This window comes from Diplotaxodon limnothrissa, linkage group LG2 (assembly GCF_057381915.1).
Source record: "Diplotaxodon limnothrissa isolate DT_005_m linkage group LG2, D_limnothrissa_male_GT1.1, whole genome shotgun sequence".
Taxonomy (NCBI): domain Eukaryota; kingdom Metazoa; phylum Chordata; class Actinopteri; order Cichliformes; family Cichlidae; genus Diplotaxodon; species Diplotaxodon limnothrissa.
This window is the reverse complement of record NC_140597.1, coordinates 1,354,577-1,426,665: the sequence shown is the minus strand read 5'-3', so window position 1 is coordinate 1,426,665 and position 72,089 is coordinate 1,354,577. Positions and strand designations below refer to the sequence as shown.

Genomic DNA, 72,089 nt, shown 5'->3' with positions numbered 1-72,089 from the left:
TATAGGACACATCTCTTAAATAAATCTGTTTTATTGATTTTTTTCATTTTAAGATTAATAACTAAAATGACATCGATGGTGTTACGGGTCAATTTCGACCCATAGACATTTACATCAAGAAAAGACAAAAAAAGGTTGTTTTTTTCAGCAGTAGACCTTTAATATAAACTGAAAAAAAGAAAAAGTCCACTCCTCCTTTGTTTTGGTTATAGCCGTGGGTAATTGTGGGCTTTTTATCACTTCCCAATGATACAGCTTCACCTCAGTTTCCTTTGTGAAGTTCTTGTCCAAGGTCATATCTGGTAAAAAATAAAATAAAATAAAATATCACAGCTGATCCTGCAGTCCAGTGGTCATATGGAGGACCACACATTTTCATTGTTTCTTCTCAGGAGTGCCACTCGCAGCTTTGACTGTGAAAATCTGTACATTCCAGGCATAGTAGGTTTTTGCAACTTTTGAATTCACCTCACATGCCCGTGTTTATTTTGTTTTGTTTTTGTGCAGGTATACTGCAAAAAACATGCAAAATAAGAATCCCCTAAAGCTCATATGATTAGGAGAGGTGCTTGCTGTAAGTGTTTTAGCTGACAGTGCACTTATGATTTCAGTTTTGGCTTTAATTATTGCTTTATACTCATAATATTATACCTGGGTCGAAACCGACCCTAACAACACAAAGGTCATAATTTTAACTAGGGCATTTTATAATTTAGTGAAAATATTTTTTTTTTGGTTTTATTTTGTAGAAATAGAGGTTCCTGACAAAGTCAAAAAGCCTTGATACAATAAACAAATCTATGTGGTTTTTTTATGCATTTGAAATTTAAAATGGGTCGGTGCCGACCCTAACACGAGAGGAGGGTTAACCAGCGTTTTGTTGGGAAAGGCTTTTATTTGCTGCAGGTTATATAAGAAAAGCAGAGAAAATAACATTCTTGTTTTTTAATGTTGCCTTGTTATTCGTCATTTATTAACCATTGTTTTGGTCACAGAAGCAAAGTTTGAAAGGTTTTTTCTTCCCTTCCCTATTCTAAGCTGTCAAAGCACAACATTTAATACAAAAGAACAAAGACTGTACTCCACCGTGTCACTGATGTTTCCTCCTTACAATGTCAAGAGCCCTCTGATGCTCTTTAGCTACATAAACATAACAGAATGAAATCAGTGTATCTGTGAGAATCAACTCTTTCACAGATATTTGATGAGGGGCTACGCTGACACAGCCCCGCATCAGATATGCAGCAGGAATAGCTCAGTGGCTTCTGTCAGTGGTTTCATTACCAAAGCAAGAATACAATAAGGTGAGGATAGTGATAAATAACAAGTGTGTAGAACTGAAGCTGCATGAATTCACCAGGTTTAAATATTAAGCTTGCATTATTCCTAATATTAGTGACAAAAACTTTCCACTTATTACTTTAATATAAATGTGTAATTTAGAACTTCAAGGCTTCCAGTCTTTTTTGGTGGGGCGTATAATGGTGTACATTTTTAATAAATGAATAAGCACCTCTGCCTTCAAGGCCTTAGGAAATTTGAAATATTTCTGTATGCCCTTGCCACCGGGTGTATATATAGAGTCTACAGCAGGCTCGGCACAGGGACATGACAGGGCAAAGGCAATGCACTTGGTCTGTTTGTTTCCCTCAGAGGAAGCTTGTCCTTAGTATTTGACCTTTCCTAACTACAAGTTGTGAGATGCTCGTCAGTTTTGTGGAGACCAGCTCTCGTCCTGGAGCTGTGTCTTGGTCAAGGGCAAGGCCAAGCTCTTGATCAGGGCATGAGCGCACTGTTCTTTTACATGGTGTGCAAAGAACCGAGGCCTGTCCAGGGGTAGAAGGGGCACAAGCAGCAAATCTGTCACTTGTGTTTTTGTTGGTGTTTTAGTCTAAATTGGTATCAGGGGCATGCCTTCTTTAGACAGATGATAAAAAAAACATGAAGAAAAGGACAGTTTTCTATCTAAAGTTCAGTCTAACCGTTTCAGGAAGCTAATTTGTTCTCTAAGTTTCCTCCCCTAGAAATCAGTATAAATTAAAATATAACAGCTGCAGCTGTAGCTTAGTCAGTCCATCCAATGCTTCAGCGACGGTGTGTGTAGGAGCCTGTGGTCCTGTCCATCAAACACACTTAAAATTAAAAGTCCAATGAGAAAATGCAAAACATAAATCAGCTCTCTAATGTTGTGCATCCAAGTAGAGAATTGCACTTAATGGATTGGATTTATAGAGCGCTTTTCAAGGCACCCAAAGCGCTTTACAATTCCACTATTCATTCACTCTCACAATCATGCACTGGTGGAGGCAAGCTACAGTTGTAGCCACAGCTGCCCTGGGGCAGACTGACAGAAGCGAGGCTGCCATATCGCGCCATCGGCCCCTCTGGCCATCACCACTTGATGCATGTAAGGATTACAAACTAATTTCAAAGGCACTGAGGTGCTGGGTAGAGCACAGAGGAAGGAATTACATTTGCAACGTATGCTATCATTGCAAATTTAGTCGAATAGAAGCAGTTTGGAGTTTCATATACATAGTTTTTCTAAAGATTAGTGTTAAAGTGAATTGTTAAATGTTGTCATTTTTATGCTTACCATCTCTACATTGCTTCAACTCTCCTTTGTCCCCCCCCAGCCTCTCGAGGTTCTGGGGGGGCTGTAGTGTTTTATCACAAGCACATCCTTGTGAAGGGTTGTTTGATGTTTGGGAAGCTTCCTGCCCTTTTTATGGATTCACTGTGTTGTGCACGGTGAACCAATACAGGGATAGAACCACATATTGGGTGTGGGGGAGATTATTTTATGACTAAGGATGTTGTTAGAAACAGTTGGAAGTCACGCACACAGAGAGACACACATTCTCACATGCGGAGGCCAGATTTGGGGTCATTGTGTGGTAGACACCGACGAGGCCTCCCTTGCAAGTAAAACGATCGATCGCTGACTTGTTTTCTTCATGATGAATAAGTCTCTAAACTAGCGGGGCTTGTGGAAACACAGACCCAATAATTAGATCTCAACATTTCAGTTGATGTTTAGCATAATCTGATGACTCCGTTTGTTTTACCAGTTGTGCCGTATTTGAAATAAAGACTGATAGAATAGTACAAACTTTAAAGAACGAATAGAATAGAGTAGAACAGAATGGACCATGTTGATCTTCCCTTTCTGAGGCAGAGCGACTGGCAGAGCACACTGTTGTCTGTGCTCCATGTAGAAGTTTAGCAGAAGTTTTTGTGGAAGTTTAGGCTCTTTCAACTTTCTGAGGAAGAGTCTCTGCTGTTTCTTCTTGTGCAGCTTGGAGGTGTTAGTCGAGTGTTCGTGTTTGTGTAGGAAGATGTTTTTACAGTGTGGTGTTGCTACTTTGCTGAAGGAAAGGTCCTAAAAACAGTCCAACACTTGTTATTGTCGGTTAATGGTGAATCACAAAACAATGCATGTTCATACTTGCCTTGGTACATTTTGATTTAGACATACCACTTGGTCCACAGTTTTCTATTGGTACTTGCTTTAGTTCTAAAGGAATGGGTCAGTGTTCCCATGATGTGTATTGTATCTACTTTTGCACATTTTGGTGGAACATACAGTACCATACCCGTCTGGCTAGAATCCACAGAGTAAAGTCGCGCTCCTTTGGGCCTGTTTGCAGTTCCTGTGGAGAACACTGGGCAGATTCACTATTCAGTCACTTAAACAGAGCCTAAACCTTCAAGGTGACATGCCAGATGTCAGTAGCGGTTTTTGATAGGGGCGACACGGGCGGTTGCCTGGGGTCGCATCGTGGTGGGGGCGGCATCACGGGCATCGGCAAAAAAAAAAAGTTGCTCGTACTCATGTTGCCCTGCCATCTCCAGCACATTTTGGAGATGGCATAGGCACCGATTGGTTTTCTGTCGCCCATTTGCTGGGAGTAAGGGCGCCCTCCGTTTGCGAGGTGCGCCTGCTGCTTGTGGCACAGGGAGGAGAGGGCGGGGCGGCGGGCGATTCTCTGGCTGGCTGGAGCAGCATCTAATAACCCACCCCCAAAACAAAATAAAATAAAAACAAAACAACAAACACAAAAACACCAGACATCATGATACAGACTTATAATTTGCACCGATGTCTTTTTCGAAATTCTATACGCGAAAAGTGAGCGCGAGAGCCCTCGGTGCGCATGCTCGCTGCTGAAGTCAAAGTAAACTTTATTGTCATCTCCGCTACATACAGTCCAGGATATAGAGAGACGAGATGACGAGGCTCCAGTTACAGCAGTGCAAGTAAACCAACAGTATATATAAGAAGAGTAAGAAAATAAATATACACTTTAGGACTCGGGGTAAAGGATCAATAACAATTTAAAATTTATATTTATTTGATGATTTAAAGTCTCACACACAACCCGTCGAAAGGGGAGGAAGACCTGCTGCTTCCAAGTAGAGCACATTTCATTCATAATGTTGTAAATCCAAGCCCATTATGTATTCATGATTTGAATCCTGGGTTGTGTGAAATCCCAGGAATAAACAAAGTGAATCTGTGAACTAAGGTGTAGGTCTGTTAGATCATGTTGTGGTGATCCTCGAGTTGGGGGATGATTGTTCATACTGGAGTGCAAAATTAAAACCAAGATGGACAAGAAAAGTTCAAAGCCATCAGGTGCTCAGTTTAGAAAAAAGAGAAAAGAAGACGAGGAGAAACGAGCAACAGATGGAGGTAAGCAGATGTGTGATTGGATGATGGCAGGTCATCCTGAAACAATCAGAATCAGAATACTTTATTAATCCCTAAGGAAATAATGTGGGTTACAGTTGCTCCAAGAAGAAATGGTAAAAACAGCAACAGTAACAGACTAAACTCCAAACATTATGTTACAGATTTTACACATTTAAGAAACGGCACTAATATATACAGATCACTCAATTATAAAGATGAAGGATTAACAGAGGTGATTATAAATAAATATCAAGAAAATTGACAAGAATATTCCAGAGTAGAAAAGAGTGTGTGTAAAAAGGATGTTACTATTGCAGTGTTCACAGTGTGTTAGATGGAGGAGTAGTACAGGGAGCCACAGGCAGGAATGATTTCCTGTGTCGTTCAGTGGTGCTTTATGGGTAATCTCAGTCTCTCACTGAGCGTGCTCCTGTGAATAGCCAGCATGTCATGGAGTGGGTGGGAGGTGTTATCCATGATTGTCTTTATCTTGGACAACATCTGCCTCTCAGACACCACCCTAACGGAGCCCAGCTCCATCCCCACAACATTACTGGCCTTGTTATCAGTTTATTTAGTCTGTTGGCATCTGTGACCCTCAGCCTGCTGCCCCAGCATGCAACAGCACAGAGGACAGCACTGACCACAACAAAGATACAACAAGAAAACACCAATTAGTAGGTATAGTGAAAACTTCTGTTTACGTGTGTTAGTCACTTGGCTATGATAGTAAACAGTAGAGACTGATGTAGCTGACTGAATCTTTTGGACTGTTCAGCACAATATTAATTAGTCATCGTCAGTTGTTGATTTGTCCTATCTGCATACTATGCACACTCTGTCGCTCTTACTTAAATTCAGTATGGTTCCAATAACAGCTTTTACAGTAAAATATGTTAATGTACAATCCTTAATAGAGGGGCCAGAGGGGCCGATGGCGCAATATGGCAGCCTCTGTTCTGTCAGTCTGCCCCAGGGAAGCTGTGGCTACAACCATAGCTGCCTCCACCAGTGTGTGAATGTGAGAGTGAATGAATAGTGGCATTGCAAAGCGCTTTGGGTGCCTTGAAAGGCGCTATATAAATCCAATCCATTATTATTATTATTATTATTATTAATATATTTTGTGTGTGGGCGTGGGGTGGGTGGAGGGGCGCCAGAGGGGGTGTTCACCCAGGGCACCGAACAGGCTAGGACCGCCACTGCCAGATGTCTTTCATGTTGAAACTATAATTTTGCAGAAGATTGACTAATGTGCATTTTAATTCAACAAATGTTCTTACTCTGTCGTTTAATATGAGAACGCCCTGTAAAAATACACAAGTTGGAATTTTGAAGACAAAGTGACATTTAGAACAATACGGCACAAAACGTTATGACATAAAAAGCTGCTGGATTTACTGAAGTGTTACTGAGAGTTGTGAACAGTGCTATCATGACATCATAGCTTATGTACATGCTTTTCAGGAAGAGAATATTTAAATGAGTCACACAAATGTAAATGAAAAATTCTGTGGTACAAAATTTACTTTGCAAACTGTACAATATATAATGTGGAAGACAATAGTGTCTTTTGCTACAAGGAGATAAAATTGTTAGCAGGGAGAGATGTTAGATGAGATGGCTCAGGACCCAAACTGTGTCCTCAAACTCTGTGTTGAACCTCAGTAAGTGTTTTAGGTTGACCCTGAAATACTACTGCTCCACAATAAAACTGATTCAAATTGACTTGAACTGAGCAGAAATGAACTGAACGAGTGCACAAACATCCTGCATTGGATCTAAATCTTGGCTGCATCTTTGTGTCATGGCTCCGTCTCTGTTGGTAGGTCTACTCTGTTCTTCCCTCTCATGCCAGCTGTCTGGCTCCACCACTTTCTCCTCTGCCTCTTTGGCCCCTTGTGAACTGTGTACAAAAATTGATTAGTTTAATTAGTCCAGTCGTTATCTGTCATTGGAGTGCGCTACACCATAACAGGCCCAGAGGAAATGATTGATGGAAGGGTGGAAGGCAGGAAGGGGTGTGTGTGCGTGGAGGTGCATTTATATGGTGGAGAGATAAGAACGGCTCCTGTACATTGTGTCCAAGAGAGAGAAAGGAAGAAGAAAGTTAATAAAGAGAGCAAGAGCAATGAATATGAGGATCAGAATAAATAAAAATAGTTAGAGGAAGGAAGAAGGGAGTGGTGAGATTAGGGGAACAGCAGGAGATGCCAACAGCATTCTGAACATCTGTTTACGCTCTACGGATTTCTGAGAACACATAAATATGGACAATATTTCCCAACATGCTACAGTGTTGGAAGGCAGGCCAGCTGTTCTACTCATCATCGATTAATATTACTTACCACCACTGCAAAAAAAAAAATGAAAGGAAAAAACGAAATAACACTTGAATCAAGTATAATTCTTTATGGGGGTAGGTGGTTGTGTAGGGGTAAGATTTTTATGACAAGTGTCAAATTTACACCAAGAGAAATAAGTAGGAATGTGTGTAGAAAGGAATCCTGGGTTTTTGGATTAACCTCCTGTCACTCCAGTAAAAGACAAGAGACGTAAATGACTGGTGGCAGTGCAAAATAATTACACTTGTGGTCCAGCAAGGACATTTAGTCTTGCCCCCAGTAGCAGAAAGCAATCAGTTTGCTTTGGAAGGAGCTGAAATGCAATAAATACTCTAATGCAAATGTCTGAGCACAAAGCATTCAGCTGGAGAAAAAACAATGTACATTAATATTTCAAGACTAGACAGCAAAACAACAGTGAGAACTGTGCATTGCATGAGGCAATTTAAAGGCCGGTTTCCCAGTCGTGTTACGTCTGGGTGGCTGCTCTATGGTTTGCTATTGTTGTTCCTGCAGTTTAGAGGTAATTAATCATCTAAATATTTAGTGGTTTTAACTTTATTACTGAATTAGACTCTAAGGGTTTAGAGCAAACTTGTAATTGGGCTTAAAGGAAAGCTTCTGCTTCTATGGCACCAACTTTAGCTGTGAACACTCTTGTGAGTCCTTAGTGGCGAAGTGCTTTTCACAGAAGGAAAACCACACGGTAACGATTCACTACAGTTCAATAAAAAAAAATCAAGAAGCCAGATTAATTTGTTTGAATTACAATACAAAGTAAAACAGCAAGTGTTAATGTAATATATGCAAACTGTTTATCACCTCTACACTACACAATGACCTGCAGTAATGTGGAAATACTTGAACCATTTATGTTTAAAAGAAAAAAATGGTTTGGTATAAGATTGGACTATTACTTGGGTAGTAATCTGTTACTAATGTACACAATGAAGTATGCAACTAATCATTAGCTGACGTTGCAAAACTCACCTTTCCCTGGTTATCTCCTCTGTGGGATGTGGAGGATAAAAAAATAAAAGCAGCTCAATTACTGTCATGGCCCTGTGCCTCCCCGGCTAGCCCAGTCTGGCTACAAGTGTTTTTGCCTCTATTGTCCCTTCTCTCTTCCCTCTCGCGCTCAGCGCACCACCGGGGCGGAGTTCTCTGTGGGCTCCTGCACCTGGCTCCCGCACCTGCATACAATTTCCTGTGATCAGCGCTCACTGTAGCTCGGTACTTAAGGAGGTGGCTGGAGGTGCCTCGTCGCTGGATTATTGTGTAACTCTTGTTAGTGTTCTCTAGCCTCTTCGAGTAATATTCACAAACCATTCTCTTGTCTCTGTGTCAGATTCTACCCGCCTGCCTGAGGACTTCCTACCCCTGCTTAGTTGAGAGTGGGTGAGTCGGCGTGGTGCGAGCTGAGAAGAGGAGTATTTGTGTTGAAGTGTTTTCCTAAAACTGCCCTCATGACCCTTGGAACCCCCTGGACCCGTTCCCCGCACTTGTAGATATTGCACTTGGTGACTGTGGAAAAATAAACAACTCTTGTGATTTCAGTCTGCGCTAGTCCTTTCTGCGTGTGTGACAATTACTCTTTAAGGATCTATAAGGAACCAAAGTAACAGGTGAGGGTTTTTTTAATCAAAGTATAGTATATTTAATATATGTTAATGTGTAAAAATACACATTAATATATATTTATTCCCCTCTCACCCCTGAAGGTGGTTTATCCTTCAAGCTCGGGTCCTCTACCAGAGGCCTGGGAGCTTGAGGGTCCTGCGTAGTATCTTAGCTGTTCCCAGGACTGCGCTCTTCTGGACAGAGATCTCTGATGTTGTTCCTGGGATCTGCTGGAGCCACTCGCCCAGCATAGGAGTCACCGCCGATCACCACTGGGACCACTGTTACCTTCTCCCTCCACATCTTCTCCAGCTCTTCTCTGAGTCCTTGGTATTTCTCCAGGTTCTCATGTTCCTTCTTCCTGATGTTGCTGTCATTCAGTATCACTGCATCTATCACTATGGTCACCTTCTTCTGTTTGTCCACCACCATTTTGTCCGTCTGTATCTGGAAGTCCCACAGGATCTTAGCTCGGTCATTCTCCACCACCCTTGGGGGCGTCTCCTATTTTGACCTCGGGACTTCCAGGTTATACTCGGCACAGATGTTCCTGTACACTATGCCGGCCACTTGGTTATGGCGTTCCATGTATGCCTTGCCTGCTAGCATCTTGCACCCTGCTGTTATGTGCTGGATTGTCTCTGGGGCATCTTTACACAGCCTGCACCTGGGGTCTTGCCTGGTGTGATAGACCCCAGCCTCTATGGATCTTGTACTCGGAGCTTGTTCTTGTGCTGCCATGATTAGTGCCTCTGTGCTGTCTTTCAGTCCAGCTTTGTCCAGCCACTGGTAGGATTTCTGGATATCAGCCACCTCCTCTATCTGCCGGTGGTACATACCGTGCAGGGGCCTGTCCTTCCATGATGGTTCCTCGTCTCCCTCCTCTTTCTTGGGTTTCTGCTGCCTGAGGTATTCACTGAGCACGCTGTCAGTTGGGGCCATTTTTCTGATGTATTCGTGGATGTTCGTTGTCTCATCCTGGACTGTGGTGCTGACACTCACCAGTCCCTCCTTCCTTCCGCTTAGTGTACAGCCTCAGGGTGCTGGACTTGGGGTGAAACCCTCCATGCATGGTCAGGAGCTTCTTGGTCTTGATGCCAGTGGCTTCTATCTCCTCCTTTGTCCAGCTTATTATCCCAGCAGGCTACTTGACCACGGGCCAAGGTAGGTGTTGATAGCCCGGATCTTGTTCTTACCATTCAGCTGACTCCTCAGGACTTGACTGACCATCTGCAGGTACTTGGTGGTTGCAGCTTTCCTAGCGGCCTCTTCATGGTTCCCATTCGCCTGCGGGATCCCAAGGTACTTGTAGCTCTCCTCTATGTCTGCAATGTTGACTTCTGGTAGCTCGATCCCCTCAGTTCTGACTACCTTCCCTCTCTTTGTTACCATCCGACTACACTTCTCCAGCCCGAATGACATACAGATGTCATTGCTGTATATCCTGATGGTGTGGATCAGTGAATCAATTTCTTGTTAGCATACAGCTTGATGTCATCCACGCACAGGAGGTGGCTGACAACTACTCCATTCCACAGTTGGTATCCGTAGCCAATCTTGTTAACCCTTTAAGACCTACCATAAAACCCAGTCCGCCAGAGCTTATATTGTATTTTTAAATGTTGTGGTGCCATTTTTGGGAGCATTTCAAGTTGATATACATCAATACAACCATTATAGCCCAAATTTTAATAATATGCATACATTAAGTGCATAGTAATTACATAAATTGCAAAAAAGTGCAATAAACTACAAAAAAAATTGAAAATCGTTTTTGTTTTTTTAACATATATTTCTAGTTAGAGAAATTTAAGAGGCTTATCCCTCAAAACTGTAAATACAAAAAAGTTGCACAAAATAGTCTGCAACAACAGGAAATTTATTTTGAATATCTTCATAGTTTTATTTTTGAAATATACCAATTTTTATATACTGTAGGAAAAACGAAAATAAATATTATAGTGCAAATTTGCAAAAAAGCAGCATGTGCATCAAAATAAAGTATTTCCAGCAGTGCAATATGAGTCCTAAACGACACAGAAAGTCATAAAGTCAAAGATAACTTTTAAAAACACCAGTATAGGCTCATGAGGCCCTGATGGTAAAAAACTGCATTTCCGCAAAATGACGTCACTTCCAGTTTTGGGCAGGTCATGGCGAACATGCGATAGTTCGCACTGATGGACGTAGGAAGTGTTACAAACAGCTGATCGGATCGGCAAAGCATGTTTCTGGACTATTATGTTTTTGTTGCTGCAAGTGCTTTTTATGCAGTTTTTGCAAAGCTATGTGTGGAAGGAAACTGTGACTTAGGACAACCTGATGGCATAAGATGTAAGTACAACTCCTCTGGTTTCATATGCAAAAAAAATTATTGCGCTAGCTTGCGTGGTTGCAGTGCTACCTGGATTTAAAAATAGTTACGCAAAACGGAACAGAACACCAGTGGGGACAGAGCATCTGTTTGGTAGATCTCACACTTGATAGTGACTTTTGCTTTGAGCTTGTATTTGGCCTCTAGTGACAGACACTATCTGTACTTTTAAGATTAGGCTTCAAACTTTCCTTTTTTTCTAACGCATGTTGTTAGGGCTTGATCAGGTGACCCTGAATCCTCCCTTAGTTATACTGCAATAGGTGTAGGCCGCTGGGGACTCCCATGATGCACTGGGTGTTTCTTCTTCTTCACTAAATGGGGGTGTCCCAATTCATGGGCTGCATCCTCCTGAGGATTTGTAGGCCGATTACATCACAGCGACGCGATGAAGGCCGTCCAAATTTGTAGACTCCTCCGAATGAAGCCGACAAATGTGACCTCCCTTTCCCCGAAGTTGAAGGATCGGTCGGGTGTGTCCTTCGTGGCCCACCATATCCCAGAATTTATTGCGCGGCTCAGCTCGTTTTCAACAAAGTTTTTAATATTACTCTTATGACTCTTTCTGGGTCACAAAATAACTTTTAACATATTTTCAGGCAAGAATGTAGCTGTGTAAACTTCAAATATCTGCTCGGTTTATCAAGACATCACATATTTGCAAAAGTGCTTCGACGTTTTCAGAGACGTCTGTTATCCACTAGTTTGACAGCTAGCCGGGAGCTTGAGGGTCACTAGAGCCGCCGAGAACGGCACAACTCCCGGCACATCATTTTCAGATCATCACGGTCTTTCGCTACTCAGGTTACTCACGTAATATATAAGTCACTTAGACAACCTAAAAAGTTATTGTTTGGCTTTTTTCTGTTTTATTTGTTTGTGAGTGAATCGGTTTGGCTGAGATTGAAGTTATTAGATTAGGTTAGATAAAATAAAACTTTATTAATCCCCCGGGTGGTTTTCACACAGCTGAATAAATGTCAAACAGAAAACTGATTACACAGAAGTGTGAGATGATCGAGAATTTAAACCAGTGTCCTGTTATATTTTAGATAGCAAGGACCAGACAGCCGAGTTTATTACAGTTTTTCTCAAATGCTAAAACACAAAAGCAAATCCTCTAAACCAAATGACCAGTTGTCTAAACACATTTACTAAATCTAGCCATCATTTACCAATATCATAAACACATGTCACATGAAGACACAATTCACAGAACACAATCCACCGTTGTCATAAATCTAAACACAGCTTTCCTAAAACACAAGTTGCAAAAGAACTCTGCTCATATTCTCAAATGAAAGCAACATGCTTGCCACAGTCAGCAATATTTGAACACAATGAACACACCTGGCGTCATTCATTACACACAACGACTCAAAATTGAAGACATCTGTTGCTAATGCTGTGACCACATGTATAAAAGCGAGTTCAGAGTGCACAGTATGCTGAAGATGCCTGAACACCATGGATGAAGGCAGAGTCAGGGGAAGAGGAATTCGATGCAGAGGAGCGAGAAGAGCTGGCCCTAGAAGGAGAGGAGCAGGCCAACGAGGAAGAGGAGTTCAAACGAGAGGAGGAAGAGGAGCAGGCCAACGAGGAAGAGGAGCAGGCCAACATGGGAGAGGAGAAGGTCCAGGAGGGAGAGCAAGACAACCTCGCACCATCATTACGGACGAGATGCGAGCAACAGTTATTGACCGTGTCATCGTCCATGGCATGACAAAGGCTGAAGCAGGACTAAGAGTCCGTCCAAACCTGAGTAGGTTCACCGTGGCCACCATTATCAGGGCATTCAGACAACACAACAGGTACTCGATTGCTTTCTTTGTCACAATACAGTTTTACAAACCTGTGAAAGTAGTCTATTGGTTTCACATCAGTTGTGACTGTATTGTAACACATGTGACAACACATGTTTCTTTCTTTAGAGTTGAAAGAATGCCACATAGAGGTGGGAGGGTTGCCATATTCACAGCGGCACAAGAAACCCTCATTGTGGATATGGTTTGTGGGAACAACCTCATCAGACTCCGGGAGATCAGAGACAAAGTCATTGCGGATAATGTCAACTTTGAGAGCACTGACGATGTCAGCTTGGCCACAATAGACCGACTTCTCCGGCGTCAAAAGACGCGGATGAAACAGGTCTATAGGGTTCCCTTTGAGCGCAACTCTGCGCGACACAAAGACCTATGTTACGAGTATGTGCAAGTAAGTATACATCCATGTTCACAGTAGTTAGTGGACATACTGTGTTGCTCAGTGGCCTACATTACTTCTGGACAATACTGTGCTACCTGATTGACTGTTGTTCTGAACACATGTCCACTTTCACATTTTCACAGAGGATAGTACAGTTGGCCAGACCTCATGAGTACCTCTTCCTGCATGAGGCTGGCTTCAACCTGCAGAAACGAAGGCAAAGAGGCCGTAACATCATTGGCCAAAGAGCCATCACTGAGGTCCCTGGCCAACAGGGGGTGTGGCTGTAATATTACCCTTTGTGTGGCCATGGGTTCGGAGGGGCTTGTCCACCGGCATGCTGTCCTTGGGTCTTACAACACCCACCGTCTCCTCACCTTCCTAGGGGAGCTGAAAGACATCCTCCTGGACCGCCAACAACACCATCCTGGGCCCGCACATCACATTTATGTGATCATTTGGGACAATGTCCGCTTCCACAGAACAAACCAAATCAGAGAGTGGTTCACCGCCAACAGTGACCACTTTTTAAACGTCTGTCTGCCACCCTACTCCCCTTTCCTGAACCCTATAGAGGAGTTCTTCTCATCATGGAGATGGAAGGTTTATGACAGAAAACCATACACAAGAGAGAACCTCCTAACGGCCATGGAGCTGGCCTGTGTTGACATCCCAGCGGAGGCCTTCCAAGGATGGATTTGCCATTCCAGGGCGTTTTTCCTGTGGTGCCTGGTAAGAGACAATATAGCCTGCGATGTGGATGAGGTGATGTGGCCCGATGCAGCTCAGCAACATGATGCCGCACAGTGATTGTGGTGTGAATAACGTAATTAAAAAACTTCACACCCTGATCATGTTTTCAGGAGTACTCTTGTGTGCAATAGATTCTGTTTTTGCATTGAGTTGTGTTACAGTAGTGTACGTACATGCAGGATTTTCTATAGATTTATACTCTTCATATGAAACTCACAAATCTAAATGCCTAATCCTCTACAGAGAACTACGACGATCCGTTACTGTATGGTTTCTAAAAATATGCATTGGCAGTTATGAAACAAAGAACCTTCTCACAAATTGAGCATTGTGTTTTCAATTGTTTTGCTGTAGTGTGTAATGATGTGTTTACAATTTTGAAAGCTTTGAGTTGCTCTTTTGGTGTGAAAGTTTGAGTTTTGCAGTGGGAAGGTGTGGTTGTGTTTATGTAGCTTTAGAAAAGGGTGTTGTGTTTAGACATTGGGGAACATGATGGAAACGTTTGTGAAATGTGTTTTAGCATTTGAGGAAAAACTGTAAACTCCACCGAGACAGCGGTGATGCTAATCAGAAGACTAGACTGTCCAATTTCACAGCCGTTTATATCTACCAGACCTTCTGAGGACCCGGCCCACATAGACTGAATTGTAATATATGTTTGCACTGATTGCCGATCACACAAGTGAGTCGTCTTCGGTCAGAAGGAATGGTACTCCAGTGATGTAGTTCAAATCACTTGAGAGTTTGCTATCAGAGATAGCAGGGGGACTAGCTTCTTGCTTAGCAAATAACACAGATAAAGTTAAACAAGCATCACTCTTATCCTACAATACTCACGTGGTAAGCACGCACACACATGCATGCACGTCTTTTGTGCATCTGGCCCAAACAACCGACCTCGCACTACAAGCAGCTTCCGCAGCACCTGTCTACAGTCAAAGGACATATGCCCCTGTACAAGCCACACTTGACGACGTGTCTTCTGAGATGGAGGAGGATGCCATCGCTGCTGTTTTCACCACCTATGACCACACCTGCTTGCCTCCTAAGTGGTACCCCAGATACTGTACCTCCCTACGTCCAACTGCACACTTTTTGGCATTTCTCTGTGAGCTCTTCCTGCCTCAGAGACTTGAAGACCATGGTCAACCGCTCTGCATATGTGCTGCCCCAGTGTCAATGTGGATGATGGCGTCATGCAGGTAGGCAACATATGCAGCATGCGGATGCGGCAGCCGGTCCATAAGATGTTCGGCAGTTGTGGGGGCTCTCACCAAGCTGAAAAGAAGTGAGACTAAGGTGAAGTGGAGAAGGCTCTGGAGAGAAGGGAGTCTGCCAATAGCCCTTGGTTAAATCTAGTGTTGTGAAAAGCAATATGTCATTTTTTAACCAGGGTCACCAGAGAAGCACTTTCAGCTCCATGCTTTAAGGAGGTTGATATTATACCATATTATACCATGAATGAACTTACAATTTATGGGTGTTATTAGTTTTATTCAATTGCTCCACCAACTCATCACTCTCAGGGTGGTAGGGCATTATACCTATGCACTCAGATGAAATGGCCTGAGGAGGTCCTTTCCAATTAGCTCAAAAGGGACCTCTATTAACAGTAAAAGGCGCAAAGTTGCTTTTGGAATGGTAGGTTGGTTTACCAGTGGACATCGGCGCACATCAACCTGACTGCCTGGCGAGTGATTCATTCCAGAGCTTTTTCACATCCCATGTGAACTAAAGTGCTGACTGGAAAATTATTTTCGGTACCTACAACTGGGTGTTCTCTTCCTACATCCGAGTGTCATGACGCACTCGATATAACCTCTCATTAAAAAATGTGGAAGTGACAGTGTTGGGTCAGGGCACACCATTTGATGATCATGAGACTGCTCTTGTGGGAAATTTTCAGTGGAGTAAATTTTCAGGACTGGGCAATTCTGCTGCAGGACAGTTTGCTCCAGAGATGAATGGTTTTGGAAGTGGTAATGTGCTTCTTATGATCTGCTGATCAAACTGGAAGACAAACACAACAAATAAAGAATGCAATGGAGAGAAATTTACAACTAAAATGGTAAGCCCTGAACATGTATTTCATGCTCATTATAGATTCTGCAAATAATTGCAGTTCCATGGAAAATATGGTTGTTTATGCAGATTAAACATTGGTATTGAGTGTTATCATCCTGCTAGGGTTCAGAACCAGAATATTAGGCTACCTGTAGCCACAGTCATTTATCACTTTACTAGCTTAAGTAACTAATGAAAGGTAGTTACAAAAAAATCAAGACAACCTCCCCCCCAAACAACACGAAACGTGTGTTTATTGTTAGATAACAGATTTGTAAGTTGTTTTTCTGCAAATTGCTCAGTAACTAAGACCTAAGAAAATTTCTCTAGATCCACTCCTGTTCTTAAGTAGGCTAGATGATGCAAAGGGGTTTTCTTAGCCAAGGAAAGAAATGTGAAATCCTCCCCTTTTGTTTCTTTCTGTGGCTTTGGACAGCTTTCAGATTTGCTAGACAGGTCACCCTTTGCTGAAGTCAAATACTGTGCTTCAGACCTCATTCAACATCACCATCTATGTCATCATCTGCTAATTATATCATTACATGCATGTACATTATAGGTATTTAATGCATGGCACATTACCCTCTTTGACCCCCCTCTTTCAATTGATAAATGTGTTGTAGCTTCATAGACACTCCTCGTATAAGCGAGCCTGTGAGTGCAGTATCATATGTCCCTGTGTGAGTCTGTGTCACACTCAAGTAAAGAGAAGGGTCATGCTGGTTTCAGCATTTCCCTGAGGGAATCGAGTCAAAGGGCTGGGCCTGGTGAGCTGCAGCTTTAGCTCCCTGCATCAGAATAATTCACTGAACATCATGCCATCCCCTCTACTTCAGTGGTATTAGACAAGCAGAATAAATGTCAAAGACTGCAGACACAGAACAGAGAAGAGATACAGAGCTAGCAGATTAGTAATGCTGAGATTTTCAAGTCTTTGTGTATGCTCATAACTAGCTAAGTTGTCCCTGGCTCGACAGCTATCTTTGGGCAACATCTGTCAGGGAGAAAAGGGTAAACAACAGCTAGACTTAAAAAAGGAAGATGGTGGGAAGAGATGGCAGCATTCAAAAGAAACAGAGTGGAAACATTTTACTAATCTCTCTTGCCAGACCAAAAGCAGAAAATTGGTCATGAGAAATGAAAACCAGGCCATGCAGGCATCCCCTCGGATACTAGCTTTCAAATGACGGCCTTGATCTTTCTTAATATGGTCTAATGGTGCTTGCAGAGTGATTCGGTTTCTGGACTTGGGCCCTGACTGCTCAGCGATAAACCGTGATGCACTGAAGAGCAACTGAAGGCTAAAGTTAACCTCATTACCAAACAGTTCGTCTTACATAACAGTTTCAACAATGACACAGGCTGGAGCAGCGACTCTACAGCCCGAATGAGAAAATGCTTTTAGCCCTTTATTCTGTCACACATCATTTTGAATTTGAGTAAACAAAGAACCCAGAAAGTTCAGGGAACAATTAAATTGCTTCATTGACACTGATGAAAGCTCATCAGTAAATACCTCGGGGGACAGATATGTCACTATCTGCTCTCTTGTCACATCACCTGTCAGTATAAATGCAGCTAACCTCCTGGTTGGGTCCAAACAGGGATCCCTGTAATTGGCACTTGTTATCTTGGTTAAACATCAGAGGAAGAGAGGTGTGTTCAAGTAAACATTCACACACACACACATGCGCTAACTGAAAGAGTGCAGTCAATACCCAAAGGGAGATGTCCAAAAACCACCACCACTTGTGGTATGTTTGATAGGTTGCTATCAAATTATATTTGTGCAAAAGTAGTACATGAAATAAAACATAATAACGAGCAAATGATTTCATTTCACAGGCTCAGGTATTCATTGCTCACATTCCTGGCATTAAATCCAACAACTCACAGGAGAATTCAGCAGCCAAACACACAGAAGTCATCAAGCACATGAGAGTCTCTGCTCAGCGAGTGCTGCAGGAAACTGACACACTCACAGGTGGCTCTGCTGTCAAAGATGAATCCTCTTTGCTTTCATCAATCTGACTTTTAAGAGTAAAGTCAGTTTCTGAATTCTCTGTATTCCTGTCCCATTAGTCTGTTTTATAATATCACACACCTTATTATGATTTTTTTTAAATGACAACAAGCAGAATTATGCCTAAGAAAAAGAAATTAATCAAACATATTTTTTTTCCAAAATATTACGTTTGCTTAGTTTTTGTAGACAAATATGTGTAAAATGTGCTTTTGTTGCTGCCAGATGTCACTCTCTTAGCAGCTTTATTGAAACAGGTATTGAAGGGTAGAAAGTTATCGCATGTGGCAGGGCTTTAAAAACACTAAAACTAAAGGTTTCAAAGTCACAGCATGGGGTATTTGTTTACATGGATGTGTGTTGTTAATTAGACAGCTGTGTTGTAACAACCATAAGCTCCATAAGCTTCATGACAAATAAAGTGCCATCTGGATAAGCTGGGGAGAAAATGAATTGGAGACCAGTTTGTCTCTGATTTTTACTGCTGCTAAACTGTATTTAGATACATGGAAAAAACAGGAAAGTTTGATTAAAGTTAACAGCATTCCCATTGAGACTCCCTTTTTTGTCGCCCAGTGCAGCATTCTGTTTTCCCTCAAACCAAAGGGAAATTTAGGGAATGTCATGGGCTAGTGACATATACTGCTTGTTGTTAAGGTAGGTGGCAGTAAAGCATTGGCTTCAAGACACCAACATGGTGGAAGCCAAAAAGTTCATGCGAAAGCTTCATCACAATCTCACTTTTTAAGGAACTGCTTATGAAGCTAATGACCAGAGCACTAGATGCAGTGACCCCCAAGCAAGGCGAGTGGCTCCAGCAGATCCTAGGAACAACATCGGAGATCTCTGTCCAGAGAGTGCAGAGGAACAGCTAAGATACTGCAGGACCCTCAAGCTCCCAGGCCTCTGGTAGAAGACCCGAGCTTGAAGGATAAACCCCCCGCAGGGGAGAGGGGGTGTTTTTTTTTTAGTTTATATCCTTATATTTATGTATATTTATGATCTACTATAAGCGACCACTTGGTCGTAGTGAGAAGACATGCAGATTTACAGTATTTTTGGGACCATAAGGTGCTCCGCATTATAAGGCACATTACGTGAAACAAAACATTTAGATAAGTCAAACTTTACTCAACTCATTCTTCTTGCTTCCTCCACTTCTGTACCATTGATTCATTAATGTTGAATCCTCTGGCAGCTGCTCTATTCCCATGTTGTTGCAGTATATTAATAACTGACCTCGTATTGTGGATGGATTATCTCAGTTGTTCTCCTGACTGAAGTTTGGTCCGTTTACAGCATCCTGCCATGTGATTGCATTTGTCTCTAACCATCAGGAACCTTCACGTTAACTTTTATCGAGTGGAAAAAAGTTGGCGTTCATCCTCCAACTCCTCCAACTCCAGGCCTCGAGGGCCGGTGTCCTGCAGGTTTTAGATCTCACCCTGGGTCAACACACCTGAATCACATGATGAGTTCATTACCAGGCCTCTGGAGAACTACAAGACATGTTGAGGAGGTCAGTTAGCCATTTAAACCAGCTGTGTTGGATCAAGGACACATCTAAAACCTGCAGGACACCGGCCCTCACGGCCTGGAGTTGGACACCCCTGATCTACACAACCCCTGGCCTAGTTGTGACCCTAAAACCTCAAAAATGCCTTCAAACTCGAATTTCTAGGAGCAGTTTTATGCTGCTGCTTGCTAATGCTAAGTAAGCTGTCCAACATATGCTGAGTTTCAACCTTTTTATACTAAACTTTTAACTAAATAAATACACACTCACCTCAAGCCATTACTAAAAACTGGCAAGGATTGAAGTTAGGGTAAGATTTAGAAATGCTTAAAAGAGCTGTCAAAATCAGTGATTGTTCATGCCTGATGGGAGGACGTGGTTCATCCTCCCATCAAAGAAACCTAATCCTCTCGCTTTTAAAATAATGTAGTACATAGAAATGTAATTAATAAAAATATTATACTTTACATTTCTACATTTCATGGGACTAATTCCATCACTACTACAATAGTCACCACACTGTTTATTTTTCTAAGACAGTTACTACCATCACACACTAATCATTTTCAATGTTTTTGTAATTTGCAGTAATTTAATTGTTAAATGTTAATTAACATTCATGAACCCTAATACTTCCTATCCTAACATCTCTAAAATTAGAAATATCCTGTCTCAGAGTGACGCTGAAAAACTAGTTCATGCATTTATTACTTCCAGGCTGGACGACTGTAATTCATTATTATCAGGAAGTCCTAAAAACTCCCTGAAAAGCCTTCAGTTAATCCAAAATGCTGCAGCAAGAGTCCTGACAGGGACTAGAAAGAGAGAGCAGATTTCTCCTGTATTGGCTTCCCTTCATTCAAAATCCTGCTCCTCACATACAAGGTCTTAACCCTTTAAGACCTACCATAGAACCAAGTCCGCCAGAGCTTACCTTGATATTTTTACATGCTGTAGTGTCATTTTTGGGAACATTTCAAGTTGCTATACATCAATACAACCACTTTAGCCCAAACTCTAATAATATGTATGCATTAAGTGCATAATAACTACACAAATTGCAAAAAAGTGCAATAAACTAAAAAAAATGGAAAATCTTTTTTTTTTTTACATATATTTCTAGTTAGAGAAATTTAAGAGGCTTATCCCTCAAAACTGTAAATACAAAAAAGCTGCACAAAATAGTCTGCAACAACAGGAAATTTATTTTGAATGTCTTCATAGTTTTATTTTTGAGATACACCAATTTTTATATACTGCAGGAAAAACGAAAATAAATATTATAATGCGAATTTGCAAAAAGAAACAGCATATGCATCAAAATAAACTATTTCCAGCAGTGCAATTTGAGTTCTAAGCATCCCAGAAACTATGCAGAAAAGCACAAAGTCAAACATGACTTTTAAAAACACCAGTGTAGGCTTATAAGGCCACAAAGGTAAAAAACTACATTTTCCGTGAAAGTGACGTCACTTCAGGCAGGTAATGACGGACATTCGATCGTTCACGCTGACGTCTATTCCAACGTAGGAAGTGTTTTGAACAGCTGATCGGATTGGCAAAGCGTGTTTCTGGAATATTATGTTTTTGTTGCTGCAAGAGCTTTTTATACAATTTTTGCAAAGCTATATGTGGAAGAAAACCGTGACCTAGGGCACATTGATGACATAAAATGTAAGTACAACTCCTCTGGTTTCATATGCAAAAAAAATTATTGCGCTAGCTTATGCAGTTCTACAGGGGTTTAAAAATAGTTACGCAAAACGGAGTGTGCCCGCTCCGACTGGTTGTAAAGGGTTAAATAATCAGGCCCCATCTTATCTTAATGACCTTGTAGTACCATATCACCCTATTAGAGCACTTCGCTCTCGCTCTGCAGGCCTACTTGTTGTTCCTAGAGTATTTAAAAGTAGAATGGGAGGCAGAGCCTTCAGTTTTCAGGCCCCTCTTCTGTGGAACCAGCTTCCAGTTTGGATTCAGGAGACAGACACTATCTCTACTTTCAAGATTAGGCTTAAAACTTTCCTTTTTGCTAAAGCATATAGTTAGGGCTGGAACAGGTGACCCTGAATCCTCCCTTAGTTTAGTATTTAGTATTTATTTATTTATTGTCATTGTCAAGAACAATGAAATTGCGTTTGGGGCTTCCATACAACCCCAAAAAAAGAAGAAAATAATAAATACCCCTTAAAACCCAAGTGTACATATTTAACCCAGTGTGACTCCAATGCAATAAGACAATCCTTAGCAATAATGTTCGTAGAAATTCAGACAAAGACCTGAGAAACATGACAAAATACAACAATGCAACCCATTCAATATTATTGTACTGTGAGATATGATATCAGATATGATAGTTATCTATTTAAGAAAGAGGGGGGGGGGGCAGGAGGGGGAAGAGAATAAAGATATGATGCACCAATGCAGACCAGTTCATTGCTATTAAGAAGTTGGATACGGTTATTGTCCGTGAGAGGGGGGCAGAGAGTTCAGGAGCCTCACAGCCTGTGGATACAGGCTGTTGGCCAGTCTGGATGTTCTGGCCTGTATAGACCTGTACCTTCTCCCTGAGGGCAGCAGATGGAAAAGGTGGCACGCAGGGTGATGTTGGTCCCGCAGGATACTGTGCACCCTCCTCAGACAGCGAGTGGGGAAGATATTACTGATCTCTGGCAGACTTGTTCCAATAATTCTGCCAGCTTCTTTCACCACCCGCTGGAGTGCTTGCTGATCGGCCTTGGTGCAGCTGGGGAACCACACTAGAAATCCATACGTCAGAACGCTGCTGATGGCACAGTTGTAGAAGTTCAACATCAGAGATCTGGGAATGTGTGCGCTCCGCAGTCTCCTCAGGTAGTAGAGGCGCTGTTGGGCCTTCCGTACAACTGAGGTGATATGGTTGCCCCAGGACAGGTCCTCGGTCACAGTTACCCCCAAGAATTTAAAACTGCTCACCCTCTCCACCGCCTCACTGCCAATGAAGAGAGGCAGATGGTTGTTATGACCCCTCTTCCGGAAATCTACAATGATCTCCTTGGTCTTTTTGGTGTTTAAGACCAAGTTATTGTCGTGGCACCATGACTCTAGTTGTTGCACCTCTGTCCTATAGTTTGTCTCATCATTGTTGGATATAAGTCCGAGCACTGTAGTGTCATCTGCAAACTTAACAATGAGATTGGACGCGCAGGAGGAAATACAGTCATGGGTGAAGAGAGTGTATAGCAGAGGGCTCAGAACACACCCCTGAGGGGCACCGGTGTTGACCACAAGGGTGGAAGAGGTGTTCTTACCCACTCTGACACTCTGTCTACGGTTAGTGAGGAAGTCCACAATCCAGTTGCACAGAGAGGAGTTAAGTCCCAGTTGGTGGAGTTTGGGACGGAGTTTGTATGGCCGGATGGTATTAAAAGCCGAGCTGTAGTCTACAAAGAGGAGCCGTGCATAGGTGTTCCTGTGTTCCAAGTGCTTCAGTAATGTGTGCAGCACTGTGGCGATCGCATCCTCGGTTGACCGGTTCTCCCTGTATGCAAACTGGTGCGAGTCCAGGGATGGTGGAAAAGCAGCTCTGATGTGTTTAATGACCAGTCTCTCCAGGCATTTGGCGGGAATGGGGGTGAGTGCCACAGGTCTGAAATCGTTCAGACATGTGACATTTGACTGTTTTGGGATGGGAACGATGGTTGCTGCTTTGAAACAGGATGGTACCAGTGAACAGGACAACGAGGTGTTATATATAGAGGTGAAGACGTCCGCCAGGTCCGCAGCACAGTCTTTTAGCACCCGGCCCAGCACTCCATCCGGCCCGGCCGCCTTCCTGGTGTTAATGCTCCGGAACACACGCCTCAGCTCATGAGTGCTCAGGACCGGAGCAGGGTCGGTTGAGGGGAGAGGGGACAGGACAGGGTCGGTGTTCTCCCTGTCAAAACGGGCATAAAAGAGATTTAGATCCTCAGCCAGAGTAGAACTGTCGTCTGAGGGTGATGGTGTTCTCCTTTTGTAGTCCGTGATAGCCCTGATGCCCTCCCAGACCTGCCTTGGGTTTGTGTTGTTCTCAAACCTGGCCTCGATACACCTCCTGTGCTGCTGCTTGGCAGTCTTGATGCCTCTTCTCAGGTTGGCCCTGGCAGCACTGTATGCCTCCTGGTCCCCGGATTTGAAAGCGTTGTTCCTCGTTCGAATAAGTTGTTGAACTCCGTGTGTCATCCAGGGTGGATTATTAGGGAACACACGGAGTCGTTTCCAAGTTGTTGCATTGTCCACACAGAAACAGATGTAGTCCAAGACAGTGGAGGTGTAACTGTCCAATGCGACACGATTGTCAGTGTCCTGCACCTTGAATACATCCCAGTCTGTGCAGTGGAAACAGTCCTGAAGCATCGGAATAGCATCCTGCGGCCATGTTCTCACGGTTTTGGTTGTAATCCCAGTGCTCTTGATCTTTTGTGTGTATATTGGGTGTAGCAGAAGGGAGAGATGGTCTGACAGACCCAGGTGGGGATAAGCCTGGGCTCTGTACGCATTCGCCATGTTGGTGTACACCTGGTCCAACGTTCTATCTCCTCTGGTAGCACACTTCACATTACGGTGGAAATTGTGAAGTACAGATTTCAGGTCCGCGTGGTTAAAATCCCCAGCCGCAGTAAAGACACTGTCCGGGTGTGCTACCAGGCTGTTATTGATGCTGCTGCTCAATTGTGCTAACGCTAGCTTAGCATTAGCATCTGGTGGAATGTAAACAGCGCAGATGTAAACGGCAGAAAATTCCCGAGGGAGATAGAATGGACGGCACTTTAACACCAACAGTTCTACCTCTGTACTGCACAGTTTTTCCGTTAGTTATGCTGCAATAGACGTAGGCTGGCAGGGGGATTCCCATGATGCACTGGGTGTTTCTTTTTCAGTCACCTTTTTAGTGAGTATGTGTTTATACACCTCTCTGCATTTAATTTTTACTTATTATAACACTTTATAACTGACTTGCAAATAAGATGCAAGTTTCCTGCAACAACCGGACTTGCCTGCAAATTGCATGTGAGTACAGGCTACCTGCACCTTATCTGTGGGTCATGTTATAAAGTGTTACCATTAATGTTAATCTCTGGCTCACATCTTTGTCCTGTCTTACTTCCCTAACCCCAACTGGCCGCGGAGGATGGCTGCCACTCCCTGGTTCTTCTGGAGGTTTCTTCCTGTTAAAAGGGAGTTTTTCCTTCCCACTGTCACCAAAGCGCTTCCTCATATGATTGTTGGGATGTTTTCTGCTTTTTTGTATTATTGTAAGGTCTTTACCTTACAATATAAAGCACCTTGAGCCAACTGTGGTTTTGACTTGGCGTGATATAAATAAAATTGAATTGAATTGAATTGCTTCAATAATGTTTAACATCATGCCTTCAAGTGGCTCAAAAGTGACAGCATGTCGCTTTCTTGGGTGATTTTTAATATAAGTTAAATCCATCCATCCATTCTCTGCCGCTTATCCGGGGCCGGTTTGCGGGGGCAGCAGCCCAAGCAGAGAAGCCCAGACCTCCCTCTCCCCAGCCTCCTCCTCCAGCTTATCCGGGGGAACACCAAGGAGTTCCCAGGCCAGCCGAGAGATATAATCTCTCCAGCGTGTCCTGGGTCTGCCCCGGGGCCACCTCCCGGTAGGACATGCCCGGAAAACTTCGCCAGGAGGCATCCTTGTCAGATGCCCGAACCACCTCAACTGGCTCTTCTCTGAGCCCCTCCCGAATGGCCGAACTTCTCACCCTATCTCTAAGGGACAGGCAAGCCCTCCTTGGAGGAAACCCATTTCCGCCGCTTGTAAATTTCCCACATGTGGGACTAATAAAGGTTATCTTATCTTATCTTATCTTATCTTGTATTCGCGATCTCGTTCTTTCGGTCACTACCCACAGCTCGTGACCATAGGTGAGGGTAGGGACGTAGATCGACCGGTAAATTGAGAGCTTCGCTTTTACACTCAGCTCTCTCTTCACCACAACAGACCGGTACAGTGTCCACATCACTGCAGCCGCTGCACCAATCTGTCTGTTGATCTCCGGCTCCCTTCTCCCGTCACTCGTGGACAAGACCCCGAGATACTTAAACTCCTCCACTTGGGGTAGCAACTCGTCCCAGAGTGAGCACTCCACCCTTTTCCGGCTGTGGACCATGGCCTCAGATTTGGAGATGCTGATTCTCATTCCCACTGCTTCACACTCGGCTGTGAACCATTCCAAGGTGAGCTGGAGGCCATCACCTGAAGAAGCCAACAAAACCACATCATCTGCGAAAAGCAGAGATGAGATTCTGAGACCACCCAAGTGAAAGCCGTCCGCCACTTGGATGTGCCTAGAAATCCTGTCCATAAAAATTATGAACAGAATCGGTGACAAAGAACAGCCCTAGCAGAGTCCATCACCCACCAGGAACGAGTCTGACTTATTGCTGGCTATGCGGACCAAGCTCTTGCAACGGTCGTATATGGACTGAATAGCCCATAGCAATGGGCCAGACACCCCATACTCCCGGAGCACCCCCCACAGGACACCCCGAGGGAAATGGTTGAATGCCTTCTCCAAGTCCACAAAACACATGTAGACTGGTTGGGCAAATTCCCATGCGCCCTTGAGTATCCTCGAGAGGATAAAGAGCTGGTCCAGTGTTCCACGACAAGGACGAAAACCGCATTGTTCCTTCTGTATCTGAGGTTCGACTAATGGATGAACTCTCCCCTCCAGCACCCTGGCATAGACTTTCCCAGGGAGGCTGAGGAGTGTGATCCCCCTGTAGTTGGAACAAACCCTCCGGCCCCCTTTTTTAAAGATGGGGACCACCACCCCGGTCTGCCAGTCCTGGGATCCTTCAGGAACTCGGGGCGGACCTCGTCCACACCAGGGGCTCTGCCAACAAGGAGTTGTTTGACTGCCTCAGTGACCTTGCCCCCTCATCCTCAGACTCTGCTTCCTCCTCGGAAGACATGTCAGTGGGATTGAGGAGGTCCTTGAAGTATTCCTTCCACCGCCTGACAATTTTCTCAGTCGAAGTCAGCAGCGCTCCACCAGCACTATACACAGTGCAGGTAGAACACCGCTTTCCCCTCCTGAGATGCCTGATGGTTTGCCACAATCTCTTTGAGGCCGTCCGAAAGTCTTTTTCCATGGCCTCTCCGAACTCCTCCCACCGCCCGCGCCGCATTCCGCTTGGCCTGTCGGTACCTATCAGCTGCCTCCGGAGTCCCACAGGCTAACCAAGTCCGGCAGGACTCCTTCTTCAGCTTAGTGGCTCCCCTCACCTCAGGTGTCCACCATTTGGTTCGGAGATTACCACCACGACAGGCACCAACTACAGTACCTTGCGGCTGCAGCTCCGTGCAGCAGCTACGGCAATGGAGGTGCTAAACATTCCATAAACAGTCCATTCGGACTCAATGTCTGCAGTCTCCCTCGGAATGCTTTTGAAGCTCTGCAGGAGGTGTGCAATGAAGATCATAAGTTAAACACTTGGGTTAAATGTAGGGGTAAGAATGGAAACAACTGATAGCTGTCAGTGACTGGAAAAATGTGTTCTAGTTATGATCAGTAAGCAGATCAGAAAATGAATGTATTAGGTTCAGTGGTGGGTAAAATGTTTGAGGTAGCCAAATTGATGAAAAAGACAATACATTTATTAACCCAAAATGCTTTAGGTTGTCCTTTTTTGTATAATTCCACATGTGGTAAATCTACAAATGAGAAATGTTCTTGGAAATGGGAGCTTTGTGTTTTCACTCACTGATTACAGATACTGTATGTTCTAAAGAAGCATTCATGTGTGAGGGCTCTGCCTCCTTCTGACCACAACGCTAAAGGGCATGTTAAACACTAACAGGCTTAACAAAATAGCAGAAATTGACACACAGAGAATATGAATGGACTGGGCTCTGAGTAAATGTTACAGGAGTCAAATTATGATTATTTCATAAATGTCAGAATATCTCTGAAGTGTTGCTGTTACACTGTGATTTGTCCCTGGAAAGACAATAAAATAATTAGAGACAGAGTTGTAGTCATTGTTGATACATGTGCAGGCTGGCATGTATTTTCACTGGCTTGTGTGATCCAATATCCAAGAAAATCAACTTGTATTACAAATTAAAACCTGGACAGGTGCAGCAGACATTTCATCATCTGCTTGTCCACCTCCAAAATGAACAGATGTAAAATTGACAATGTGAGGAAGGCAAGCTTCTGGAAGATTGTTGATGCTCTGTACAATCTTCTTGAAAACCTTGGGCTTTGTATTCATCTTAATGTTACTTTGACAAGAAGCATCTACCTAAATAATGCTTATCCTGCTGGAGGATAAAACTTGCTGCAAAAAATGTTCTTGATTATACTACAGAGCATATTAGGGGGCTGATCGCCAAATTCCTTAGATCTAAATCCAAAAGATTAAAGCAGTTCATCACACTGTTTCATAAACAAGACAAAATTCTGAGTTTAGCATTGAAACATCAGAGAATATTTAATGCAAACACTTGTTCTTGACTAAATATCACGTCCTTTCAACCTATCTCTGATCAACTGCACAATAATATGAGGAGTTGTTGTAATAAGCACTGTGCATTAGCATTAGCATATGCTTAAAGGCAGATTATTAACATGTCACTGTGATATTAGGAAATATTTCCACTATTCAAAGGCAAAAGCACTGAAAAGGATTCTTCAGCGTGCTTTCCTTTGACTAACACACACACATTGTATGTGTGTGTAAAAATTACTGCTGGAAACTTCTCAAGGTTGTAAATTAGGTGAACTTTTATTACTTAAGGTTTGTCCTCTCAGTAACAATGTAGCCTGAATGTAAGCAGGCTCTTAATTCGTGAGAGGAAGTCTTTATTGACTTTAAACCAGCGTATCAACACATAGCTTTGAATTTGATGTTTAATTAATTACTATGTGCTTTGTTTGGTCTTCAGTATAATTTCTCCCTGAAATACAGTATAAAAAGTAGTATCTACACAGCAAATCCAGCATGTCCAAATTAACACTGTCGGATTTGATTTCAACACTATTAAAGTGTCTATATGGGTCCACACCAGAGAGTGTTAATTTAACTCTTTTTGGAGAGTTGGTACGTTAACTCTGATTTAGTGTTAAACACCAAATCTGTCTGGAGTTGATAATTTAACACTTGGTGTTAAGAGTTTATATATTAACTCTCAAAGAGTATTTTAGTTTAACTACGTAAGAGTTATCTTCTAATTCATTCTAAAAAGCGGGAATTTTACTGTTCTGAACTTCTAGAAATTTCTTTTGGAAATAAACATTTACTAAAAAGATGCAATGGTTTTTGAAAAACATTTATTCTGAACTGTGCACCACAATTTCAAAACATTTTCTGAAAGATGTAACAGTATACATGTTCTCACTTTCATTAGAATTTTGTTTATCAAAAGGTCTGACATGGTAAATGCAAATAACAGCATTCTCATCACTTATTTCTTCAATACAATATGCATGTCCTTCACTCATCCCTTTGTGGAACTTCAACGCACTTCTGCTCTCCCCCATATTCCATCTTCACAAGCATATCCTGTGCGGAGATCGAATAAAAATTAGTTGACACTAATTAATGGCACAAATAATCCAGTAAACAATTGCAGCACAGTAAAAAGGAATCCTCTTTGAGCCATTACTTGTGTAAAGTATTTTCCCAAAAGACAAAGACACAGGCAACAGGTAATACTGAACTAAATGTAAAACTGCAACCTTTTTCATTTTTACCTAAACCGTGTGCACAAAACTCTGGAGGGATCTATGCTAACGTAGAACCCAGTCAGGACGTCAGCTACTGCTGTTTGCTCGTTTTTGTTTTGTTTTTTTTATGGGCGATCGTTTTCAGGCTTCAAGTAGCACCATTATACCAACATTTCACATTCTAGACATTGTTTTAGGTGTATTTGACCAAAAGTTTGACTGAAAATTCACATGCAAGCTTTTTTTCAAGGCTGTGGTATTTGCCCGCAAACAATACCTTTCAGCTAGCTAAAACAGAATATTATGCTATCAGCGAGCAACATGGCTAATGCCTTTCACACAGCTTTGTCTCAACTCCAAAGAGCCACAGAAGTAAAAGCTAATAACAATTGAAACAATCTTTGAAAAAATGACTTACCAAGCATGGCAAACAACTCAAATATGTAGAGCAAAATGTTCTGAAACGGCTTCACTTCAGCTTCGATTGGAGCCGTGCTGGGGGCGGAGTCTGTGAATTTACTCTGTTGGTGTCATAGCCCCTCTAGGAGTTCAGAGTTAAGAGGTCAAGAGTTAATGTTTCCATTGTAACACCTCCAGATTTGACAGAGAAACACTCATTTTTAACACTCGATTTTAACTACTATCATTTTACACCTCAGAGTTACATTAAAAGAATGTGACTCTACTTAGAGTAAAATTAACTCTACTTTTGCAAGGAGACTATTAACACCAAAAAATGTAACACTTTTGAATTTGCTGTGTAGCTAATCACTGTGTTCAGGGTTACTATGATCAGTAACATTTTCTGGACTAATATCCTTCACTAAAAATGTGGAAATTGAATCCTGGGCTGCTTGCAGTGTGGGTAAGACCTCCCACGTCATGGGATGTTAAGATTTGGTGATCTCTTTATGTGGCAAATTAATTCCTAAAATGAATATCCCAGGGCCATCCGCAAAGGCTTGCTCTCATGAATAAAGAGCATTTTCAAATACGTCTCCACCAACCTTAGAGCATATTCTTTTTTGAGAGGCATTCTTTATTTCTCTACCCCTTTCTCTCTGGTTTGAGGTCTGTCTTAATCAGGTAACTACACCACTTGCCATCGTAGCAGATAAATGGAGAGAACAGGAAGCTGACAAAGAGAACTTTATGGTCACCTCTGGATTTGTGCTTGTTAATGACCCATGATGTTTAACAGTATCAACTGATGACCCCGCATCAGAGGACAGTGAGTGGTGGGTCTGTCTGGCACAGGCCCACTGCTGGAACGAGACAATTGTACTACAACAGCAAAAGCAAGACGCAAGTCACCAAAGTTCTTTGTGTTACTTATGCACGAGGGAGAGAACTGGACGCCTTACATAGGTCTAGATGTGAACAAAGAGTACCTTGTCTTGTGACCCCCTGAACGATGTCCCTAAACCTGCTGGCCTGGAAGTCCAGCAGTTCATCTAAACAAAAGGCACTTATACTAAAACAGATACAGCTGTGTTTAACATACCATAAAACAATAAAAGAAGGTACGACCTCTCTCATGACCCCAGTATATGAGTGTATATGCCAGAACACTCTGGAATGCACACAGAGTCTTCGCAGACTACTAAGGATTAGAGATGGCACGATACCACTTTTTAATGTCCGATACCGATACCGATATCATAAATTTGATATGAATCCGATATGAATCCGATATAGTGTGTTTTAATCAATAAAACTTTTTTTTTATATCTTGCTGCATTTTGTATAAGTTCATACTCAAGTTTAAAAAACGTAAAAAAAAAAGTACTATAGCTTACTAGGGTATATTCGACTTAATAGTTACTATATACAGTAATGGACTTCTATACATTTTACATCAGATTAAAACGTTGGGTGTGAGATTCAGATAATTATTTATTAAAAGCTCGACATTTTAAATGATAATAAGAAAGAAAAGTATGTCTTTGTGCCCCCTTTTCCCTGTTAATGCCCTATCGGCCGCCCTGGCTAAACTTTGCTAGATCCGCCCCTGCACAGTTACCAGCCGTCAGCTGTAGAAAAAGATCCTGGTGTAGAAAGTAATATTAAATAAATTCTAACAACAGCTTATCAAGCTTAGTTTCCTCTTTCTGGCGCGAAGTGGGCAAAAAACAAAGAAGAGAGACGGACTCGCGACAGAAAAGCCGATCAACTGATCAATGATCAGCTGATCGGCTTTTTGGCTCCTACCTCAAAGCACACTGTGTTCTGTTGATCTTATGTGCTGCACAATAATGTTTAATATTTAGTATTTACTGTCATATTCCCATATATCATTGTGATGTTGTTTATTCTATTACTCTTGTTCTCTTCTGCTTGTTTTCTTTTTTCTTTCTCAGCAGGTGATCCAGGTGATTGATATATGCTTTTTTTTTTCCTGCTCATTCTGTTGGTTTTTGGTTTTTGCTCTTCTCAGCTGTTTCTCTTTCCCTCTTTCTTTCTCCCCTTCTTTCCTCCAGTCAAGTCTGTCCCGTATTCAGTAAGTGAAAATAAAATAAACAATAAAAGGTGAATCAAATGGACCGTTATGGCAAGGCTGGGATGGTCAATTTGGTAAAGTAAATCCGTTGGGCATCTTTCTTTGCCTTTAGACAACAATTCTGATGGCAAAAGAGCCAAACGGGACAGGCCAAAAAAAAAAAGAAAAAAAAAAAAAGCTTAACGTGGGAATGCTTTACAAACATTCAGAGATGAACTTACACACTTGCTTTACTTCTTTCTGGGATAACTTTGTCAGAGATGAAATGCCGGTTTGGTAGCGAAGCTCCAAATGTTCAACCAGACCGCTGACAGGTCTCGCACGCCACAGCCGCTCTATCACGTGAGCACACTGCTCCGACGTGCTGGGGTTATGAGGTGAGTTACAGCGTGTTGCAAGTTTTGTGAGGTGCTTTTCTGATATTTAATGGATCGGATTACATTTTTTATATCTCTCCGACATCCGATCCAGTAATTTAGGTCAGTATCGGACCGATACCGATACGTAATATCGGATCGGTCCATCTCTACTAAGGATCAGACCTCTATCATTATGCAATCAATTATAAAACTCTAAGCATATATGAGTAAATATTTCTAAGCATAAATGACAATCAACAATATAAACACTGAGCTTGACAACCGCTTTGACTGATCTTGATGGAAAGTTGATTTCTGTCTTTTGCCTTTCTTGTCTCAGATTGCTGTGCTCTCTTACAAATGACTGCTGGGAGAACTGTTTTTGATGGGAGGTCTAGGCAGCAGACAATGGGACTGAAGGTCACCAGATTCACCTACACATTCTCATATCACATATCTCAGAGGTACTTTTCATTGCTTTCAATGATCATCAGTTCTACATGTAACTACATGTAGAACTACATGTTACTGTAATCTACATCCACACTACCCTTGGATCCCCTTACTTCTGCTGGAAATGAGGCTCTTTACACACAGACACCATTTAAGGTTTCCATAGTTTTAGCTGTAACTCAAAGCAGTTAATAGAATTATAGTGTTTCTCCCTGAAACAGATTCTACGGTAATAATGTTTACATAACTTTATAATAAGTCTTTTTTCATCCAGTACCAAAATACATAAAAATAGTTGAATGCTTCTGTGTGGTGGAATGTAGGACCAATAATTACTTACAAGGAAAATGTAGCTGTACAGCAGTGATGATTTATCGTAGACTGCAAAAAAAGATGGCTGGATGTAGCTTTCGGGTCTGAAAGTGAAGTCAATGCTCGCAATATGTTCCTTAATGATACAGCAGTGCGAGTGTGTGTTTGCAATTAATCTCTTAGGCTCCATAGAAAATATTATACCCACTAACTGTAGTGATATTACATATTTTTCGGCATAACACCTTTTATATGATGGAGAAACAGCCTGTAATGGAAAAGTAACTTTTAAATAAAGAGGAGGAAGAACAGAACTCTTTGACTGAGCTAACAGTCAGTATTTGTCCATCCAGCCTTCCCCTTTTTGCTGCTGTGGGTTGAAAGACTTTATTAATACACAGAGGTTTGTCAGAGATCTTTCAGGTGCTAGCTTTTCTAGCCCATCATGCAATCAATGTACTTTCTTACTACAAGCCTCATTTACACGCATTCATACAAGCACTTTTTTCTATGTCTAACCACTTTGAGCCTAACATTCTCACACACCAGTGGATGGGGATCAAACTACTGAGCATAATGTTGGTAGTTAAGCTGCTCTACCCTGTGAGTCACAGAGCCTCTAGTTCGATTCTGGCAACAAACTGATTCTGTTCATCACGGAGATAGAGCCCTAAATGTTGTCTGTAGTTGTGCTGTGTACAGTAAAATTGCTTATTTAAAGACTACACTGAAAGACTTTTAATAGTTCCGCATTAAAAACTGCTGAAAACTCTTTGTGGGTGGATAGAGTCATCATCTACACAAACTGTGAAGAAAATTCATTTGTGTCATTGATTAAAAATCCTCACAGTAGACATGGTTCACAATTACATCTTGAAAGAAAGATGATTCAGTGCAGGAGCACCTGTGGCATCGGAGACATGTTAACTAAAGCTGAGAGAGGGAGCGTCATCTGCTGTGCAAATTAAAATCTCTAATTATAATCACTTCATCTATGGAAGTCGAAAAACAGGTGAACTCAATTTGACTGTTTTTAACTAAAACACAATAAAATGGCTTCAGCTGTTCAGCTTTAGCCAACTGTAATTCAAATGAATTAAAGCCTTTCAATGCATATCAAAGCAACTTGGTGATACTAAGCAGTGGAAAACAAAGAGGCTCCTCCTTTATACACAGTAATAACTTCCCTCCTGTGAGGGCTAAAACAGAGAATGTTGATAATGGTTGGACCAACTAATCATTTCAACAGTACTACACTTGCTGTATTCAAATACTACTAATGCACACAGCACAGCACTACTGCACTCATAGCACTTCCATCACCACCGAGGTATTAAAGGAACTGCAACACACGTTGAGTCTACAGACTGGAAGATGATGTCATGTGTCACACAGTAACAGTTTGACTGGATACATTTAAATTCTTTGTGTTGTGAACATCATTAGTGACTCAAAAGATCTGTTTAATAAAAAGAAGAGGATGACTTCAGCATGATGAAGGGTGATGCTGAGGAAATGCAAGGACTCCTGCAGGAGGAAGGCATATGATTGTTGGGTTTTTCTCTGTATCTATGAAGCGCCTTGAGGCGACTTTTGTTGTGATTTGGCGCTATATAAATAAAATTGAATTGAATTGAATTGAATAGGTCATATCAGCAGTAAGCACCTGGCAAAGCAGCTATGGGAGGAAGGTAGTTAATTCCTACATAGTTAATTCAGTCACTGAATTAAAACAGATCTTGAACATGTGATTTCTTTTCTTTTCTTTTTCTATTGTTTAAACAGTGAGAGCTGATAAATCCCAGCTGCAGGTAGAGGCTAAAATGATTCACACAGATCTCTGCTCTGTATAATTGTACTGTGGTGGATCTTCAGATGACCACACACACACACACACACACACACACACACACACACACACATACGTGTTTTCATGATATATCAGTACCTATGACAAAAATGTGACAAATGGGAACGTGCCTTTCCGAAGGTCCTAGAGGCATGGGAATCACAAAAAATTTGACCCATGCTTCCAGGAACACGCCCATCTGTTGAGATTTTGGCTAGGGTTAAATTTTGGTCAAACCTGAATTTACTGCTACTTATGAGGACACTGTCAGGTTTATGTGACTTATGAGTACCATAAGGTCACACACACTGATATTTCATGTTTAGGTGAATTGTGAAGCCCATGGATACACACATAATTTTCAAGTATACATGACTTATAAGGACCAGGTAAGGGTAGGGTCTGTATTTTCAGCTTGGCTCCTTTTGAGATTACAATATAATAGGCATGGATGCACAATAGTAATGCTCACCAGTCGGGTAACTTCTGACAGAAATATCAGACATTCATGTGTTAATACAACACAGTAAATCTGAGCTGTATAGAGACTTAAAAAGAGACATAGCTCAAAAATGTGGTCAGTCTACTTTTTAAGTCTTAATATTGTATTGCATTAATTTTGCAGTGAATGTTTATGTGAATAAAAACATGGAACATTTTCTGCCTTTCTTATTTTTTAATTACAAAATGCACCCATAATAAACAGATTTATGGGTATAAACAATGCAATGCAGAGACCTGTAATACTGAAATAACTGTGAGTGACCTGCAATACTGAAATAACTGAGAGTAACAAACTATCTCCCTTGAGTATTAACTTATGATGGCAAAAACCAGGAGAAAGGACTGAGTAACTTTGTCTGTTGGGTTAGTAATGACTAAGTCAAAAATTTAAAAAAAATAAAAATGAAAATCAAGTTAATTTTAACTGATGCAGCATTCCTGAACCTGCATTTTGTAATTTTATTTATTCATCTTTCTTTTCAATGCTACGATCCTGTTGTGGATGTAATACTTTATGGCAACCCAGTCTCTGCCTTTCAGAGCTGCCGGCTCTGCTTGGATGCAGGAGTCACATTCCTTTTTGCCAGGTACTTTGCAGCTTGTTATGAAATGAAGTAAGTGCCGCTCAACAGCCTTTACTTCATCATCTGTCCACTTGCACCTTGCCTTCCCAGCTGTCATAAATGGAAACAAAAAATATATATCTTAATGCGAATGTAAGATAAGAGAAAATATTCTAGTTTCTAATGTGAATACAAAATGTTCTTAAACCTTGCTTTCTACTGGAGCACTTTAAAGGAGCAATAAGCACAATTCATCATACTTAGGTTGAAGGAATTAAAAATGGCTATGTGAATAATTAGAGGTGTAATTTCATCTGGAGTACAGCATGAAGTCACAATCCCTCTCTCTGTGTTGATCTCCAGCCATAGACTTTGGTTTGGTTTACAGGCAGTGCAAAACAGCACACCTAGCAGTGAAAAGATATTGCTTAATGCTCCTTCAAGGATGCTTGGGATGAACCATTTGAAGTGCTGTGTTCTGCTGGGAATCAAAGAAGATGAAACGGATTATGATAAAAGCTCTTAATAGTGTCATGCCTGAAAAGAATAAACATGTCCATTGATAACAAGTATATTCACTTAAAACATTTTGTATATGGGTACCTTTACCCTTTCCTGGTGCAGTGTTGCTGATGTTTTTGCTGTCCAGGGTGGTTGAGGCAGAAGCGCCCTCCATATTGTCCAGGGTGGTTGAGGCAGAAGCGCCCTCCATATTGTCCAGGGTGGTTGAGGCAGAAGCGCCCTCCATGTTGTCCAGGGTGGTTGAGGCAGAAGCGCCCTCCATATTGTCCAGGGTGGTTGAGGCAGAAGCGCCCTCCATATTGTCCAGGGTGGTTGAGGCAGAAGCGCCCTCCATATTGTCCAGGGTGGTTGAGGCAGAAGCGCCCTCCATATTGTCCAGGGAAGCTGAGTAAAGTGTGTGGCTTTGGTTCCCAGAATTCTTGGTCCTTGAGCCTTTGAAAAGTAACAGTGAAATATGAGAATTAATGCATTTTTTGTTTGCATTGTAGGCAAAGTCAGCATTGGGCAGTGTGTAATTTTACATTTGATATGAATATTTTACATGTGAACATAATCTACTAATAATACTCATCAATACTCAGGCATCTCCCTAGAAACACATTACTTGCATGCACTACCTCTCAACTTGTGTGCCTAATCTCACAGAAGTGGACCTCCTAATCCTTATATTTAATATTTGCCTTTGTATTGCTTATTTATGCATTTTGCCAGACTTCAATGTATCCAGATCTTTTAGTACCATATTAATGAATGGTGTCTACCATTCTGTCTAATTTATATACTGCTGTCCATCTAACATGACATGAACCTATTAACTGTCTCCAGTCTCATAACTTAAAGATATTATCACACACTGGGCAAGTCAAGATACCTTTGTGTTGTTGAGGGTCAGTGATGGTTTCTCCACTGGAATCATCATCACTTGTAACTGCTTCATCTTGTTGGGGAAAAATAATCAAGACAAAATATTTATATTAGAATCTGCTGAACATTCACAAATGTTATATTCAAAGATAACTATGTTTCAAAAAAAAAGAAAGAAAAAGAATTCACCATCAGGATTGATCACGATGTCATCCAGCCCTTTCCCCTGCAGGTCAGACAGTTTTCCTTTCTCCATTGCAATCAACAGTTTGCTGACTTTTGCAAGCTGCAGGGTACTCTCTGGAAGCCGGTAGAATTCTCGATGGACACGGATGTCGTGTCCGAGAAAGGTGGCAAGTTGATCCATTTCATTTTCTTTTAGATTTAGTACTGTGGACAAAGTGGCAACTTGTTTCCGCAATCTTGTTGAGGTAAGGGCCTCTGGGTACTTTGCACCACATTTATTTGCATACTTGCGAAAGCAGTCAGAGCCTCTGTAATGGGAAAGGACACCTGGGCGTGCAAACAAGTACACATTCTCTGTGTGGACTTGACACTCACTTCTGGCTTTTGCGAGGAGCTCCATTGCAGTGATCATGTCAGGTGTGAGAAGCACAGGTACCATTCTTGATCTTTTACCACGAATCTCAACTCTGTCAAAGTGCTTTGCAAGTTTCCTTTCAAACTCAGTTAGGCCGATCATAATGTCAGGATTCAACTCTGTGCGATTCCGGGATGTAAAAACCTGGAGCTCCATTTTTGAAACTTCTCCTTGCCTTTTTCTGTTAAATAGCACTACCTGCGTCAAAGTCACTTGAGCAAGATTTCCGAAGGTTGTGCTGTTGGGTTTTTCCTCAAGGTCCTTCATGTACATTGCGGACTTAGTAGCAAGAAACTTATGCAGCAGTGACACATCCTGTGTAAATGGCAAAATCTGTGGTTTATTCCATTTGGCTTGTTGAAGTGTGCCCAATGCAGCAGCTGAAATGGACTCTGACCACTTTTTTTCATACAGAGTGGCAAACTGCTTGGCTGACTCTGCAACATCATAGCGATTTGCAATGATGGCTTTACACTGCACAATGCTTGCAACTTTAGCCAAACTGTGTCCCAATTTCAAAGCCAAGGATGGGGTTTTATATGAGTTGCTCTCCTGCTCATAACCAGCAACAGCTCTGACTGCTTGTATGACATGGGGAAAGTTAGTAGGCATAACAAGGTCTTCTGTGCTCTTCAAAGGTGTCATAGCTCTGGCGGTTATCAATAACCTTGCGATCTCTCTCATTTTTTGGCGTATGTAATCATTCCTTTTCTCATTTGGTTTTCTGCCATTGTACAGTGACTCACCAAGGCTAAGAATGTCTCTTTCACTCGTTACTACAAAGGAAATGTCATCCTGATTCATTTCACAAGCAATCTTCCATACAGCTTCATGAACTTGATCAGGTTTCGGTAATTGCAGATGCATCCGTCTTTGCCCAGAGGGAGCTTCCTCATTAAACCTCTGAGGGCACCTTCTCACATGCCTCCAAAGGCAATTTCTTGCATATAGTCCTTGACAAAATTTACAATGACGGTAGTCCTCAGATCCTGTTGCAGTAGTGGGTCTTCGACAAGCAACCATTTCTCCAGCACCAGAAGTTGCCACAGTAGCATTATGGTTAAAGTTTCCCCTCTTCTTAATAGAGCGCAACAAATCTCTTCTTTTGCAGGATCTTTTATCATAACTGAAGGCGCTTGCAACTTCCGGCACATTACCGTGGGCAGATTCAAGGTGTCTTGCCAATTTAGCAATGGCCTTTTTACAATATAGACAGTATTGCTTCTTGTTGTACTTGCTTTGTCTTTCCGTGTTTGGCAAAGGTAGGACTTTTATGGAGCTGTTTTTAGGTGATGTGACCCCTGATGAATCAAAACTGCGGCTTGTTACCGAAGTACTGTGACTGCTACTTCTCAGTGACAAACTAAATGTTGTAGGTTTCTCTGAACTGGTGATCTTCCCACTGTGTCCTGAAGCCGTCTCCAATGCCATGTCATTTAACGTATTTTGGGGAACCACAGATTCTGTGATTTTCATGTCCACACTATGGAGACTTGTGTCAGAGGAACTGCCACATGAATCTGGGAAATAGTCTTTATCTTCATAATCCGTACAATCTGAGAATTCATCAGTAGAGATCTGAACGAAAATGGAGAAAAAGCATCTTTGTATTTATTAATAGCTAGAATGTCATTCCCCCTCCAGTAGCAGAACATTCTGCAATCCATGACTTGATGAAAATGCATTCATGTAGTAAATATGCATAATTACATAGCATAAACAATTTGAATGAAGAAGAAAAAGGCAGCTGGCTTACCTGCTCTGAGGTAGCTGTCTGGTGAAAGGTGAGAACTCGAGATTTTTGTCTGGCCTTACATGAAACGTAACAAATTCAATGTTTGTAATTATAATTCATTTGAAAACTAACTCAAAATTATTATGCAATTCAGTATACTGTAAAAAACATTGCTAGTAGGTTAAGAAATGAAAAACAATGCATTGTAACTTAATAGTGAGAATGATTTAACATACATATCACACACTTTGTGTCATGTCATTTTGACATAAAATCTTGGGTGAAAATTCATTTGTGAACCCTGTCAATCATTAATTATATTTGCTGAGATGAAAGGCTGCATTGAGTTCACATATATGTCACAGATACATTAGTGAACATTATTGACAGGAGGATCTGAGTTCCTTATTCTAGATATTATAGAAACTTAACACAGTACAGTTCTGCTACCCAACAATATGAGGACAGTGTAACACACACACTAGAGTTGTTGGTCCAACCATATGAGGACGTATTCTGAAACACACTCATGTTCTTCACAGCTTGAAACAATATGAGGACATGACGACTGAACACATGTAGAGCTCATGTTCCTGACTTCCAACTTGTCCTGCTGTTGTCAATAAAAGCTCTAAACCCAACACTGATGTAAAGCCATCTATTTCCCCAGAAATCCAATCATGTAAACTGATCAGCTTCAGGTTAAATGGACAAAAACATGCGTAAAAGGACAAAAATATTAAATTTAATTGGAATAAAGACCAAATTGATGCTTTAAAGGGAAAGTTTGGACTAACAACTGGTATAGCCAATTTCCTTCTCCTAATGCTAATGTTGATTTTGGGAAACTTTCACTCAAACTGATTGTTTTAATACAATCAAAGTGCATTTCATTTATGCACTAGGCCCAACTGACTCATATACTTGATTCCAAATACAAAAATTTATGCGTAACCTGTTGGAGGAATGAAGTGGATTTGTCACTCACTTCTTGGTCTGTAGGAGGTTGGGACAGGGTCTCAACACTTGGTGTCTGCAACAAAAGACAACAATATAATGTCAGAAACATTCTGTACTACAAATGCTGACTAGCTCATTAACTACAGATCATACTTGTTTCAGTGAACATTATTACAGAAGGATCTGACTTCCTTATGCCAGATTCTATAGAAACTTAACACAGTACAGTTCTGCTACCCAACAATATGAGGACAGTGTAACACACACACACTAGAGTTGTTGGTCCAACCATATGAGGACGTATTCTGAAACACACTCATGTTCTTCACAGCTTGAAACAATATGAGGACATGACGACTGAACACATGTAGAGTTCATGTTCCTGACTTCTAACTTGTCCTGCTGTTGTCAATAAAAGCTCTAAACCCAACACTGATGTAAAGCCATCTATTTCCCCAGAAATCCAATCATGTAAACTGATCAGCTTCAGGTTAAATGGACAAAAACATGTGTAAAAGGACAAAAATATTAAATTTAATTGGAATAAAGACCAAATTGATGCTTTAAAGGGAAAGTTTGGACTAACAACTGGTATAGCCAATTTCCTTCTCCTAATGCTAATGTTGATTTTGGGAAACTTTCACTCAAACTGATTGTTTTAATACAATCAAAGTGCATTTCATTTATGCACTAGGCCCAACTGACTCATACTTGATTCCAAATACAAAAATTTATGCGTAACCTGTTGGAGGAATGAAGTGGATTTGTCACTCACTTCTTGGTCTGTAGGAGGTTGGGACAGGGTCTCAACACTTGGTGTCTGCAACAAAAGACAACAATATAATGTCAGAAACATTCTGTACTACAAATGCTGACTAGCTCATTAACTACAGATCATACTTGTTTCAGTGAACATTATTACAGAAGGATCTGACTTCCTTATGCCAGATTCTATAGAAACTTAACACAGTACAGTTCTGCTACCTAACAATATGAGGACAGTGTAACACACACACACTAGAGTTGTTGGTCCAACCATATGAGGACGTATTCTGAAACACACTCATGTTCTTCACAGCTTGAAACAATATGAGGACATGACGACTGAACACATGTAGAGTTCATGTTCCTGACTTCTAACTTGTCCTGCTGTTGGCAATAAAAGCTCTAAACCCAACACTGATGTAAAGCCATCTATTTCCCCAGAAATCCAATCATGTAAACTGATCAGCTTCAGGTTAAATGGACAAAAACATGTGTAAAAGGACAAAAATATTAAATTTAATTGGAATAAAGACCAAATTGATGCTTTAAAGGGAAAGTTTGGACTAACAACTGGTATAGCCAATTTCCTTCTCCTAATGCTAATGTTGATTTTGGGAAACTTTCACTCAAACTGATTGTTTTAATACAATCAAAGTGCATTTCATTTATGCACTAGGCCCAACTGACTCATACTTGATTCCAAATACAAAAATTTATGCGTAACCTGTTGGAGGAATGAAGTGGATTTGTCACTCACTTCTTGGTCTGTAGGAGGTTGGGACAGGGTCTCAACACTTGGTGTCTGCAACAAAAGACAACAATATAATGTCAGAAACATTCTGTACTACAAATGCTGACTAGCTCATTAACTACAGATCATACTTGTTTCAGTGAACATTATTACAGAAGGATCTGACTTCCTTATGCCAGATTCTATAGAAACTTAACACAGTACAGTTCTGCTACCCAACAATATGAGGACAGTGTAACACACACACTAGAGTTGTTGGTCCAACCATATGAGGACGTATTCTGAAACACACTCATGTTCTTCACAGCTTGAAACAATATGAGGACATGACGACTGAACACATGTAGAGTTCATGTTCCTGACTTCTAACTTGTCCTGCTGTTGGCAATAAAAGCTCTAAACCCAACACTGATGTAAAGCCATCTATTTCCCCAGAAATCCAATCATGTAAACTGATCAGCTTCAGGTTAAATGGACAAAAACATGTGTAAAAGGACAAAAATATTAAATTTAATTGGAATAAAGACCAAATTGATGCTTTAAAGGGAAAGTTTGGACTAACAACTGGTATAGCCAATTTCCTTCTCCTAATGCTAATGTTGATTTTGGGAAACTTTCACTCAAACTGATTGTTTTAATACAATCAAAGTGCATTTCATTTATGCACTAGGCCCAACTGACTCATATACTTGATTCCAAATACAAAAATTTATGCGTAACCTGTTGGAGGAATGAAGTGGATTTGTCACTCACTTCTTGGTCTGTAGGAGGTTGGGACAGGGTCTCAACACTTGGTGTCTGCAACAAAAGACAACAATATAATGTCAGAAACATTCTGTACTACAAATGCTGACTAGCTCATTAACTACAGATCATACTTGTTTCAGTGAACATTATTACAGAAGGATCTGACTTCCTTATGCCAGATTCTATAGAAACTTAACACAGTACAGTTCTGCTACCTAACAATATGAGGACAGTGTAACACACACACACTAGAGTTGTTGGTCCAACCATATGAGGACGTATTCTGAAACACACTCATGTTCTTCACAGCTTGAAACAATATGAGGACATGACGACTGAACACATGTAGAGTTCATGTTCCTGACTTCTAACTTGTCCTGCTGTTGTCAATAAAAGCTCTAAACCCAACACTGATGTAAAGCCATCTATTTCCCCAGAAATCCAATCATGTAAACTGATCAGCTTCAGGTTAAATGGACAAAAACATGTGTAAAAGGACAAAAATATTAAATTTAATTGGAATAAAGACCAAATTGATGCTTTAAAGGGAAAGTTTGGACTAACAACTGGTATAGCCAATTTCCTTCTCCTAATGCTAATGTTGATTTTGGGAAACTTTCACTCAAACTGATTGTTTTAAAACAATCAAAGTGCATTTCATTTATGCACTAGGCCCAACTGACTCATATACTTGATTCCAAATACAAAAATTTATGCGTAACCTGTTGGAGGAATGAAGTGGATTTGTCACTCACTTCTTGGTCTGTAGGAGGTTGGGACAGGGTCTCAACACTTGGTGTCTGCAACAAAAGACAACAATATAATGTCAGAAACATTCTGTACTACAAATGCTGACTAGCTCATTAACTACAGATCATACTTGTTTCAGTGAACATTATTACAGAAGGATCTGACTTCCTTATGCCAGATTCTATAGAAACTTAACACAGTACAGTTCTGCTACCCAACAATATGAGGACAGTGTAACACACACACACTAGAGTTGTTGGTCCAACCATATGAGGACGTATTCTGAAACACACTCATGTTCTTCACAGCTTGAAACAATATGAGGACATGACGACTGAACACATGTAGAGTTCATGTTCCTGACTTCTAACTTGTCCTGCTGTTGGCAATAAAAGCTCTAAACCCAACACTGATGTAAAGCCATCTATTTCCCCAGAAATCCAATCATGTAAACTGATCAGCTTCAGGTTAAATGGACAAAAACATGTGTAAAAGGACAAAAATATTAAATTTAATTGGAATAAAGACCAAATTGATGCTTTAAAGGGAAAGTTTGGACTAACAACTGGTATAGCCAATTTCCTTCTCCTAATGCTAATGTTGATTTTGGGAAACTTTCACTCAAACTGATTGTTTTAATACAATCAAAGTGCATTTCATTTATGCACTAGGCCCAACTGACTCATACTTGATTCCAAATACAAAAATTTATGCGTAACCTGTTGGAGGAATGAAGTGGATTTGTCACTCACTTCTTGGTCTGTAGGAGGTTGGGACAGGGTCTCAACACTTGGTGTCTGCAACAAAAGACAACAATATAATGTCAGAAACATTCTGTACTACAAATGCTGACTAGCTCATTAACTACAGATCATACTTGTTTCAGTGAACATTATTACAGAAGGATCTGACTTCCTTATGCCAGATTCTATAGAAACTTAACACAGTACAGTTCTGCTACCTAACAATATGAGGACAGTGTAACACACACACACTAGAGTTGTTGGTCCAACCATATGAGGACGTATTCTGAAACACACTCATGTTCTTCACAGCTTGAAACAATATGAGGACATGACGACTGAACACATGTAGAGTTCATGTTCCTGACTTCTAACTTGTCCTGCTGTTGGCAATAAAAGCTCTAAACCCAACACTGATGTAAAGCCATCTATTTCCCCAGAAATCCAATCATGTAAACTGATCAGCTTCAGGTTAAATGGACAAAAACATGTGTAAAAGGACAAAAATATTAAATTTAATTGGAATAAAGACCAAATTGATGCTTTAAAGGGAAAGTTTGGACTAACAACTGGTATAGCCAATTTCCTTCTCCTAATGCTAATGTTGATTTTGGGAAACTTTCACTCAAACTGATTGTTTTAAAACAATCAAAGTGCATTTCATTTATGCACTAGGCCCAACTGACTCATATACTTGATTCCAAATACAAAAATTTATGCGTAACCTGTTGGAGGAATGAAGTGGATTTGTCACTCACTTCTTGGTCTGTAGGAGGTTGGGACAGGGTCTCAACACTTGGTGTCTGCAACAAAAGACAACAATATAATGTCAGAAACATTCTGTACTACAAATGCTGACTAGCTCATTAACTACAGATCATACTTGTTTCAGTGAACATTATTACAGAAGGATCTGACTTCCTTATGCCAGATTCTATAGAAACTTAACACAGTACAGTTCTGCTACCCAACAATATGAGGACAGTGTAACACACACACACACTAGAGTTGTTGGTCCAACCATATGAGGACGTATTCTGAAACACACTCATGTTCTTCACAGCTTGAAACAATATGAGGACATGACGACTGAACACATGTAGAGTTCATGTTCCTGACTTCTAACTTGTCCTGCTGTTGGCAATAAAAGCTCTAAACCCAACACTGATGTAAAGCCATCTATTTCCCCAGAAATCCAATCATGTAAACTGATCAGCTTCAGGTTAAATGGACAAAAACATGTGTAAAAGGACAAAAATATTAAATTTAATTGGAATAAAGACCAAATTGATGCTTTAAAGGGAAAGTTTGGACTAACAACTGGTATAGCCAATTTCCTTCTCCTAATGCTAATGTTGATTTTGGGAAACTTTCACTCAAACTGATTGTTTTAATACAATCAAAGTGCATTTCATTTATGCACTAGGCCCAACTGACTCATACTTGATTCCAAATACAAAAATTTATGCGTAACCTGTTGGAGGAATGAAGTGGATTTGTCACTCACTTCTTGGTCTGTAGGAGGTTGGGACAGGGTCTCAACACTTGGTGTCTGCAACAAAAGACAACAATATAATGTCAGAAACATTCTGTACTACAAATGCTGACTAGCTCATTAACTACAGATCATACTTGTTTCAGTGAACATTATTACAGAAGGATCTGACTTCCTTATGCCAGATTCTATAGAAACTTAACACAGTACAGTTCTGCTACCTAACAATATGAGGACAGTGTAACACACACACACTAGAGTTGTTGGTCCAACCATATGAGGACGTATTCTGAAACACACTCATGTTCTTCACAGCTTGAAACAATATGAGGACATGACGACTGAACACATGTAGAGTTCATGTTCCTGACTTCTAACTTGTCCTGCTGTTGGCAATAAAAGCTCTAAACCCAACACTGATGTAAAGCCATCTATTTCCCCAGAAATCCAATCATGTAAACTGATCAGCTTCAGGTTAAATGGACAAAAACATGTGTAAAAGGACAAAAATATTAAATTTAATTGGAATAAAGACCAAATTGATGCTTTAAAGGGAAAGTTTGGACTAACAACTGGTATAGCCAATTTCCTTCTCCTAATGCTAATGTTGATTTTGGGAAACTTTCACTCAAACTGATTGTTTTAATACAATCAAAGTGCATTTCATTTATGCACTAGGCCCAACTGACTCATACTTGATTCCAAATACAAAAATTTATGCGTAACCTGTTGGAGGAATGAAGTGGATTTGTCACTCACTTCTTGGTCTGTAGGAGGTTGGGACAGGGTCTCAACACTTGGTGTCTGCAACAAAAGACAACAATATAATGTCAGAAACATTCTGTACTACAAATGCTGACTAGCTCATTAACTACAGATCATACTTGTTTCAGTGAACATTATTACAGAAGGATCTGACTTCCTTATGCCAGATTCTATAGAAACTTAACACAGTACAGTTCTGCTACCTAACAATATGAGGACAGTGTAACACACACACACTAGAGTTGTTGGTCCAACCATATGAGGACGTATTCTGAAACACACTCATGTTCTTCACAGCTTGAAACAATATGAGGACATGACGACTGAACACATGTAGAGTTCATGTTCCTGACTTCTAACTTGTCCTGCTGTTGGCAATAAAAGCTCTAAACCCAACACTGATGTAAAGCCATCTATTTCCCCAGAAATCCAATCATGTAAACTGATCAGCTTCAGGTTAAATGGACAAAAACATGTGTAAAAGGACAAAAATATTAAATTTAATTGGAATAAAGACCAAATTGATGCTTTAAAGGGAAAGTTTGGACTAACAACTGGTATAGCCAATTTCCTTCTCCTAATGCTAATGTTGATTTTGGGAAACTTTCACTCAAACTGATTGTTTTAATACAATCAAAGTGCATTTCATTTATGCACTAGGCCCAACTGACTCATACTTGATTCCAAATACAAAAATTTATGCGTAACCTGTTGGAGGAATGAAGTGGATTTGTCACTCACTTCTTGGTCTGTAGGAGGTTGGGACAGGGTCTCAACACTTGGTGTCTGCAACAAAAGACAACAATATAATGTCAGAAACATTCTGTACTACAAATGCTGACTAGCTCATTAACTACAGATCATACTTGTTTCAGTGAACATTATTACAGAAGGATCTGACTTCCTTATGCCAGATTCTATAGAAACTTAACACAGTACAGTTCTGCTACCCAACAATATGAGGACAGTGTAACACACACACTAGAGTTGTTGGTCCAACCATATGAGGACGTATTCTGAAACACACTCATGTTCTTCACAGCTTGAAACAATATGAGGACATGACGACTGAACACATGTAGAGTTCATGTTCCTGACTTCTAACTTGTCCTGCTGTTGGCAATAAAAGCTCTAAACCCAACACTGATGTAAAGCCATCTATTTCCCCAGAAATCCAATCATGTAAACTGATCAGCTTCAGGTTAAATGGACAAAAACATGTGTAAAAGGACAAAAATATTAAATTTAATTGGAATAAAGACCAAATTGATGCTTTAAAGGGAAAGTTTGGACTAACAACTGGTATAGCCAATTTCCTTCTCCTAATGCTAATGTTGATTTTGGGAAACTTTCACTCAAACTGATTGTTTTAATACAATCAAAGTGCATTTCATTTATGCACTAGGCCCAACTGACTCATATACTTGATTCCAAATACAAAAATTTATGCGTAACCTGTTGGAGGAATGAAGTGGATTTGTCACTCACTTCTTGGTCTGTAGGAGGTTGGGACAGGGTCTCAACACTTGGTGTCTGCAACAAAAGACAACAATATAATGTCAGAAACATTCTGTACTACAAATGCTGACTAGCTCATTAACTACAGATCATACTTGTTTCAGTGAACATTATTACAGAAGGATCTGACTTCCTTATGCCAGATTCTATAGAAACTTAACACAGTACAGTTCTGCTACCTAACAATATGAGGACAGTGTAACACACACACACTAGAGTTGTTGGTCCAACCATATGAGGACGTATTCTGAAACACACTCATGTTCTTCACAGCTTGAAACAATATGAGGACATGACGACTGAACACATGTAGAGTTCATGTTCCTGACTTCTAACTTGTCCTGCTGTTGTCAATAAAAGCTCTAAACCCAACACTGATGTAAAGCCATCTATTTCCCCAGAAATCCAATCATGTAAACTGATCAGCTTCAGGTTAAATGGACAAAAACATGTGTAAAAGGACAAAAATATTAAATTTAATTGGAATAAAGACCAAATTGATGCTTTAAAGGGAAAGTTTGGACTAACAACTGGTATAGCCAATTTCCTTCTCCTAATGCTAATGTTGATTTTGGGAAACTTTCACTCAAACTGATTGTTTTAAAACAATCAAAGTGCATTTCATTTATGCACTAGGCCCAACTGACTCATATACTTGATTCCAAATACAAAAATTTATGCGTAACCTGTTGGAGGAATGAAGTGGATTTGTCACTCACTTCTTGGTCTGTAGGAGGTTGGGACAGGGTCTCAACACTTGGTGTCTGCAACAAAAGACAACAATATAATGTCAGAAACATTCTGTACTACAAATGCTGACTAGCTCATTAACTACAGATCATACTTGTTTCAGTGAACATTATTACAGAAGGATCTGACTTCCTTATGCCAGATTCTATAGAAACTTAACACAGTACAGTTCTGCTACCCAACAATATGAGGACAGTGTAACACACACACACTAGAGTTGTTGGTCCAACCATATGAGGACGTATTCTGAAACACACTCATGTTCTTCACAGCTTGAAACAATATGAGGACATGACGACTGAACACATGTAGAGTTCATGTTCCTGACTTCTAACTTGTCCTGCTGTTGGCAATAAAAGCTCTAAACCCAACACTGATGTAAAGCCATCTATTTCCCCAGAAATCCAATCATGTAAACTGATCAGCTTCAGGTTAAATGGACAAAAACATGTGTAAAAGGACAAAAATATTAAATTTAATTGGAATAAAGACCAAATTGATGCTTTAAAGGGAAAGTTTGGACTAACAACTGGTATAGCCAATTTCCTTCTCCTAATGCTAATGTTGATTTTGGGAAACTTTCACTCAAACTGATTGTTTTAATACAATCAAAGTGCATTTCATTTATGCACTAGGCCCAACTGACTCATACTTGATTCCAAATACAAAAATTTATGCGTAACCTGTTGGAGGAATGAAGTGGATTTGTCACTCACTTCTTGGTCTGTAGGAGGTTGGGACAGGGTCTCAACACTTGGTGTCTGCAACAAAAGACAACAATATAATGTCAGAAACATTCTGTACTACAAATGCTGACTAGCTCATTAACTACAGATCATACTTGTTTCAGTGAACATTATTACAGAAGGATCTGACTTCCTTATGCCAGATTCTATAGAAACTTAACACAGTACAGTTCTGCTACCTAACAATATGAGGACAGTGTAACACACACACACTAGAGTTGTTGGTCCAACCATATGAGGACGTATTCTGAAACACACTCATGTTCTTCACAGCTTGAAACAATATGAGGACATGACGACTGAACACATGTAGAGTTCATGTTCCTGACTTCTAACTTGTCCTGCTGTTGGCAATAAAAGCTCTAAACCCAACACTGATGTAAAGCCATCTATTTCCCCAGAAATCCAATCATGTAAACTGATCAGCTTCAGGTTAAATGGACAAAAACATGTGTAAAAGGACAAAAATATTAAATTTAATTGGAATAAAGACCAAATTGATGCTTTAAAGGGAAAGTTTGGACTAACAACTGGTATAGCCAATTTCCTTCTCCTAATGCTAATGTTGATTTTGGGAAACTTTCACTCAAACTGATTGTTTTAAAACAATCAAAGTGCATTTCATTTATGCACTAGGCCCAACTGACTCATATACTTGATTCCAAATACAAAAATTTATGCGTAACCTGTTGGAGGAATGAAGTGGATTTGTCACTCACTTCTTGGTCTGTAGGAGGTTGGGACAGGGTCTCAACACTTGGTGTCTGCAACAAAAGACAACAATATAATGTCAGAAACATTCTGTACTACAAATGCTGACTAGCTCATTAACTACAGATCATACTTGTTTCAGTGAACATTATTACAGAAGGATCTGACTTCCTTATGCCAGATTCTATAGAAACTTAACACAGTACAGTTCTGCTACCCAACAATATGAGGACAGTGTAACACACACACACACTAGAGTTGTTGGTCCAACCATATGAGGACGTATTCTGAAACACACTCATGTTCTTCACAGCTTGAAACAATATGAGGACATGACGACTGAACACATGTAGAGTTCATGTTCCTGACTTCTAACTTGTCCTGCTGTTGGCAATAAAAGCTCTAAACCCAACACTGATGTAAAGCCATCTATTTCCCCAGAAATCCAATCATGTAAACTGATCAGCTTCAGGTTAAATGGACAAAAACATGTGTAAAAGGACAAAAATATTAAATTTAATTGGAATAAAGACCAAATTGATGCTTTAAAGGGAAAGTTTGGACTAACAACTGGTATAGCCAATTTCCTTCTCCTAATGCTAATGTTGATTTTGGGAAACTTTCACTCAAACTGATTGTTTTAATACAATCAAAGTGCATTTCATTTATGCACTAGGCCCAACTGACTCATATACTTGATTCCAAATACAAAAATTTATGCGTAACCTGTTGGAGGAATGAAGTGGATTTGTCACTCACTTCTTGGTCTGTAGGAGGTTGGGACAGGGTCTCAACACTTGGTGTCTGCAACAAAAGACAACAATATAATGTCAGAAACATTCTGTACTACAAATGCTGACTAGCTCATTAACTACAGATCATACTTGTTTCAGTGAACATTATTACAGAAGGATCTGACTTCCTTATGCCAGATTCTATAGAAACTTAACACAGTACAGTTCTGCTACCTAACAATATGAGGACAGTGTAACACACACACACTAGAGTTGTTGGTCCAACCATATGAGGACGTATTCTGAAACACACTCATGTTCTTCACAGCTTGAAACAATATGAGGACATGACGACTGAACACATGTAGAGTTCATGTTCCTGACTTCTAACTTGTCCTGCTGTTGGCAATAAAAGCTCTAAACCCAACACTGATGTAAAGCCATCTATTTCCCCAGAAATCCAATCATGTAAACTGATCAGCTTCAGGTTAAATGGACAAAAACATGTGTAAAAGGACAAAAATATTAAATTTAATTGGAATAAAGACCAAATTGATGCTTTAAAGGGAAAGTTTGGACTAACAACTGGTATAGCCAATTTCCTTCTCCTAATGCTAATGTTGATTTTGGGAAACTTTCACTCAAACTGATTGTTTTAATACAATCAAAGTGCATTTCATTTATGCACTAGGCCCAACTGACTCATACTTGATTCCAAATACAAAAATTTATGCGTAACCTGTTGGAGGAATGAAGTGGATTTGTCACTCACTTCTTGGTCTGTAGGAGGTTGGGACAGGGTCTCAACACTTGGTGTCTGCAACAAAAGACAACAATATAATGTCAGAAACATTCTGTACTACAAATGCTGACTAGCTCATTAACTACAGATCATACTTGTTTCAGTGAACATTATTACAGAAGGATCTGACTTCCTTATGCCAGATTCTATAGAAACTTAACACAGTACAGTTCTGCTACCTAACAATATGAGGACAGTGTAACACACACACACTAGAGTTGTTGGTCCAACCATATGAGGACGTATTCTGAAACACACTCATGTTCTTCACAGCTTGAAACAATATGAGGACATGACGACTGAACACATGTAGAGTTCATGTTCCTGACTTCTAACTTGTCCTGCTGTTGGCAATAAAAGCTCTAAACCCAACACTGATGTAAAGCCATCTATTTCCCCAGAAATCCAATCATGTAAACTGATCAGCTTCAGGTTAAATGGACAAAAACATGTGTAAAAGGACAAAAATATTAAATTTAATTGGAATAAAGACCAAATTGATGCTTTAAAGGGAAAGTTTGGACTAACAACTGGTATAGCCAATTTCCTTCTCCTAATGCTAATGTTGATTTTGGGAAACTTTCACTCAAACTGATTGTTTTAAAACAATCAAAGTGCATTTCATTTATGCACTAGGCCCAACTGACTCATATACTTGATTCCAAATACAAAAATTTATGCGTAACCTGTTGGAGGAATGAAGTGGATTTGTCACTCACTTCTTGGTCTGTAGGAGGTTGGGACAGGGTCTCAACACTTGGTGTCTGCAACAAAAGACAACAATATAATGTCAGAAACATTCTGTACTACAAATGCTGACTAGCTCATTAACTACAGATCATACTTGTTTCAGTGAACATTATTACAGAAGGATCTGACTTCCTTATGCCAGATTCTATAGAAACTTAACACAGTACAGTTCTGCTACCCAACAATATGAGGACAGTGTAACACACACACACTAGAGTTGTTGGTCCAACCATATGAGGACGTATTCTGAAACACACTCATGTTCTTCACAGCTTGAAACAATATGAGGACATGACGACTGAACACATGTAGAGTTCATGTTCCTGACTTCTAACTTGTCCTGCTGTTGGCAATAAAAGCTCTAAACCCAACACTGATGTAAAGCCATCTATTTCCCCAGAAATCCAATCATGTAAACTGATCAGCTTCAGGTTAAATGGACAAAAACATGTGTAAAAGGACAAAAATATTAAATTTAATTGGAATAAAGACCAAATTGATGCTTTAAAACCCTCGCAGGGTTTAAGTCAAAATAGGGACCCTTTGGATTTTTGATTCTCAATATATCAATCATTTTAAAGACTAGTTGCATGAAACTTGGCCATGAGGTGCATTTTAGGATTATTTTTAAAATTCAATGATCCCCTCTATGGTGTGGTATATAGCAAAGGAGATTCACATAAGTGTTACCTCCTGTGTTCCTCGTACCATTTTGGGTCCCATTGACTCCCATTATAATCACATATTTTCGATATACTGTAATCCTGACATGTGATGATGCCTTTCTCGTGAATACCTAATGGATCTAAGCCTCAGCCTTCAAAATAAAGGAAAAATAGGTTTTGGATCAAATGAGCAAAATATTAGGTACAGCACCACCATAGACATTTTCAGTGGTTTTGAATGCAGGACATGGTTATCTTACTATGCAAAATACATGACAATAAAACAGCTCACCACCATAAAATAGTCTTGATGTAGTGGAACTGATATAACAGAGTGGTGTGAATGTGATTGAGAATATATTTATACTGTGTCGGTCGCAAACAAAACAGCCTATAGAGCCGCCTTCTTGAAGTGAACAACGGCAGCCTGCTCCGTTTTTTGTTTTTTTTCCCTTCTCTGAACCTCTGTCAGTGTTATGTTGCTCCACTTTGCACACACTGGCTCTGAGCAAGTGAGTGGAGGGGTGCAAAAGCAGCCACGTGTTTGCAGAGCAGAGGGGGGAGGGGTGCAAAAACAGCCACCTGTTTGCAGAGCAGAGGGGGGAGGGGCAGTTGTTACTCTCTCAGTGGCAAGTCAGCAGAGCTGGGGGAGAGACAGAGAGAGATCCTTTTCTATCTTCTTGGATTCAAGTGCACATTTGAAGTCTGTGAGAATAGTTTGCAGCCTTGTCTTGCGAGTCATTTCTGCACAGACGCCACGAAATGCACAGACGCGCGCACGGACAACACAAAGCGCACGGTCAATTTCGGGGAGGCTCTTGCTGAGAAAGAGCAGCAGTGCTCATCGTGCAAACAGCACATTATTATCGTAACTGCTGCAAAGATATATATATTCTGAAACACACTCATGTTCTTCACAGCTTGAAACAATATGAGGACATGACGACTGAACACATGTAGAGTTCATGTTCCTGACTTCTAACTTGTCCTGCTGTTGGCAATAAAAGCTCTAAACCCAACACTGATGTAAAGCCATCTATTTCCCCAGAAATCCAATCATGTAAACTGATCAGCTTCAGGTTAAATGGACAAAAACATGTGTAAAAGGACAAAAATATTAAATTTAATTGGAATAAAGACCAAATTGATGCTTTAAAACCCTCGCAGGGTTTAAGTCAAAATAGGGACCCTTTGGATTTTTGATTCTCAATATATCAATCATTTTAAAGACTAGTTGCATGAAACTTGGCCATGAGGTGCATTTTAGGATTATTTTTAAAATTCAATGATCCCCTCTATGGTGTGGTATATAGCAAAGGAGATTCACATAAGTGTTACCTCCTGTGTTCCTCGTACCATTTTGGGTCCCATTGACTCCCATTATAATCACATATTTTCGATATACTGTAATCCTGACATGTGATGATGCCTTTCTCGTGAATACCTAATGGATCTAAGCCTCAGCCTTCAAAATAAAGGAAAAATAGGTTTTGGATCAAATGAGCAAAATATTAGGTACAGCACCACCATAGACATTTTCAGTGGTTTTGAATGCAGGACATGGTTATCTTACTATGCAAAATACATGACAATAAAACAGCTCACCACCATAAAATAGTCTTGATGTAGTGGAACTGATATAACAGAGTGGTGTGAATGTGATTGAGAATATATTTATACTGTGTGTCGGTCGCAAACAAAACAGCCTATAGAGCCGCCTTCTTGAAGTGAACAACGGCAGCCTGCTCCGTTTTTTGTTTTTTTTCCCTTCTCTGAACCTCTGTCAGTGTTATGTTGCTCCACTTTGCACACACTGGCTCTGAGCAAGTGAGTGGAGGGGTGCAAAAGCAGCCACGTGTTTGCAGAGCAGAGGGGGGAGGGGTGCAAAAACAGCCACCTGTTTGCAGAGCAGAGGGGGGAGGGGCAGTTGTTACTCTCTCAGTGGCAAGTCAGCAGAGCTGGGGGAGAGACAGAGAGAGATCCTTTTCTATCTTCTTGGATTCAAGTGCACATTTGAAGTCTGTGAGAATAGTTTGCAGCCTTGTCTTGCGAGTCATTTCTGCACAGACGCCACGAAATGCACAGACGCGCGCACGGACAACACAAAGCGCACGGTCAATTTCGGGGAGGCTCTTGCTGAGAAAGAGCAGCAGTGCTCATCGTGCAAACAGCACATTATTATCGTAACTGCTGCAAAGATATATATATTCTGAAACACACTCATGTTCTTCACAGCTTGAAACAATATGAGGACATGACGACTGAACACATGTAGAGTTCATGTTCCTGACTTCTAACTTGTCCTGCTGTTGGCAATAAAAGCTCTAAACCCAACACTGATGTAAAGCCATCTATTTCCCCAGAAATCCAATCATGTAAACTGATCAGCTTCAGGTTAAATGGACAAAAACATCTGTAAAAGGACAAAAATATCAAATTTTGTCAATAAAACCCTGCACTGATCTACTCTGGTCTTCATAACTAGAATAATATCTATCTTTTCATCTACTAATATTTAACATTCCCTGTACTGCACAATCTATGAAGAGGATTTACTTACCAGAGCTCGCCATGGCCACATAGATTCTCCATAGTCATAGGTGATTTCACTCTCCGCTTGGATATTTTCAATAGCAAACAAGCAGAGATGAGGTTTATCCTGGACTGCCAGCTGTTTCATCTTGCAGTTTGGGTACTTGTGGTCATCATTAACCAGCCGGCCAAGTGAGTCGTCTTCACGGGAGGCATCAATGCTAAAAGTGAAGAAAAGAACATATGTTTTGTTCACTAAAAACATAATGTTGTAAAGAACAACTGATATTGTATATGCCTTTACTTACCACCATGTGCTATTTTTCCATTTAAAATCAAATAGGAAAGCAGTTTGCTTTTCTGTGTACTTTTTCTGCCGCTTGTCCCGTTCATGTTCTGAGATAAGCTCCCCACGGTACTCGACCACAAAGGATCCCTTTTCAATTGGTTCAGAGGCAAATACACCACGTCCTAATACAAGATGTTCAATAAGTAGCGTTAAGTAATACAATCCAAATCAGGTTTACTGCAGCTGATCAGCCACTGACAAAACATATGCAGAACAAACAATCACAAAATGTTTTAATTGTGAGGGGAACATCTAGATCAGGGGTGCCCAATCCCGGTCCTCGAGAGCTACTGTCCTGCAGCTTTTAGATGCATCCTTGTTCCCACACACCTGAATCAAATGAATGGCTTGTTATCAGGCCTTTGCCAAACATGATGGCATGCTGAAGAGATCAAACCATTTGATTCAGGTGTGTGGGAACAAGGATGCATCTAAAAGCTGCAGGATGGTAGCTCTCGAGGACCGGGATTGGGCACCCCTGATCTAGATGCTTACGTTCAGGGCTGCAACAAATGAGTTGATACAATAAATAAATGCTAATAATAAAAAAAACAATTATTAAAATAGTTGGCAACAAATTTCAAATACATGAAAATATAAAACATTTTTTAATCTAGATGATAGATAGATAGCTAGCTAGCTTTGGGAGGTTCCCTCAGGGAAACTGAAGCAATTGTTATATATTTGTCACGGTCCGGGGCAGCGGCCGTGTGGAGAGTGGAAGGAGGACCCAAAACGCAGCACTTATTCAGGTGTGAGGGTGATTTATTGATAATATCAAACACAAAGTGGAGATGGCAAACAGAACTAAGGACGAAACTAAACTGGGATAAACTACACAGAGGAGTGGGAAACCTGAACATGAAGGGAGAACAGCAGGGAGAGCACGCAGAGGATTACACCAGGTATGAACACAGACGACGCGACGAGGAACAGAGGCAAACACACACTATAAATACACAGAGAGACACTGGGAAGTCACACACAGGTGGGAGACACAGCTGGACCTGATTAACCTGATGAGACAGGGGAACACTAACACCAGGGACCAACAGAGGGAGCACAAACCCAGAACCCAGTGTCTAAAATCCCAAACACAAACCATCCCAAAACAGCCATGAATAATAATGAAAGTAATAACAATAAAGAACATAAACACAAAGTCACCGAGTCATGGTCGCAGGGCCATGACAATATTATTAAATATTATAATAAACATTAGTTGCAGCTCTGGTAATATTCATGCAGTAGCCATAAGGAACAACATATAACATACCTTTATAGTCATTGATCCATTGGGCCTTTAAACAAGTCTTGTCACTTCCAGATAAAATAAAGTGAGCAGCCTCTGCTTCAGGACGAAGTCTGAGTCTTCTTTTTGACATGTTCTTCACTCTCAATCTGCTCAACCTGTACACATCTTCATGAGAAAATGACGAAAAGTCAGCAAGACAAAACCAACCAGTACTTTCTTTACATGGTATTTTAAATAGTATTTTTCTGCCTTAAATCACAATGCATTTGCTAATCAGACTAATATACCAGTGCAAACACTTTGCAAATGTAATGTGACATTAAATTACCTTCACGAATAATTTTAACATGCCAATACACGGACAAATACTGTAAACTGTGCACTTTACTACCATTACTGAAACACTAATGTCATTGATTTGTGCTAAACAGGAAAACATTAATATTATCATTTAAATCCCAGAAAACATATCTTGAAATAAAATGCGTGTTGCAGTAGCCTACACTTAAAAAGAGCTTAGACTGACTGTCTCTGCAGTTGCAGATGCAGAGAGGGCCGCAGGCCCTTTAACTCCAGTGGAAATTTAAAAACAACTAAATTTAACTTCTAATATCTGTTGCTGAAGATAAAGCTAAAGTATATTTATTACCATTTATCATCATGCACCATTTTAACTTTATTCAAATCGATTGTGTGTTGTTTCCATTCCATTTAGCTAACATTAATTAGCTTGTTAAACATACAACTTTACCTCGAAGCGTGCGTGAAATCATGGATATCAAAGGTAAATACATACGTCAAGATAAATCTCTCCTGAGTGCTGAAGGTCCCGGATGTGCCGTTCACGCAGAGCTCCGGCGAGTTTGTATCTTGCCGTGACCAGCAGCTCTTTGGTTGAGGCTTTCGAACAATCAGATGCATCTTTACTCACTTGTTGACCAATCAGAGACGTCGTTCTATGCTCCACTGACGAAATGCTGCATCCTCTCACCAGCCACGGTCTCTCCTCGTCCATTTAACAACAAAAACACAGCAACACGTGCTGTATTTGAGGTAGGAACACTTGAGAACTGTCACAATGTTTTGCAAACTGCTGTTACAGTTAATTTCGTTCCGTTAATTTGTTTGGTTCCTATTCTTAAGTAACACTTAATACACATGTGGTTAGCTTGCTGGTCTAGTTTAAGTTAGCATGGGCATGCTGTTCACTGAGAGTAAGGCCAAAATTGTCCTGATATTGTCAGTGTGTTATCATAAACATGCAGCACCCCTAGACCCCCAAGTTAAAATACAGATAATAGATAAGCAATTTAAGAAAATAAGTATAATGTATATAATAAATGATTTTACTGTCACTTTCCTGGGTCTGTTGACCCAGCGTTTTAAGTTTTAGTTTGTTTGGATGTCGATGTTTGTTTATAAGTTCTTTAGGTTTGCTAAGTTCATTTGTTTATTAGATTACCCTTGTGATGTCTGTTTTATTGGGAAAGTCCTTGTCCTATATGCAATGAGTCTAGTTTTGTTTCCCCTTGTCCCAGCTGTTCCTCATCCCCTCATTATCTCTCTGTGTACTTACAGTGGCTTGCAAAAGTATTCGTCCCTCTTTTCCACATTTTGTCACATTACTGCCACAAACACAAATTGTCATGGTCCTGGGTCGGTGACCTAGCGCTTTTAGTTTATTATCATTTTCTAGTTTATTATTATGATGATGATTATTATTATTGTTTGAGTTCTATGTCTTATATTTGGTCTGCCTCTGAGTCTGTGTCTCTGTCTATGGTGTCACCCCGTCTGTTTGTGAATCTGTCTGTTTAGTTCTGTGTCTTGTTTGGTTCCCCGTGTCTGAGTTTCCTGTTTTATTGTGAAGGTCTCTGTCTGATGTGAGTGTGTTCACTTTACGTTTCCCCTGTCCCGTCAGCTCTGATTCCTCCCAGCCGTGTTGCCCTCCTGTCTCTCATCCCCTGATTACTGGTGTGTGTATTTAAGCCCTGTGTGTTCTCCTGCCTGTTGCCGGTTTGTCTGTGTTCCTCCGTGTCAGTCTGTGTTACTCGGTGTCCTGCTGGTCGTCGTCGTCTCGGCCTCGGCCTCTCAGCCCTTTGTCGTATGCTCCCAGGTCTGTTATTTTAGTTCTTCCCAGTTTAGGTGTCTTCAGTTATTTGTCATGCCCCACTGCTTGTTTGCCACTACACCTTGTAAATAAACTTCACTAGCATTTTCATCCACTGCTTGCATCTCGGGTCCTCCTTCCTCCACACCACACGGCTCGCCTTCCCAGCCGTGACACAAATCAATTTTAATGGAATCCAATTGCAGCAAAAGGTGGTTCTACAAAGTATTGACTCAGGGGGCTGAATAATTGCGCACACCCCACTTTTCAGTTATTTATTTGTAAAAAATGTTTGGAATCATGTATGATTTTCGTTCCACTTCTCACGTGTACACCACTTTGTATTGGTCTTTCACGTGGAATTCCAATAAAATTGATTCATGTTTGTGGCTGTAATGTGACAAAATGTGGGAAAGTTAAAGGGGGCCGAATACTTTTGCAAGCCACTGTAAGTCCTGTCCTAATTTGTTCAGTGTCAGGTCATCTGTTGTCTTTGGTGCCACGTTTCCATGTTCCAGGTATCTTTGTATCCATGTCAGGTTTCATGGTTTTTTTTTTTTGTTTTTTTTTTAATAAAAAATATTTTCCCCAGGTTTGGTTATTGTTTATCTTCACCTCTGCCTTCTGTTTTGTAATCTTTTAATTAAATTAAATTTTATTTATATAGCGCCAAATCACAACAACAATCGCCTGAAGGCGCTTTATATTGTACAGTAGATCGCACAATAATAGATACAGAGGAAAAACCCAACAATCATAGGACCACCTATGAGCAAGCGCTTTGGCGACAGTGGGAAGGAAAAACTCCCTTTTAACAGGAAGAAACCTCTGGCAGAACCAGGCTCAGGGAGCGGCGGGCATCTGCTGTGACTAGTTGGGGTGAGAAAAGGAAGACAGGACAAAGACATGCTGTGGATTAATAACAAGTATGATTCAGTGCAGAGAGGTCTATTAACACACAGTGAGTGAGAAAGGTGACTGGAAAGGAAAAAACTCAGTGCTTCATGGGAATCCCCTGGCAGCCTACATCTACTGCAGCACAACTAAGGGAGGATCCAGGGTCATCTGATCCAGCCCTAACTATATGCTTTAGCAAAAAGGAAAGTTTGAAGCCTAATCTTAAAAGTAGAGATTAATAAACGGCTTGCTTTCTGTTAATATTCAAATTTTCTTTCACGTTCCTTTGTGTCTGCATTTTGGTTCCACTCCTCAAATTCATACATATGTCTAACCGTTTTTCCCCACTCGGCGACACACCCGTCGGGGGTCAAACTCTGGTAATTCTGTTCTCAGACATGTGAAGCTAGAGACACCGGCAACCATAGTCAATTGTCTTCCAGGGGCCAGAGCAGGCGACATTGAAGGAAATTTAAAACTGCTGGCTAAGGGTAAACGTAAATTCAGTAAAATCATAATTCACGTCGGCAGTAATGACACCCGGTTACGCCAATCGGAGGTCACTAAAATCAATATTGAATCGGTGTGTAACTTTGCCAAAACAATGTCGGACTCTGTAGTTTTCTCTGGTCCCCTCCCCAATCAGACCAGGAGTGACATGTTTAGCCGCATGTTCTCCTTAAATTGCTGGCTGTCTGAGTGGTGTCCCAGAAACGATGTGGGCTTCATAGATAATTGGCAAACCTTCTGAAGGAAACCTGGTCTTGTAAGGAGAGACGGCATCCATCCCACTTTGGATGGAGCAGCTCTCATTTCTAGAAATATGGACAAATTAATTAAACCCCCCATAATATGACTATCCAGAGTTGGGACCAGGAAGCAGAGTTGCAGTCTTACACGCCTCTCTGCAGCTTCTCTTCTCCTGTTACCCCCCCCCCCCCCCCCAAAAAAAAAAAAACATCTCCTTTGAGACTGTGTCAGCTCCCAAACAGACGAAAAACAAAATAAAAACCAGCAACAAACAACTTAAACATAAACAATTACAAAGAAAGAACAATCGATTTGCCTTACAGAAACCTGGTTGTAGCAGGATGATTATGTTAGTTTAAATGAATCAACACCCCCGAGTCATTCTAACTACCAGAAACCTCGAAGCACAGGCCGAGGGGGCGGTGTGGCAGCAATTTTTCACACCAGCCTATTAATTAATGAAAGACCAAGACAGACTTTTAATTCATTTGAAAGCCTGATGCTTAACATTGTCCACCCCAGCTGAAAAATTTTAGAAACCAGTCTTATTTGTTATCATCTATTGTCCACCTGGGCCTTACACAGAGTTTCTCTCTGATTTCTCAGACTTTTTATCTGATTTAGTGCTCAGCTCAAATAAAATAATTATTGTGGGTGATTTTAACATCCATGTAGATGCTAAGAATGACAGCCTCAACATGGCATTTAATCTGTTATTAGACTCAATTGGCTTCTCTCAAAATGTAAAAGAACCCACCCACCACTTTAATCACACTCTAGATCTTGTTTTTAACATATGGCATAGAAACTGAACATTTAACAGTGTTTCCTGAAAACCCTCTCCTGTCTGATCATTTCCTGATAACATTTACATTTACAATAATTGATTACACAGCAGTGGAGAGTAGACTTTATCACAGATGTCTTTCTGAAAGCGCTGTAACTATGTTTAAGAATGTAATCCACCCACTGTTATCATCTTCAATGACCTGTACCAACACAGAGCAGAGCAGCTATCTGAACGCTACCCCAACAGAGGTCAATTATCTTGTTAATAATAATTTTACCTCCTCACTACATATGACTCTGGATACTGTAGCTCCTGTGAAAACTAAGGTTTCAGATCAGAAGTACCTGACTCTGTGGTATAATTCTCAAACACGTAGCCTAAAGCAGATGACTCGTAATCTGGAGAGGAAATGGCGTGTCACAAATTTAGAGGATCATCATAATTGGAGAAATATTTTGCTGATTTATAAGAAAGCCCCCCCAAAGCCAGAACATCTTACTATTCATCACTGATTGAAGAAAATAAGAACAACCCCAGGTTTCTCTTCAGCACTGTAGCCAGGCTGACAAACAATCAGAGCACTTTTGAGCCAACCATCGTTAACTAGTAATGACTTCATGAACTTCTTCACAAATAAAATTCTTATCATTAGAGAAAAAATTACCAATAATCATCCCACAGATGTAATATTATCTACAGCTACTTTTAGTACCGTTGATGTTAAGTTACTCTTTTTCTCCAATTGATCTTTCTGAGTTAACTTCTATAATTATTTCCTCCAAACCTCCGTGTCTTTTAGACCCCATTCCTACAAAACTGCTCAAAGAAGTCCTGCCATTAATTAATGCTTCAATCTTAAATATGATCAACCTATCTCTAATAATCGGCTATGTACCACAGGCCTTCAAGCTGGCTGTAGTTAAACCTTTACTCAAAAAGCCATCTCTAGACCCAGCAGTCTTAGCTAATTATAGGCCAATCTCCAACCTTCCTTTCATATCAAAAATCCTTGAAAGAGTAGTTGTCAAACAGCTAACAGATCATCTGCAGAGGAATGGTTTATTTGAAGAGTTTCAGTCAGGTTTCAGAGCTTATCACAGCACAGAAACAGCTTTAGTGAAGGTTACAAATGATCTTCTTATGGCCTCTGACAGTGGACTCATCTCTGTGCTTGTCCTGCTAGGCCTTAGTGCAGCGTTCGATACTGTTGACCATAATATCCTATTAGAGCGATTAGAGCATGCTGTAGGTATTACAGGTACTGCACTGCAGTGGTTTGTATCATATCTATCTAATAGACTCCAGTTTGTTCATGTAAATGGAGAGTCCTCTTCACCCACTAAGGTCAATTATGGAGTTCCACAGGGTTCAGTGCTAGGACCAATTCTGTTTACATTATACATGCTTCCCCTAGGCAGTATCATTAGAAGACATAGCATACATTTACACTGCTATGCAGATGACACGCAGCTCTGTCCATGAAGCCAGATAACACACACCAATTAGTTAAAGTGCAGGAATGTCTTAAAGACATAAAGACCTGGATGGCCGCTAACTTTCTGCTTCTTAATTCAGATCAAACTGAGGTTATTGTACTCGGCCCTGAAAATCTTAGAAATATGGTATCTAAGCAGATTCTTACCCTGGATGGCATTACCTTGGCCTCCAGTTATACTGTGAGGAACCTTGGAGTCATTTTTGACCAAGACATGTCCTTCAATGCACATATTAAACAAATATGTAAGCCTGCTTTCTTTCATTTGTGCAACATCTCTAAAGTTAGAAATATCCTGTCTCTTAGTGACGCTGAAAAACTAGTTCATGCATTTATTACTTCCAGGCTGGACTACTGTAATTCATTATTATCAGAATGTCCTAAAAACTCCCTGAAAAGCCTTCAGCTAATCCAAAATGCTGCAGCAAGAGTACTGACAGGGACTAGAAAGAGAGAGCAGATTTCTCCTGTTTTGGCTTCCCTTCATTGGCTTCCTGTTAAATCCAGAATTAAATTCAAAATTCTACTCCTCACATACAAGGTCTTAAATAACCAGGCCCCATCTTATCTTAATGACCTTGTAGTACCATATCACCCTATTAGAGCACTTCGCTCTCACTCTGCAGGCCTACTTGTTGTTCCTAGAGTATTTAAAAGTAGAATGGGAGGCAGAGCCTTCAGTTTTCAGGCCCCTTTTCTGTGGAACCAGCTTCCAGTTTGGATTTGGGAGACAGACACTATCTCTACTTTCAAGATTAGGCTTAAAACGTTCCTTTTAGCTGAAGCATATAGTTAGGGCTGGACCAGGTGACCATGAATCCTCCCTTAGTTATGCTGCAATAGACGTAGGCAGCCGGGGATTCCCATGATGCATTGAGTTTTTCCTTTCCAGTCACCTTTATAACTCAGTATGTGTTAATAGACCTCTCTGCATTGAATCATATCTGTTATTAACCTCTGTCTCTCTTCCACAGCATGTCTTTCATCCTGTTTTCCTTCTCTCACCCCAACCAGTCGCAACAGATGGCCGCCCCTCCCTGAGCCTGGTTCTGCCAGAGGTTTCTTCCTGTTAAAAGGGAGTTTTTCCTTTCCACTGTTGCCAAAGCGCTTGCTCATAGGGGGTCATACAGTATGATTGTTGGGTTTTTCTCTGTACCTATGAAGCGCCTTGAGGCGACTTTTTTTGTGATTTGGTGCTATATAAATAAAATTGAATTGAAATTGAATTGTACTTCTGTATACTGTGACATTTACAGTTGCTTAGTTAATTAAGTGACTTAATTACTCACTTTTATTTACTAATTGAATTACTAAATGAAGCTGGAATTGTGCATTCTGCAGTTTTTAATAGTGTGTTATTAGTTTTTAAAGAAACAATATGCATTTTATACCATATTGTAAAAAGTATAAGGTAAGTTGAATTTAAAATATAATTAATAAAGTGTTGACTTTTTTCATCAATTCTTGTAGATACACAGAGTCGAGACTGAGCCTGATGATCATACTGAATCAGATGACAGCGGCAGGAATCTCCAAGTTCAACTGCGGATTGCAGATGCAATTATATTAATTCAGATTAATATAAACTCTTCAAGGGTCAAAATCTGCACACACATCATTCTGCATAGTGAAGGTCAGACAATTTGTGCATTGATCTTGAGAAGTAAGACTCATTAATTAATAGTAATATAATTAGACAAATGTTGAAACTTTATATTTCGATACATTTTGTCAACAACAAAAGAAACCAAGCTGTGCAGGCACTGATAACTGAACCTAAAGACCTTCATTTTTGTCAAGATTTGCCTGATTTAACTGTTGTTACCCTTGTTTAGAGTTCACCTTAATATGTATAAAAATGTGAAAAGATTTTGATGTGTGTTAGAATGATTGTTTAATTGGCAAGGTTTGAACGAACAATTTTCAGAAGCCTCAAAATTCATCTGTTACTATTCCACGAATGTTTCAAATAAATTTCACCTCCATTTCAACATTGAATACGACTGTGGACATAAGAGCTAAAAGGTGCTGTCCACGCATGTGTCCACTAAGCCCCAGAAGGGTATAACCTGGGTCAAATGTGTTATTGTGTCTGACACACCTACAATATGAGGACTCGCAGAGTGACGTCACTGAAAGTGTGTTTAAAGTGTGTTAAGTTCCAAAACTGGCCAGTAGGCGGTGAAACTGAAAGTGAGCAAAAACGCTAAACACACTTAAACACACTTTTTCATAAAATTGTGATGTTTCAGGACTTCCGAGATTTTTGGTTTGGGAGCATGTTGGGAGCCTCTAGAACACTTTAGAAGGCTCAGAAAAATGAGGACCTCAAAAATGTCCTCATTTTTCTGAGCGTCCTCATTTTGTGAGTGTGTTATCATAAAATTGTCCTAAGATGTCATGAAAACAAGTACACACACACACACACACACACACACACACACACACACACACACACACACACACATTTGCTGGCAAACTCACAGAGGGCCATAAAAGTGTTCATTTGCTCTCCCCCGCCACTATTACATCTCTTTATCTAGTCCATCTTCTACTCTCTCTCTCTCTCTACTCCAGGCACTGCAATCACACCCAGAGGAGGAGGAATGCTTCACTGCATGCAAGCACACAGAGAAAGCCTCTTTCTTTTAAAGCCTGGCTGATAAAGGAATGAGGCAGTTGGCCATTCCTATCAGAGAAAGAGACCTGATTTGGCTCATCAGCACTCATCAGCTCTCCTTTTCGGTCACCTGCTTGTCCTGATCCTTTTAATGCTCTTGCAGACTTCACTGATGTTGCATTCATACTCCTGTGCAATTTGTGATTCACATTTAGACAGTGTGTTGACAAAAAATAAGGTGATACAAATGCATGAATAACTGAAATTGAGGTGAACAGAGTGAGATGAAAGGTCAGTGCAGGTGCAGGACCAGAGGGAGTGGTATCTGGACAAAGTTTGTATTTGAAGAATGCCTTCATGTGTTTTTGACTGATTCTGTCATGGTCCACAGAGGCACTTATATGTTTCAAAGCACAAGCACATACTTATGCTACTAATGGCGGTGAGCATTACTACCGAAGGGGAGAGACACTGTCAGACAATAAAAACTGAACTAAAGTTTGAATAAAAAATGTGAAGAAAGGATTCTTCTGTGGTTTCAGTCTGTCTCAGCGACTTGTGTATGTTCACGTAATCCCACTGACCTGATCATTTAGAGATCAGAGCTGTGAGTGGGCACACACTCTGTGGCCCAAATATTTGTTCTTCTTGAGGCTTGAGTTGTCTCTTTGTGACTCTGGTTGGTTGTTTGTGCTTGCTGTCGTCATGCATAACAAATTAAGGCCCAATACCCAAGTGGATTTGTCTCTCGTTTCGTTGTTTCTCTCGTCGCCTGTCTCCCACAGAAAAGAACTATGAAGTAGGGGACAGGAGCTCCTTGCTGTTAAGCTCGCGCTGGAGGAATGGTGACACCTGCTAGAGGGAGCTGAGCAGCCTTTTTGTATTTGCACGGATCATAAGAATCTCACCTACCTACGGACAGCCAAGAGACTGAATGCTCGCCAGGCACGTTGGTCTCTATTCTTCACCAGGTTTAATGTTTCTATCTCTTACTGTCCAGGCTCCCTCAATGTCAAGCCTGATGCGCTGTCCAGTCAGTTCACCTCCGACACCAAACCATTGGAAGTTCCAACCATTCTCCCTGCTAGCTGCAAAATTGGAAACATCACCTGGGAGGTGGAGGAGGCCATCCGCCAGGCACTGGAGGCTAACCCAACACAGTTACAGGCCCGGTGGACCAGCGTTACGTCCCAGCAGCCGTCTGTTACAAATTTCTAGACTGGATTCATATGAGTTGGTTTTCAAGCTACACGGGGAGAGGCAGGACCAATGCTCTGATTATACATATTTCTGGTGGGAGACCTTGGATAGGGATGTCAGGGAGTATGTGGCCGCTTGCACCGTTTGCGCTCAGATTAAGTCTCATTCTCAACACCTGGCTGAGCTGTTACAACCACTAACCACACCACATCGCCCATGGTCACATATCATGCTGGACTGTTACTGGGTTACCAGTTTCATCTGGGAAGTCAGCTATTTTCACCATCATAGACAGATTCTGCTGCCCATTTCATTGGCCTGAATAAATTACCCACTGTCATTGAAACAGCCCAAAGTAGTCGAGCAGGTATTCCGATTACATGGCATTCCAGTAGAAATACTGTCTGATAGAGGTCCTCAGTTTTCATCACAAGCCTGGAAGGCTTTCTGTGCTGCACTTGGAGTCAAACCCTGTCAAAGTTCCAGTTACCACGCTCAAACCAATGGTCAGACAGGAGGACTTAATCAGGAGCTAGAAGCTACCCTCCGTTGCATGCCTACCCATGATTCGGCATCCTGGTCTTTATTTCTCCCTTGGGCTAAATACACACACAACACACTTACCTCCTTTGCCACTGGGTTGTCTCCTTTTGAAGCATCTTTGGGATACCAGCTTCCTCTATTTCCTGAACATGAAGCAGAACTTGGGGTACCTCCATCCAGCACCATCGACAGTGCTGCTGTTGAGCCTGGACACGAACAAGGCAAGCTCCTCTCAGGTCAGTGGCTCACCAATGCCTGTATGCCAACCAGCATCACATGGGCACGCCAACATATGCTCCAGATCAAAAGGTATGGCTGGCTGCAAAGGATATTCCACTCAAGATGGATTCTCGCAAGCTATCATCACACTGTAATGGCCTCATCACTAAGGGTGCATCCCATGTTCCATGTGTGTCAGGTGAAACCACTGGGCTCTAGTCCTCTCTCCACCTGCAAACAAGTAAGCCTCTGTAAGATTCTCCTGTGCTATGCCACCGGTTTTCTCACCAGTACAAGTCTGACATTTCTCTCCCTCTGTTTCGGTGACTCTGACTACCATCCCTCGAACAACGATCCCTTCTTCCAACCTCACAGTAGTTCACTCTCCCTGCTCACAGCCTCAAGCACCTGAACCCCCTGTAGCTCATGCTTCATGTGCACAGCTTCAAGTGCAATTCTTGTGTGTTGTTATTAAAGCTTTGTTATTCAATCTAGTTCAGAATCTGCTTTTGGGTCCACACAGAACCACCGCCGCAACACATAATGCTTTTTTAACCTTAAAAAACTAGTGCCTAACCCTTTGCCTAAACATAAACATAACCTAATGGTAACCCTGACACGAGAACCACATTATACCTTTAAACTCTTGGGGACAAATAGTCACTTAGGGGACAAAATGCCCGTCCCCACAAGTATAGTGGCATGCCAGTTTTCTGTCCTCACAAAGATGTCTAAACATGTACACACATGGCAGCTTATATATTTTTCCACCACCTTCCAGTCCACTCCTACCACAGCCCCTGACCCATCCTTACAAAGCTGCACCTTTACTCCCCACTGCTTCACTCCTATTCATCAAACCTGAACTGCATTCTGGGAGTATAATAGCTCAATCACAGATTCCCCCTCCCCGTTCCACTTCCTCAGCTCAAGCATTTGGCAGCACTCAACTTTTCCATCACTGAGCTTTTAAAGATATATATAAAGAAGATTTCCTGCTCTGACTCTGTGTTTATTCAGGCTTTTCAGGAGTCACTTGAAGGCTAGAGCTATTTGTTCTCTGCTTACAGATGAATCTTGATCCAGTTTCATTCGCTGATCTTTACTGATGATACCAATGCAAGGCTGACTTTAGATTTGCTTTCAAGGCAAAAATAACTAAATTAATTTACTGGCAGCTACACAATATTGATATTAAGGCACAGCATAAATGAAACAAAAGGAAGGAAGGAACGTGATCACAGTCTCACTGTGGAGGTCAGTAAGTAATTGATAAAACCAAGTCAAATGAATATTGGCAGCTATGGCTGCAGCTTGCTTTTAGGTGTGACAACAAAAGACAAAGTGAATCTTTAGTCACAGATTACATCAGTCACATCATTTAATTTATTAGTTTGAAGACAAATCAACATAAAGTATTAAAAGCAAAACTAGTAGTTCATCGTCATTTAGTTGCCTTTTACTTGTTCATATTTAATATGCACAGTGATTGACCCACCCATGCTCTAAGGCCATGTGGATACTACTTTGAGACTCACCCTATTAAATTTTTAATTCAACTCGATATTGAATTCATTATATAAGTATACAGTGCCAAATCACAACAGCAGTTGGCTCGAGGCTTTAATATTTTAAGGTAAAGACACTAAAATAGAGAAAACAATCATATGTTTGGCTCAGACTGACCTAGAAGCACGTCTCTTGTTCTGATTGCAGATACAATTAGGTTTAATTTGGGCTCCTTCAGCAACAAAGTAGCAGTTTTTTGGATATGAAATTGCCTAAAATTCATGAGCCAGACTTGACTGTGTGGGCTGGATATAGCCCATACTATATGGACAGGAGCTTGTTTGGCCATGTGGCATGTTTGTGCATGTAAAAAAAGAAAAAACCACACAAAGAAAAAACCTCTGATGTATATTTTTCATGTAGACAGCCAGCTTCTTGGACAACACAGGCCATTCTTATCGGTGCAGATGGACTGAAGCCCTGTGTGTGTCCACCAACAGCAGCAGCAGCAGCTCAGTGATATTTTAGAAGCAGGAATGGCTTCCCCTTACGCTGACCTCTTTCTAAAAAGGAAATGTATGCACAGTGCTGGGAAATGGAAAATCAATTTATCCTTTCTCATTTAACAAGATTGAGGAGAAACAGCCAGGAGAGGGAGTCCGCCCTACCTTTTTATTTCTCTCATCCCTCGTCTTCATTTCTGTTTTTACTCTCTCTTTCCTTGCCTTTATTTATTTGAATTACCATACTATTTTTTCTCTCCCTCAATTTCTTATCTTCTTCTGCACTTGTTACAGCACTCAAGGCATTTTCTTAGCAACAAGTCCGTCATCCTGTGTGTTGATTTCACATATTGTTGTGTGCATGTGTCTGTGTTGTGGTACCAGTATGAACGCAGGAAAAACATCAGCTGTTCAAATGCAGTTGAAATGTTTTTATGATAAATGGTCAAAAACTGGATATTTTTTTGGCTCAGAACTCAAAACTTTTTAGCTTTGAACAGCTCGAGTCTCCACAGAAGAGGTTTTTTCTGACAGTGTATGAAAGACTACAGATGTGACAGCTGTGTTGTTTTTAATGGTAGATGAACATGAAATGTTCACACTGTCAACCAAAACTTAAAGCTTAACCATAAATGTAAGACCGTGATGGTCATTGTGACTTATCGTTATTGTTCAGCTCTGCTCTTAACACCATCCATAAAAAGACTCAGTCTATTCTTGTCTTCTCATCAGTTCAACCTTTTGGTTGAGTTGCCATAATCATTGTCAGGCCAATATATTTTTGTGCCATGTAACATAAGTACAAAAAAACTATATAAGGCAGTAACCTGCCGGTCTCGTTCCCATGACTGTGTCAAAGCCCTCACTCTGCCTTAGTTACAAACAAGGTGTCCTTTGGCAGTGATGCACGGTGTCCTGGGTAATGGCCACTCAGTGGTGACTCTCAAATCATCATTTTCCACACTGCAGGGTTATTGTTATTAAAGACCATATTCTAACCCACACTACAACCTTTCCTTAAAGCTTTCAAATCAGTGAGGCAAAAATAAAAATGAGAAAAAGTTCAAAACACTAACTCCAAACAGGATACGAACCAGGGTGTCACAGTCAGCGGGCTGAGAGTGTGTCGAGTGAAGAAAAGGACTCAAATACAGACCAAAAACAGAACGTGAAACGTGACTTGAATTAACAAAAAAATGAGCCGTTTATTATGGCTGGCAACAGACGTACAACATTAAGGCAAGGTGAAACTAAATTAAAACCTAAACTGGGAAACACTAGACATAGACATGGACATGAAAACATGAGCAAAACTTGAGCTGGACCAGAGAAAAACTGAATCTGACGAAGGAACGCAGACTGACAAAGACACAAGAATGACACACACAGACAAAATACACATGGGAGGTGATCAGGGGAAGTAGAAACACGTGAGGAAACAGCTGACAGAAATAAACATAATGACACCACAGGGGAAGAGCAAAACTAAGCACACTGAACATGGAAGCACCAGATTTTCAAAATAAAACAGGAAACATAACACAAGACACTGAGACATGGAATACATGAGGGTCGAGGGAGACGCACTGTTGCTGTCAGTGCTCTTTCATCTCTCACTCTCTCATGTCTGGGAGATTTTTCACTCTTGGTGGTGCTGTCACTTGGTGTTCGCTCGCTCTGTGGTAGAGTATCACTTCCTGTTCCTGCTCAAACACAGTGGTGTTTCTGAGTAGCTTATCTGCTTAGCAATTTAATTAACAACTTTTAGATACATTCTTTTTTCATAGTATAATCTTCACGTGCTTCCCTTTCTGTGTACTCACAACCTAATCTACAGGGAGTGCAGAATTATTAGGCAAGTTGTATTTTTGAGGAATAATTTTATTATTGAACAACAACCATGTTCTCAATGAACCCAAAAAACTCATTAATATCAAAGCTGAATGTTTTTGGAAGTAGTTTTTAGTTTGTTTTTAGTTTGAGCTATTTTAGGGGGATATCTGTGTGTGCAGGTGACTATTACTGTGCATAATTATTAGGCAATTATTAGGCAAAAAACAAATATATACCCATTTCAATTAT

At 40.7% G+C, this 72,089-nt stretch overlaps 2 protein-coding genes across 2 annotated transcripts; both read right to left on the bottom strand.

The window, feature by feature from the left end:
- Positions 1-36,300: 36,300 nt before the first annotated feature.
- On the bottom strand, positions 36,301-50,586 carry LOC146637985 (uncharacterized). The gene is made up of 20 exons (XM_085374260.1): positions 50,536-50,586; positions 50,293-50,337; positions 49,544-49,588; positions 48,797-48,841; positions 48,048-48,092; positions 47,301-47,345; positions 46,554-46,598; positions 45,807-45,851; positions 45,058-45,102; positions 44,309-44,353; positions 43,562-43,606; positions 42,813-42,857; positions 42,066-42,110; positions 41,319-41,363; positions 40,572-40,616; positions 39,605-39,658; positions 37,437-39,426; positions 37,255-37,320; positions 36,471-36,815; positions 36,301-36,398 (listed from the first exon to the last, which is right to left on the bottom strand). Exons 1-20 carry the CDS (start codon positions 50,584-50,586, stop codon positions 36,301-36,303), a joined length of 3,234 nt encoding a protein of 1,077 aa, XP_085230386.1.
- Positions 50,587-50,915: 329 nt separating this feature from the next.
- Positions 50,916-58,438, bottom strand: LOC146637984 (N-lysine methyltransferase KMT5A-like). Its single transcript, XM_085359509.1, has 7 exons — positions 58,123-58,438; positions 57,393-57,536; positions 56,076-56,238; positions 55,796-55,988; positions 52,540-52,584; positions 51,791-51,835; positions 50,916-51,088 (listed from the first exon to the last, which is right to left on the bottom strand). The coding sequence occupies exons 1-7, from the start codon at positions 58,163-58,165 to the stop codon at positions 50,972-50,974; spliced, it is 750 nt and encodes a 249-aa protein (XP_085215635.1). The 5' UTR covers positions 58,166-58,438; the 3' UTR covers positions 50,916-50,971.
- Positions 58,439-72,089: the final 13,651 nt, after the last annotated feature.

Excerpts from the sequence above, each read along its gene's own strand:
- LOC146637984 (XM_085359509.1), bottom strand. The coding sequence starts at position 58,165 with ATGTATTTACCTTTGATATCCATGATTTCACGCACGCTTCGAG. Across the intron at positions 52,585-55,795 it reads TGTGGCCATGGCGAGCTCTG|ACACCAAGTGTTGAGACCCT; the intron begins GTAAGTAAATCC and ends CTTTTGTTGCAG. Across the intron at positions 51,089-51,790 it reads AACCTCCTACAGACCAAGAA|ACACCAAGTGTTGAGACCCT; the intron begins GTGAGTGACAAA and ends CTTTTGTTGCAG.
- LOC146637985 (XM_085374260.1), bottom strand. The coding sequence starts at position 50,586 with ATGAGTGTGTTTCAGAATACGTCCTCATATGGTTGGACCAACAACTCT. Across the intron at positions 44,354-45,057 it reads AACCTCCTACAGACCAAGAA|ACACCAAGTGTTGAGACCCT; the intron begins GTGAGTGACAAA and ends CTTTTGTTGCAG. Across the intron at positions 36,399-36,470 it reads CAACACTGCACCAGGAAAGG|GCATGACACTATTAAGAGCT; the intron begins GTAAAGGTACCC and ends TATTCTTTTCAG.